A 58,075-nucleotide genomic window follows, 5' to 3' on the forward strand; every position below is an offset into this window, starting at 1 on the left:
ACTCATGACAGGCCCATTTCCCGGCATGGGGTAGAATGGCGGGGGATGAGCCCTTCACACACGTTCTCCACTTCCCTCAAAAAGCAAAACAGTGAAAAATATTTGGGAGTAGAATCAACAGGACTAAATTGTGATTAAAAAGATGAACAACATGTGGTGATTGCTGGGGGGAGGGGCATAGGAGACTAAATGGTGACGGACAAAATACAATAAAGATTTTAAAAAATATGTCTTTTTCCTAAAACTTAAAATGGCATTACAGGAATAAAAAAAGGATACATACAAAGGGCAGAAAGAATGGGGAAGGAAATAATAAATAATGCACAGGTTTAGAAGCTTATGGAAGAGTGGTAACTTCCGTAGGGAGGAAACTACTGTATACATGCAGGGGTGGGGGATCCCTAGAATCAAGTCAATCCACTCCACAGGCCTCCAGAATGGCTCAGAGTGCAGAAGCACCAGGCATCTCGGATGGTGTGTGGTGGCATAAGAACTGGTAGAAACTCTTAACTTAGAACAGTTGGATCTCCCAGAGCTCTCCCCAGCATGTACCGCAGCCAGCCAGCTACTCACGTGTTCCCCTGCTCCTCCCCTTCCTAATATACCTGATGATACAGAGACATAATGACGCCAATGGACATTCCTGTTCAAAAAGAGAAAGAATGGAAAGCACTGATCCATAGTAATTCACCACCTGGGCACCTGTTGTCAGATTCTTAAACTGTATGGACAGGGATGTTCTTTGTTTTCTTCTCTGGGAATGATTTCATAATCTCCCCACTCCATTTTTTTAGAAGCTTTCGCTTCTCGCCTCTGGGCTCATGACTTTGCCTCCCCTGAGAAACTTTTCTTTTCCATAAGAAATGGTTCATATTTGCCATGGAGTAGCTCTACCAGCTTCTCTCTGGCCATAGAAAGTTGAGGACCCAGAGATCATTTTAATTTCAAGCTGTTATTACTCCTTATGGTTTGAAATTTTGATTTTGCCAAAGTATTTCCCCAAAAAGCTTTGTAGGTACTTTATGAATCTTACTGGGATTTACTCCATTCTCCCCAGATCACACATACTTCTTTCTGAGACACAGCTCTGTCCACTTTAGGTGTCGGAGTGCTATGGGACAATTCCCTTACATTTCTTAGAAGCCCCTTTGAATAGATTAGAAGGTCTATGAGGCACTGTTTAACTCCTAATGTGGTCTTACAGCTGCACTCAAGTTGATCTTAATTTCAAGGCCAATGCCCTAGATTTAATCTTTCTTCTGAGGCCGTTTCTTTCTTATTTATTTCTTTTAGAAAGAGGAGAAGGGAGGGAGAAAGAGAGAGAAAGAAACATCGATGTGAGAGAGAAACATTGTTCAGTTGTCCCTCCCAGGCACTCTGCCTGACCTGTGATGCCCAACCAACTGAGCCACATGGATCAGGGCCCATTTCTTATTTTTGGTGATATTTTACTAGCAGGAGAAATTGTCCTGGACCCTCTATATTTTGTCTAACTTCTGCTTGAAAACGAAAGAGTTCCTTCTTTAGCTTATTCCTCTTTTGCAATACCTTATCATAGGTGTTTAAAATAAATCAATAGGCACTTTGAACATTCTTCCTGGAAACCTCCCAAGCCAGATCCCCAAGTTCATCAAGTACATTTTCTCTCTTCCAAGTTAGTACAGGTGGCAGTGCTGCCACACATTTTGCCACTGTACCACACCGACTGCCCAGCCTCCAGCAACAATTCCTCACTGTTCTTCCAGTCTCTACCAACAGTCTCCTTGCTGGCTTTCCAGACTCTGCCTGCTGCCTAGCCTCAAAGGTAACGTCACATTTTTTAAGTTTTAGTTATGGCAGTACTCCACTTCTAGGTATCAAGTCTATAAGTTATCCATTGCGAAGTAACAAAGCACCCCCAAATCACTGGCTTAAAACAAGAACCATGTGCTCATTTATTCATTTTTCTACAATTTGGGCTTAGTTGGGCAGTTGTGCTGATCTTGTGTGGGCTTGCTCGTGGGGCTGCAGTCATCTAACGACCTGGCGGATCTAAGAGCATTCTACTTGCAGGTATGGGGCCTTGGCTGGTGCTGGTCATGGGGCTGCTCTGTTTGTGATTTTACATCACTCAGTCGTTTAACCTCTCTAACTACGACATGGAGGTGGGAACGTTTCAGGAAAATAAAAGCAGAACCTGCAAGGACTATTGAGGACTATGCTGGGAAATTCAGTGATATCACGTATGTCACATCATATTAGTCAAAATAATTCAAAGGCCAACCCCAAAACAGTGGGTGGGAAGTAGAATCTTCCTCTTCATTGGTGAAGTTGCAAACCATTTATCATATGTAATCCCCCACAGGTAACTGCAAAAATTCTGAAGCAAATACAGGCATGGGAAAACAGGTTAATAGTTGTGAGTACCCAAAACAGTGTTTAGTCTTATTTTATTTATTATTATTAATCTACTTTTGCCCACCTCTGTATAAAACGATTTTATGTTGAAAGCAATGTAGCATAAAGAAGATACAGATACCCAACGTCACCATTTCAACTTAATCTGTGATTAGAGGTTTAAGGAAATGTAACATTAAAAAAATGAAATAAAAGTTACATGCTGGAGAAGAAAGAAACAAATTTGTCGTTATTCTCAATATAGTTGGAAACTCAGAAAATTTTAAAATACAGGGTCTGGCACAAATAACTCTCCTTTTTATTACAAAATCATAAGCATGTAATTCTGTAATATAACAATATCACATTCAAGCACACAATATGACATTTTAGGTGAGATGTTCAAATTAAAACTATAAATCATTATACCCATATTATTACCCTACCAACCACACTCAAGTGGGCCTTACTTCTGCCGGACCCTGTATATGGATAAAAGTATATGTATATATGGATAAACTATTTGTACTAATAACTGAACTTAGCAAGAGTGCCAGCTTCAAGACCAATATACAAAGGTTAATTGTAATTCTATATTGATACTGAAAATTATTTAAAATATTAAATTTTACCATGTAAATGACCATAAAATATCAAAGATCTAGAATAAACAAAAAAGGTGTGAGATCCCTACACTTAAAAAACTATAAACACATTAAGAGGAATTACAAACACCTAAATAAAGAGATATACCATTTCATGGATTGAAAGATTCAATCGTATATAATGCTATCTTAGTTTCCTAGACCTGCTATAACGAAGTGTTACAAACAGAAATTTATTATCTCACAGTTCTGGAGGCTAGAAGTACAAAATCAAGGTGTCAGTGGAGCCTTGGTCTCTCTGAAACCTGTATGTAAGAATCCTTCCTTGCTTTTTTTAGCTTCTGATGTTTATCACCAATTCTTGGAATTCCTTGGCTTGCAGCTTCAACCTCTGACTCAGTTGTCTCCTGGTTTTCTCCCACCAAGTGTTTCTACTCTACTTCCAAATAAGGTCACATTCTGAGAATTAAGACCAACTTACGTTTTCGGAGGACACAATACAACACAATGAATAACAAATGCCAATTCTCCAAAACGTATCTACAGCTTTAGTGCATTACTAATCAAAATCCTAGCTGTTTCTAAAGTTTATAAGGAAAATTTTGCCGCATTTGGCAAGCTGACTCTAAAACTTGTATGAATATGCAAAGCACCAAGAAAAGTCAAGACAAACTTGAAGAGCATAATGGGATTTATTATGAAGTTGTTATAGAAATTAAGACTGTAGTATTTCTACAAAGAGAGACAAAAGGAATAGACAACACAGTCGTGAAACAAACCCACACCTTCATAGGCAAGTTATATATGCAAAGGTAACAATATAGAGCATTAAGAAAAGGACAGACTTTTCAAAAATAGCATTTAGCCCTAGCTGGAGTGGCTCAGTGGATTGAGTGTGGGCCTGAAAACCAAGGGCTGCTGGTTCGATTCCCAGTCAGGGCATGTACCTGGGTTGTGGGCCAGGTCCCCAGTGGGGAGGTGTGTGAGTGGCAACCACACATTGATGTTTCTTTCCCTCTCTCTCCCTCCCTACTGCAGACCTCGTCCCGCAGAGTCTGCCCGTTGCGGAATGCACAGGCGACAACAATCCTGTGTGGAAAAACGGAACAGACATGACTACTCTCTCCAGGGGAGAGTGCCTATGGTGCCTCAGCCACTCCCTCAAGAGAGGAGCACCCCGACCCTTGCCTAGACAGGCTTTTATTGTTTTCCTGGGGTCTTACATCATAGAAAGATTATCTATCACATAGAACATTATTGTCTACATTCTAGGTACAATCAAGGAAATAAAAATAGCATGCAGAGGGGAATGGCCATGAGCTGATTAGCTCTGTCCTTGGGAAAATTCACACAGGCTTTGGATATTACCTTGAAGATAGGTAATATCCATACACATTTGTTGTTTTAGACCAGGGTGATGGAGTTTTAGCAAGAGCAAGCCATAACAATCTGTATGCATTTTCTAGGCCTGATTCCCATGGGAAAACTCGGTTTGAAGGTCTGGCTCCTGCCCACCACTTTGCTTCTGTAGGTTTTCCATACAGAGCTGAGTCATATTTGCCAGGCCAAGACAAACTGGTCCCCTACACCTCCCTTCCCCTGTCTCTGAAAATAAATAAATAAAACATTTTAAAAATTAGCATTTAATTAGTTTAATTCACATGACAAAAATGAAATTTGACTTAGCTCACACCATACCCAGAACCCAGGTGGAATGTAGATCTAAATAAGACAAATAACAGTTCCAGAAATTGGTAAGGACCTTTGGTAGGAAGACATTTTTTTAACAGAATATAAGAACCACTGAGCATAAAGGTCTTTTACATTAATCAAAAGGCACTAATAATACAGTGGAAAGGTTGCCCACTGAATGGGAGAAGATAATTGTAATACATATGTATATTCAACAAAGGACTCATATCCAGAATACATACCTGTAAGAAAGTGGTGGACAATCCTATACAAAAATGGGCAAGAGACTTGAATAGGCACTTCCTAAAAGAGGATACCCAGAGACTCAAAAATATGAAAATGGACTCAACTATTTGAAACCTGGGAAATCCATATTAGGACCACAATGATGTACCACTATAACCACATCAGAATGGTTAAAATTGAAGATATGTAAGGTAGTCATTATCTTTAATTTTAGGATGTGGGGCAACTGGAACTCTCATACATGTCCGGTGGAGTGCAAACTGAAATGACTACTCTCTAAAACTGTTTGATATTGTTCAGTTAAGTTTTACAAATACATAACAAGAAACTTCACTGCTAGGTATAAACTTAGCATATATGCATGTGTGCTGCAAAAAAACAGGAGTACTCACAGCAGCATTATTCCAAAAACTGGAAACAAGTCAAACATCCATCCATAGCAGATAGTTAAATTGCAGCATATTTATAAAATGGAGTACTACACAGGAGTCAAAAATGAATCAGTGACAGCCTCACAAATCATAGCTGTATTTCCAAACTATGTTGAATGATAAAAATACCAAATCTTGACTTTGAACAATCTGATTAATCTCTTCACTTACGTCTCCCAGATGAAAATTTGTACCTCTTTGGCTTTGGTGAGGACTAAGTGGTATGATGCATGTCAGGTGCTTAGTAAGTTTTTGGCTTAATAAATATTAGCTATCATTTATTATTATGTTCTTTTTGGAAATGAACATTAAAGAATGTTGCAGAGCACTTATTACGCCATCTAACGCCCCTAACATGCTCCCCCAAAACCCTTCCTCCACCTTTACACAATTGGGTCTTGGTTTCTTTAAGAAGTCAACCATAACTAAGGAAAGAGGAATGCTGGGAAGAACTTCTCGGCTCAGGACTGGAGCATGACGGGAAAAGGGGCGGGGTCCAAAGCGGCGCACGCGCAGTTATTTGAGTATTACGCGTGATGGATCACGAGGGAGAATCCAGGTAAGAGATAATAAGTCTTTTCTTAAGAACTGGGCGTGGGTTCTTGGGTCCTGTTACTTCTTCTCCAGCCGGTGCTGCCCGGCAGTACGGAGGCGACCAGAAGGTAAGTGCGTCCAGGAGCGGCGGGAGGCGCTGTGCGGGGCGGAGTCACGCCACGTGATGGGGCGGGAACCGGCTGGGGGCGGTGCTGGACCGACTGCGCGGCTGAGGCGGTGCGGATTTCGCTGCGAGCTGTGACTGGAGTTTGCAGGGTTCCTCTTCTCCAACCGATGCAACGTTGCATTGTTTGTACTCGGTGACGCGCGTGGGAATTATTGGTGGGGCCAAGAGTTTCCGAGCGAATACGACGCTCGAAGGAGAGATGCTCGCTCATAGATTGTTATTACTGTGGCAGGTGGACCGAAGTTCCCATCTCGTTTTCCTCACAGCCTTTTAAACCGGTTGCCCATTCGAAGTCTGGCTTGCCTACCTAAAAGCAACTTAGTGGAGCTACCTTTTTGCGTAGGTTTACTACGTCCCGTTTAGTATATTTACTATTATAGGAAGGAAAGTCTGCGGAGTGGCAAATAGAATTTCTTGTTTACAGGAAGGCGAAGGTGAATCAGAGCCCGAAGGGGCTCATCCCTGGGCATGGCTCCCATGGAGACCGTGAAAAGTGCAGGTGGTCCCGCTAATGGAAGGAGTACCTGCTGTTCACCTGTGACGGCATCTTAGGCCAAGAAATGGGGCTCTTAGAGGGGGGGGCCTCCAGTGCAGGCTGAATTAGAGGTGGGGTGGGGAGCGCAATGTGGAATATTTAGTTCCACTTCGGGAAAAAAATCCGAGGTGGTCTCCAAGTACTAATTTTCATGGAGTCAAAACCGATTTCTGAGTCATTTCCTTAGGGGCTGCTAACTCCTCCCATGCCTGCCTTGGTCTGCAGGTCTCATTCATTCCCTGTGTAACTTTCAAAATGTGAGAGACCAGAGTACTCGTCTGAAAGGTGTTAGGGAGGTGGGAGCTAGTGCCAGAAACCGTTTTCTTATGTGAAGGTACCTAGTAAAGGAGCGGAGGGCAGGAGGAGGGTAGAGTTAGTCATGGCCCCAGAAAAGCTTTTTTTCCAAATGCTCAACCTGAAAGCCTTGTGCTCAACACGAATCTTTTAATGTAGATAAACACGAAAAAAGAAAGGATAAACACGAGTACCAGTCCTTTATGTTGTGTTTTAGGAGCCCGGCTCTCCATTACCAAGAAGACATCTATTAGTTTAGACTGGGGAATTCCTTTCCTAAAGAGTTAGAATGAAAGAGCCTTTGGATGGTGGATGTGGCAAAACAATGGCACCACAGCAGGGCCTTCTGGAGAAAATTAAAGAAGAACCTGACAGTGCTCAAGTAAGAATTTCGTTTTACTTAAAATGTTTTATTCCTTCTTTTGTATCGGGTGAACTGAAATGTTTAGATAGATAATTTCTAGCTTGTAAGGTAAAACAACCCAAACTAGTTATTTTTTTCTTTTTAGATGAGTAAGTTGTTTTTCTGCTCTTTGAGTGAAAAAAGATCTTGGTAACTATTTCATTTTGTAAAAAAGTATGTGTTATCATTGTCTCATGCTTGGTATCTTTTTTAAAAAAATTCTCTTATATCTGCCAGTGGTTTCCCTTTGTTTTCTTAAGTATTGTGGTGTACTCTGTGCCAGGGGATTCAGGAAGTGACCAAAGTCACCTTGGTCCCTTCCCTCATAGAGCGTACAGGTTAGTAGAGGAGATAGACATTACACAAGCAATTGACCAGATAACATGTAATTATAAATTACGACAAGTGCTCTGGAAGCAGAGTATAAAATGGGGAATCTGACCTAGACTGGTTGGGGACCGAGGCTGACTAGGAAAGGCTTCCCTGAGGGGCGGATTTGTGAGCTGAGTTATGAAGAATGGACAGACTAGGCAAAGGCGGGGCAAGTGTTCCAGACGGGGGTCTGCATGTAGGAAAGCCCTGAGTGGAAAGGTGCATGGCTCTTTTGAAGAACTACAAGAACAGCGGGCCTGGAACAGAAAGGTGTGAAATGAGGATGATGCCGATTTCAACAATAGTGCTAATAGATGGCATTAATATACCAATATGTAATGCATGTTATATTTTAATGACATGTTAACTTATTAATACTTATACGTGCTAAGGTTGTATCAGCCACCATTCTCACAACCATGTCATTCCCATTTTACAGATGAAGAAACCAAAGCACAAAGAGGTCAAGCAGTTTAACCACAGATCACAGGTCATAAATGGCAAAGACTGGATTCAAATCCAGCTAGTCAGACTTCAGAGCCTATGCTATCTTGCTTCTAGAATGAGGCTCTGCAGGTAATTTGAGGCCAGATTACATGGGATCTTACGGACCTTGTTTTGAGTTTCATTCTTTTTCTTAACAGTGATGGGAAGCCATTGTAGGGTTTTAAGTGGGAGAGTAAGTTAAACATGTTCGGGAAGAGTACCTGGCTACCCTGTAGGGGACCTAGATTGAAAATTTATGGGAGTTGATGTGGAGAAACTAGTTAGTAGTTTTGACAAGAAAGTTACTTATTTTTTCTTTTAGTACAGTTGTTTTAGTTTATACTCTGTAGTTACTAATTTTATTTCATAAACAAGGCCATATTACAAATTTAAATAATATAAAATAACAACATAATAAATAATAATAACTTTATTTTTCATTCCATCTGAAAGCCAGTATTTTTCCAGGACAGGAATGCAAATTAGATTTTGTCTCACTCTTCAACTTCACACCTTCCTAGAGTGCTGTGCCGAGAAGCGGTCTGAGGAGTGTCTACAGGAATATGGGGTGGGGGTGATGGCATCTATGACACTTCTTTTTTCTCCATATGGTAGATTCTTCCTCCTAGTCTGCCAAAGTAACCATTCGTTAGGTTTTGTGGATTCTACTTTGAAAATATTTTTGACTTTGTCTCTTCCTATTTCATTTCTTTCATTTGGACGTTTATAACAATTTCCTACTTTATTCTTTTCCCTTCAGTCACAGTCCTCATCAAAACATTGTATAGTGATGACATTGTAATCTGTAGCTCTGATGACATTAGTTCCTTTAAAGCCCTGTCTCCTCATGTATGATAAAGCATGAAATTTTTTTCAAAAGATTTTACTTATTTATTTTTTTAGAGAGGGGAAGGGAGGGAGAAAGAGAGGGAGAGAAACATTGTGTGGTTGCTGCTTCTTCGCCCCCTTCTGGGGACCTGGCCCGCAACCCAGGCATGTGTCCTGACTGAGAGTTGAACCAGCAACCCTTTGGTTCACAGGCACTCAGTCCACTGAACCACATTAGCCAGGGCTGATGGAGTGTAAGATTTTTAGCGTGACACCCAAACTATCCATGTTTCGGCCTTTGTTTCCCTCTTCCTTCCCACTCTTCTTCCCACTCATCACTCATCCTTCCCACTTTTCTAATCTCTGCTTCTGCATACTATTAGCATTTCACTCTAAAATATATTTTGTTGAGTTTTGTTTCCTTGCCTTTGCACTTGCCGTTTCTTCGGCCTGTGGTATCCTAAACTAGACAGACTAGCAAAAATTTTCTCCTCTTTTAAGATACAGTTTCAGTGTCACTCAGAGGTGAAATTAATTATTCTTTTTTTTTTTCTGTTGCCTAGTGGGTCATATAATACCTATCTTATAGATAAGGAAATTGAAACTAAGAAAGATTAAATAACTTGTTTGAGCCCAGATCACATCTATTTCTGTCTGTTATCAGAACCCATAGTGTTCTGTTGTGTTATGTTTGCTGTGCTGGTCCTTGAGTATATAGATGGGGAAAAACAGTTATGGTCCCCATCCATGGTAGATGTGGTCCTTCCACTCTAGTGTTTATGTGCAGGGGAAAAGGAGGGGTGTTAGACGTTAAACAGATTATTACCCAAATTGATATGAAATGATGTATTATCACAGGTAAAAGGGAGATGTGAGAGACTTCATCAGAGGAACTTAATTTAAATTGGGGGTCAGGGTTTAAATTTATTATAGTAAATATGCTTTGTTGTATTGGTACATCTATGGGGGAGATAGCATAGGTTTTGGAACAGAGATAGTTGAGTTTGATAGTAAGTGCATCTGTGCACTTACTGTCTTTCTGACTTTGACCAAATTGCTAACCATCTCTAAGCTTCACTTTCCTCATCTATAAAGAAGGTATCATATAGTTCCTACAGTATAGGCGATAGATCATTTGGTGCCAGAATGTGTATCATGGTAGGTGGTAAATTAATGCAGTGGTTCCTAATTTTTGGTATATAATAGGTCAGAGAAATTTCAAAAGTAACTTTGAGACCTGCTATACCAGTCATTTATTTTTGCTTTGTTTAGGCAGATTAAAAAATACAACTACCAGACCTGGTCAGGTAGCTCAGTTGGTTAGAGTGCCCTACTGGTACTCCAGGGTTGTTGATTCCATCCCACATACAAGAGATAACCAGTGAATGCATAGATGCGTGGAGCAATGAATTGATGTTTTCTCCCTCCCTTTATCCCTGTTCCCATTCCTCTCTCTCCGAAGTCAATAAAAAAAAATAAAAAAAAATACAACTACCAGCCCTGGCTGGTGTGACTCAGTGGATTGGGCGTGAGCTGCGAACCAGGGGGGTTACTGGTTCGATTCCCCGTTGGGGCAAGTGCCTGAGTTGTGGGCCAGGTCCCCAGTGGGGGCCATGTTGGGGGGGGCACACATCGATGTTTGTCTCTCTCTTTCCCCCTCCCTTCCCATCTCTCTAAAAATAAATAAAATCTTTAAAAAAATACAACTACCATATATTATCACCATTATTTCAGAAAAGTCATACTGTCTTTAAAAAGCTTTTTATTTTGAAAACTTTTTATTTTGAAATATGTAAGGCTATTTTAGGATGGTTGTGATCTCAGAATAAAGACAGTTTTTTACAAGATAAGTATATGTATTTAAAAAACTTTGTTTCTTGGTTATATTTTATTTTAAAGAGTTTTAAAGAATATGTTAAGGATAAATCTGATTTGGACTGTGATGAGTTTATGTGTAATGAGCAGAATGCATTGACACTCTTATGTTTTTTCTACTGTTAACAGATATGACAGCTGTAAGTCTCTTGACTAAAATCACTAATTTTACAAACTATAAATTATTCAGATGGAATTTAATTTATTGTTCCCTTATAAACACAGCCTTAAAAAGAGTGGTGTTCAGCATTGAAAAGCTGTGTATTACTCATATAGGAAGATTACATTTGCCAAGTAGATATAACCATAATAAAAGATTTTCTGATTCTGAAAGATCCTTTTTGTAAAGATTAAATCTATTCTGATAACTTGTAAAATTTTGACATTAGGTAGTTGTGAAGATGATTGCAATCAGAATGTAGAAGAGATGAATATGATAGTTATTTTTTGCCTGAATTTCTTGTTTACTCAGATACTAACACTGTATTCATTTCTTTCTCTCTCTCTTTTTTTTTTCATTCAAGGAGTATGGACACACCCCAAAGCCAAAAACTCAAGAAAGTGAACTGAAAATTAGTGCTGTGTTCTCAGTCAGTGACAGTCCTCTTGGTAAGAAATAGAACTGCAGAAGTTAATTACAATTAATATTTGATATATTCCGACTAGTCAAATTTAGGGAAGGTACCTCTTTGTCTACCTTTTTTCTTCCTTTAGATAAATCAGTGCTTTTCAAACTGGGTAGCTGGTCTTGACCAGCATTTTATAAGTGAAACAAAATAAGATTATATCAGAGTGTGATGTGTGTAGTAAGAAAACATTTCACAAAACTTCTGTTTTAGGTATTAAATTATATTCACACATGCACACACATATGTATGTAAATGGGTCTCGGGTTATAATGTGAAATGTAGTTTTTACTATGGGTCTCAGTTTAAAAAGTTTGAAATCCCCTGGAGTTCTTATTGCCTCATTCATGTTGGATTTTAAGACTGATGGAATTGTCCTAAAAATAGAGAATATGTATGTGTTTGTGTTGATACTAAAACTTTTTTTTTTTTTTGATAGCCCAGCAGTTGACCCCAGGTTTCCAGTTTCCTCTTGCATCACCTGGACCAAGTAGATTGCTTTCTTCAGTTCCAGCCATAGCTTTGCAGATTGTTTGTTTTGGTTGTAAGACAATGCTTTGTAAGGGGCAAACTGCGTATCATAAGGCAGGATCTTCTCAGCTCTTTTGCTCCATGCAGTGCATCACCAGATACTCTTCACCTGTCTGCCTACCATCTCCTCCCAAGAAAACCTGCATAAACTGCTCGAAGTATAAAATTCTTAATTACGTCCCCTTTTTACTTTTTTAGTGTGTATATTGTTCAGTTCAAACATGCTATTGCTACTTTAAACCTCTTTAACACATTTCTGTGGGAATAGCTTTTTAGCAAATTAAGAAGTTTGCAGATTCTAAAGTTTTGTAATATTAAATAAATGACTTGTTAAAAGTATTGCTTAAACCGGTTTTATTTATCTTTCAGTTTAAATTTTAAAATGGAAAGAAATAAGTGATTTGTGGAAATTGTAGGATTACTCATACATATATTCTTAATCATCGACAACAACCATTCAAAATTATTTATCTTTAATGTTATTGAAGTATAGACTAAAATAATGCCACTCATAATATATAGTATATGAAAATTATTTAATTCTTAGAAGGTGAAAACTAAATGGCTACAAATGTTTGTATTTCTAAAAAATTCTTGTGAGCTTTTGTTGGAAATCATTGTTGCTTTAAGTAATAAATAGATTCAGAAAGAGAAAGAAATAGCAGCTGAGTCACGTAAACTTCTTTTCTATGCTAGTACCTTTGCAGAACTTGGTATATTTTGCCTATTCCTGTGGAAATGTAATTCTAGGAGTATGGTGTGTTGTCAGTAGTCACTAATTCAGAGCAAGAAAAGTTAAGAGCTTGGTTTTAGATCATGGCTCTATTGTTTGCTCTATAACCTTGTGCTAGATACTTTATTTTTCTAAGCCTCAGTTTCTTCGTTGGCAAACAATATCTGCTTCCTCAGATTTTAATGAGACAGTGTTAGTACAGGACCTAGCACATAGGAAATGGTTAGTAAGTGGATCTTAACTTTTTATTAATAAAGTTAATATTATTATATATACTTACCATAATTTATAAACCCCTATTTTGTCTTTGGAGATAAAGGATTGTTTCTCTATCTGCTTGGTGTGATGGCCTTACTTTTATAAGAGTGGGTCCTGTAAAAATGGAAATCTCCAACTGAAAGTAAAGAGGAATTTTTTAAAATAGTTTACTTATTTATTTTTTAGAGAGAGGGGAAGAGAAAGAGTAGGAAAGAGACATCAACGTGTGGTTGCCTCTCATGTGTCCCCTACTGGGGACCTGGCCCACAACCCAGGCATGTGCCCTGACTGGGAATTGAACCGGCGACCTTTTGCTTCACAGGCCCGTGCTCAATCCACTGAGCTACACCAGCCAAGGCTAAAGAGGAATTGTAAAATATTTTACTTAGATGCTAAAATTTTGTTTTGTTCTAAAATGCCATCTTAAAACCTTAGTTTGATTCTCTTGTGTCATTTTCATGAAGCTGACTTGGAAGAGTAAATTTAGTTTTCTGTTTTTAGATATTCTCTTTCAACGTGTCAAATATTAAATGAAAACAAATTAAAATTTAGAGGACATAACACAGTTTATACATCCAAATGCATATATCTCTCTTTAACTGTCATTTGCGTCAAGGACATTTTACCTGCTCTTACTCAAAAACCTTTTAAATCTCTTGATTGGGCATTACCTTCAAAGCCTATGAAACACTCCTTTAGACTAAGTTATATGACACTCTGTCTTTTTAGCATGCGTTTGATTTTTTCAAAATTTCCAAAGTTATTTGATGCCTTATCAGCTAACTATCATAGTTAGGCTTAATCATGCTGTTAAACATGCTGTTTAGCTATAAAATTAAGAAGTTCTTCTTAGCATTCTTATAAATTAAAAGAGAAACTAGAAAAAAAGTTTGAGCTATGTCGTTGGAAGATGCATGGCTTTTCTTAGATAAATGTTTAGGGGTAACATTCATTTAGGTGCATAAGGTTTAGAATGCATTTATATTTATGTGCATAGATTTTCATCAAAGATATTCTCATTGGTTTACTTTTATATACATTATGACACATTCTCATCAGTAAATAGAATTCTTTTTTTTTTATTAGTTTATTTATCTTTAGAGAGTAAGGGAAGGAGAGGAGAGAAATATCAATGTATGGTTGCCTCTTGTGAGTCCCCTGCTGGGAACTGGCCTGCAACCCAGGCATGTGCCCTGACTGGGAATCGAACTGCGATCGTGTGGTTCGCAGGCCCGTGCTCAATCCACTGAGCTACGCCAGCCAGGGCCAGTAAATAAAATTCTTTATTGGTCTGTTTTTAGAGAAAAAATCACTTTTCAAAGTTAGTAAATGTATTATAAGCATATCTACTTGGTTTCTAAGATTTACTGTTGCATTTTTAAGGGTAGGTGAGTTTTAGGAAATTAAAGTACTTTATTGTTGTTGCTGTTCTTTCATAGTTCACCATAGTATAGTTCTGTATATTAAAAGTACAGGATGTGAGGCAGAATAGTGAAGTGATTAATTCCATAGACTATAGAATCTGACTGCTGGGATTTGTATTCTGACTTCAGTGTTTACCAGCTGTGTGACTTTGACCTTTCTGATTTGGTCTCCTCATCTATAAAATGGCAATTATAATAATACTTCATAGAATTCTTCTGACAATTAAATTGGATAATTTGAGTAAAGGGAACAATGTCTAGCATATAGTAATTAGTACAGATTATTGTAATGTATAATATTATTGCCATTACCTTTTTTTAAAACTTTGTGGCCTGCACTCGTGTTTCTAATTATTGACTGTTTGCTTCAGTTTTTGTACTTTTTAGAAGAATGGCAATACTTAGCCTCTGTTTTTACTGTTGGTGCTGATTGCAATGATGAACTCAACTCTAGGTTTCTCACAGAACGACTCAGTTATCTGTGTTCTTTTGTCTTATTTTTGGTTCTGTCTTCTGATACCATACCATGCCTTAGTAGACCCTTTGTCATCTGTTTCTTTGCTGTCTTCAGTTATAGCTAAATTTTATATATCACATTAATATTTTTTATATTATTCTTTGGTAGTTCACCGTTTCCCAAATCTTGCATTTTGATTTATTTTTTTTAAATTTATTTCTTGCATCACCCATATTTTTACTCCTGGCAGCCATTGGAGAGTAGGAGGACAAGTATTTCATGGTCTGGAGTTGGGGGATAGCCACTCATTCTGTTGGCTCCGTGACTGAAACCTGGTTGGAGCTGTAAGCTTCACTGTTTCTGTCATGGGATTTTATTTGGATATATTTTTAAAATAGTTCTTTTTTCTACATTTATAAATTAGGTATTATAAACTCCATTTTATACATGAGGAAACTGAGATGGCAATTACCTCTCTCATTGCCACTTAGCTGATAAGTAACAGAACTTAATCATTAAACCCAGGTCTCCAGATGCCCTGTGTGGGGTCATCCATTTCCTACTTCACAATAACTGTCCTTAGTAAATGTAGTTATTTTAGCTCACAGAGAGGAAGAGGTTGTAGTTATGAGGAACACATTTCATTTTGCCTTTATTATTTATTTTTAGAGACATTTTAAATCCAAAGAATGTGATTGCAACTGGATTTGAAAATTCCTCTCCTAGCAAAGATTTCTGCAGCCAGTCATGTCTTTCTTCTTACGAGCTAAAGAAAAAACCTGTCGTCACTATATATACCAATAGCATTTCGATGAAGTGCAGTATGTGTCAGAAGAATGCTGACGTAAGTCACGTTTTACCTTTACTGGGATTCTGCTCAAAGACCAGAGATTTTTCATCGGCTCTGCTTATTTTGTATGTGTATATGTTTTCATTTCCTAGATTCGGTTTGAAGTGAAATATCAAAATGCAGTACATGGCCTTTGTAGTGATGCCTGTTTTTCAAACTTTCATTCTGCCAACAACCTCACCATGAACTGTTGTGAGAACTGTGGGAGCTACTGCTATAGCAGCTCTGGTCCTTGCCGGTCCCAGAAGGTTTTTACCTCAACAAGTGTCACAGCGTACAAGCAGGTATGAGGATCAACCTGTTGCATATGGGCAGGCCCACACCTTTGGAGGTGGCTGTGCAGGGTGGAACGCACAGTGAGAAAGAGTGAGCTCTTCTCATCAGTTGGTGCTGTATGAGTTGATTGTGGCAGTGAGATGATCTGTGTGAATGAGGTCATTTTTAGGGTTTCTTTCATGGCCAGGAATTCACGCATGTAATTTCATGATTTGCTGTGTATGAGTCTGAAATCTGTTGTGATAGATAGATAATAAAGAAAACTCTCATATTATTGTAAATAAACTATGACTGAAAGTCACAAAATGCTAAAATCAGTGAATCTAAAGCATATCTTTTCCTTTTAGAAAATATATTTTTAATGTGTTTTGGCATTAATTGTAATTATTTTGGGAACATTGCCTTATTAGAATACTTAACTAATTTATTATTTATTAAAATGAATAATGGGTTCACTTGATTACTAAATATATCAATTTGTGTTAATTTAATTATTGTTAAATAGTGGGCTCTTTAAAAAGTATGTATTTAAAAAAAGATGTAAGTTATAATTAAAAATTTTTTTAATTAGCAAGTGGTTTGATTTATATTTAATTCCTCCGAGCAGTTGGTAATAGCCGTTCATCTTTGAAAGGTATGACTTTTCTAAGAGTCACAACTTTTGGCAGTCTGGTTCCTACTGTCACAGAATCCATTTTTTTATATATGATCCCAAAATCAGTTCTATTCCTAATTTTCTTATTGATATTGTACTCTATCAGCTGTACTCTATAAGTGATGTTCTTGTTTTACCAGGAAGATTATGTAATGAAACTTCACAATTGATATATTCTCACCATTTACTTCCCCATGTAATTTCTTACTGAAAGGCCTTATATTGTGTCAGTGACAGTATTACTGTAGTGATTGGGATCCTGGACTTTGGAATCAGATGAAATAAGTTTAATCTCTTACTTTTCTGTTTATTTGTTAATCTAATCTAATTAAAGGTAATTTAAACTTTTTGTTAATTTTTTAAAGTATCTTTACTGTGTTTAAAGAATTTTTCGATACAGTGCATATAAATTGCTTAACACGGGTCCTGGCTCACGGTAAGCACTCAATAAATAACTAATAATATTGGTGATCGATATAAATAGTAGCCATTTTTATTATTGTTTCTTAAACCATGAGTAAACTTATGAGCAGTTTTTATTTTGAAACTCAGCTTATAAACAAGCAGTTCTGCAAGATGACCTGATATACATTAAACATGATTTCTGTGTCCTTTTCCCAGAGGGTCTTAATAGTTAAGTAACCTTAAAGGTGCTAGACTCTCTCCTAGATTGATGTCCAAGTCTGCGCTGAGATGGCCCTTTGGTTCATGGATTACCTGGTCTTCTGTGATTATTTGCAATGAGAAAAGTATGACTCTCTAGTTAATTACTTTTAATATGTTTTTTTGTTGTTAGTATATCTGAGTAGTTACTGATTTTCTTCCATTTACATTTTATTATTGTACGAAGGAACCTACTTTCCCCACATTCCAACTTTTCCCACATTCCAACTTTCAGGAAAGTCTATGCTTGGTGTGGCCTCCCTGTCATGCTCAAATATTTCAACCAAAGGCAGTGGTTGTAGGTAGCTTTTCTTTTTTCTTTTCTTAAACAGTGGTATATATGTACTGTATGCTTGGGCATGTGAATGATACTTCGTTTTCGTAACAGAATTCAGCCCAGATGCCTCCATATGCCTTGGGGAGATCGTTGAGGCCCTCAGCTGAAATGATTGAGACTGCAAATGACTCAGGCAGAACTGAGCTTTTCTGCTCTATTAATTGCTTATCTGCTTACAGAGTTAAGGCAGTTATTTCTTCAGGTAATGTTTAAATTTGATACATTTATAGATTTAATAACTGTTGAAGAAGAATGTGATGACTTTTCTTTCATTTTGTTGTAAAATAATCTATATGGTTAAATAAAGACACAAGATTGTTTTACTTTCAGAGGACTGATTTTTTTTAAAGATTTTTTATTCATTTATCTTTAGAGGGGAAGGGAAGGAGAGAGGGAGAGAAATATCAATGTGTGGTTGCCTCTTGTGTGTCCCCTGCTGGGAACAGGCATGTGCCCTGACTGGGAATCGAACCTCGATCCTCTTGTTCACAGGCCCGTGCTCAATCCACTGAGCTACACCAGCCAGGGCAGAGAACTGATTTTTAAGTGAAAATAGTTTTTCACAGATTGCCTTGGTTGAGATTTTTTTTTAAAGTTTCATATATGAAAAGAAAAAAAAACACATAAGTTTCAAGTTAGTTTTTGTGTAAATGGGACTTAATTGAGGAAGTTGTAGTTAACTTTACAGGATATTATAAAGTTCTTTGATTTTTGTTTTATATGTTACTATTTGAGTTTTTATTCTAATACGTTTTTGGATTATTTGCCCATCTGTGTAACTTACTCATTGGTTTCTATTTTTGGTTACCAAGGTGTCCAGGTTTCGTGTCATAGTTGTAAAACCTCAGCAATCTCTCAATATCACTTAGCTATGTCCAATGGAACTATATACAGCTTCTGCAGCTCCAGCTGTGTTGTGGCTTTCCAGGTATGGCCTAAGGTATTTTACTCCTGCAATTCTCTTAGGCATTAGTCTGTGGCAAAATGTTCACCGCCGAAGGTCCATACTTAGAAAAGGTTAAATTTAAGTTAGAAAAAAATTCTGTTCAACTGTAGAAGCTAGAATATGGTTTGGATTTGTGGTATGGTGATATGTTCATGTGTGCCTTCCTCTCATCCTGGGCCAGACACATAATGACTCCTGGCATGGAGTTGTAAGCTCACACTTGTCACATTTTGTCCTCACTCTCAGAGGAAGGTGAGGACAAAATGATGTGAGGTGAGGGTGGGATGATGTCCAATGCAGTGCTCTGGTGGCCACTGTGCTCTTCATAGCCATTAGAGGCTGGTGTAGATGGAGGGGGATGTTGGGGGAAAGGAGAGACCTGCTCTAATTTATTAGGGTCATGTACTAGAGGTCTTTGTCTGGAAAGCCTACATTGCTCAGTCCTTGTATTCTGGAAGTATGCCATTTAAAGTCTTTCTGTGTATCACTTCATATGTTCTAAAGAAATGTTGCATGGGAATTAACTTGCTTAAATGAGAAAATGAAAATCACCAAGTTCCACTGTTTGTCAATTGTTAAAAATCTTTGCCTTATTTGTGTCCATTTAGAATGTATTTAACAAGCCAAAAGGAACAAACTCTTCAGCAGTGCCACAGTCTCAGGGCCAAGTAAGCCCACTATCCCAGTCAACAGCGTCAGCAGGAGGGGGTAACACCTCCGGAGTTTCCCCCAGCCCCATCACTGGCTCTGCTGCAGCGCGTCTTCAGCCTCTTGCTGCACACTCCCAGCAAGTGGCTTCAGCCCATGCAGTTGTTAAACTCAAGTGTCAGCATTGTAACCATCTGTTTGCCACAAAACCAGAGCTGCTTTTCTACAAGGTAAAGAGAGATCGTGAAAGGGTTGAATAAAATCTACCCAGTGAAAGCATTTTTGTCTCTTCATCTTTGACAGTTACTTAATTTGCTTTGAAATGAGAAGGAAAAGGATATCTGAAAGATAAAGCAACTGTTTAATTAGGTCTTAATGATTATTCTTTCTCTGCAGGGTAAAATGTTTCTGTTTTGTGGCAAGACTTGCTCTGATGACTACAAAAAGAAAAATAAAGTTATAGCAATGTGTGACTACTGTAAACTGCAGAAAATTATAAAGGAGACTGTACGATTCTCAGGGGTTGATAAGCCATTCTGTAGTGAAGGTAAAGAAAAAAGTTCAGTTTTATCCACAGGGCATGTGGTTGTTATGAAATAGTCAGGTGGGCTATTAATCCACAATTAAATTTTTTTAAAGATTTTATTTACTTTTAGAGAGATGGGAAGGGAGGGAGAAAGAGATACATCAATGCGTGGTTGCCTCTCATATGGCCCCCACTGAGGACCTGGCCTGCAACCCAGGCATGTGCCCTGACTGGGAATCGAACTGTGACCCTTTGGTTTGCAACCCATGCTCAGTCCACTGAGCTACACCAGCCAGGGCAATCCACAATTAATTTAAAGAAAGTTTTGTTTTACGAAGTGTAATTTGAAGCTTTTGAATTATATTTAACTCACTTTAAAGTTTATCTTTTAAATGTTACGATAATCGCAGTAAAGAAAACCTTTTGAAATATTAGATCGATGATATTAGTATGGAGCAGGGATCCCCAACCCCTGGGAGCCATGGCTCTTAGGAACTGGGCCACACAACATGAGGTAAGATTTTATGTAATGTGATTGAATCATTCCAAAACCATCCTCCTTACCCTGGTCCATGGAAAAATTGTCTTCTATGAAACCTGTCCCTGGTGCCAAAAAGTTTCGAGACCCGTGGTATAAAATACAAATCTCTTCAAAAGTAGGGCTGTGACTTCAGAGATCTTTTTCTTCTTCCACCTGTTTGTGCAGAAAGTACTTAAGCAGTTATGGCCTCTTGGCTTAAGAAACTTGCATACCATGTGTGTTTTGAATATAGATGACCAATGTTTAGAGTCAATATAAAAGGTGGTATAAGTTTGTTTTCTGAATATAGAGACTGTCCTTTAACCTAGAGGCAAATAAGTGTGTCCATTACTTAGGAATTAAAAGTTGGCATCTAAGACCGTAGAGTCTCACTTTACCTCCTTCATGTTAATGTAAATTTGATGTTTATTCCTTTCTGGTTCTCAGTTTGCAAATACCTCTCTGCTCGTGACTTTGGAGAACTGTGGGGAAACTACTGTAGGAGGTGCAGTTATTGTTCACAGACAGCCCCTAATTTGGTAGAAAATCGATTGGAGGGCAAGTTAGAAGAGTTTTGTTGTGAAGATTGCATGTCCAAATACACAGTTCTGTTTTATCAGGTAAATACACCTTTTGGTTTTCTGAAGTTTGTAAAGTTATTTTCTGTTTGAAGTGTGTTCAGATGATGTGAATAAAATTTTGTGTTTAGAACTGGGTAAAATAAACTATGGGTTCCTTAAGCAAGATTTGATTGATTATAAACTTGAACTCTTTAGACTAAAGAATATAGAATTTCTGGAGTCTTTGTTGTTATTCAAGGGTATGTTCCTTTTAAATTTTGCTTTCTTATAAGGAGTTTTTTCAAGTTAGAACTTTATATAGTTAAGTTGCCTTAAGGCTGTCATATAGAAGGTTACTCTGAGGAATTTGAAGTCAGACCTTGTTCTTATTTCATAAGTCAAATGACTATGATGACTTCCTTTTTAAAAAAAATTAATTTTTTGAAAGGCTGAAATGAAAGCTATGGTTAATTGAACCACTAAAACCTATCTAGTGCTTCGTAAGTGTTTAATCCCCGCCAGTATCCCAAGGGGTAGGAATATTTTTTGCCAGCTTCTAAATAAAGAAAGAGTATCATGTCCTTAAAGAAGCTGGCAGATGAAGCTGGACAGCACCTCTAATGCTCCAGTGAAGTCATCTGTTTACTTGTCTCCCTAATTCTCAAGATAAAATCTTCTCGAGAGGTATGTCATTTTCATAGTTATATTACTATGACTATGACCTATCTTAGTACTCAAGATACCTCATTAGATATTTGTTGAATGAATCAAAGTCTTTATGACCCCAAAGCCCATACTATTCCTACTGCAGTATGCTGCCTCTTAATTTTTTAAAGACAGAACCTGTTTTTAGATTTCTTCATTGATAATTTTAGAAAACAGGAGATCAACTTTTATATTTGTTCAGTTGAGGGTATCTATATGAAACAAGAATATATATATATATATATATATATATTCTTTTTTAAAGTGTAATTGAGTATGTTATTATAATTGCCCCAATTTTACCCCCTTTGCTCCCCCTCTGCCTGGTTCCCCCCTTCCCTCCAGCAGTCCCTCCTTAGTTCGTGTCCATGGGTTGTGCATGTAAGTTCTTTGGCGCCTCTGTTGCCTTATACTGTTTTTAACCTGCACCTGTATATTTTGTACCTACCCAGTTATGCTTCTTATTCCCTGTACCTTTTCCCCCTTCCTCCACCCAGCTGATAACCCTCCAGATGATCTCCATATCTATGATTCTGTTCCTGTTCTAATTGTTTCTGTTTTTTAGATTCAGTTGTTGATGGTTGTGAGTTTGTTGTGTTTGTTGTCATTTTAATGTTGGTAGGGTTTTTTTTAAATATTTTATTTATTTATTTTTAGAGAGGAGGAAAGGGAGGGAGAAAGAGAGGGAGAGAAACATTAATGTGTGGTTGCTTCTTGCACACCCTCAACTGGGGACGTGGCCTGCAACCCAGGCATGTGCCCTGACTAGGAATCAAACCAGTGACCTTTGGTCTGCAGGCCGGCACTCAATCCACTGAGCCATACCAGCCAGGGCTAATGTTCATAGTTTTGATCTTCTTTTTCCTAAGTAAGTGCCTTTAACATTTCATATAATAAGGTCTTGGTGATGAACTCCTTTAAGCTTTACCTTGTGTGAGAAGCACTTGATCTGTCCATCAATTCTAAATAATAGCTTTGCTGGATAGAGGAATCTTGGTTGTAGGTCCTTAGTTTTCATTACTTTGTATAGTTCTTGCCTGCAAAATTTCTTTTGAGAAATCAGCTGAAAGTCTTATGGGAACTCCTTTGTAGGTAATGTCTGCCTTTCTCTTGCTGCTTTTAAGATCCTCTCTTTATCTTTAACCTTTGACATTTTAATTATAATGTGTCTTGTTGAAGATCTCTTTGGGTCCAACTTGTTTGGGATTCTCTGTGCTTCCTGGACTTGTATGTCTGTTTCCTTTGACAAATTAGGGAGGTTTTCTTTCACTATTTTTTCAAATAGGTTTTAAATTTCTTGCTCTTCCTCCTCTCCTGACATCTCTATGATTTAGATAGTGACCCTTTTGGAGATGTCCCAGAGTCTTCTTAGACTCATCATTTTTTAAAGTTCTTATTTCTTCATTTTGTTCTGGTTGAATGTTAATTTCTTCCTTATGTTCTGAATCACTGTTTTGAATCCTGGCTTTTTTCCCTTCACTGTTGGTTTCCTGTGGATTTTTCTCGATTTCCCTTAGTAGCGCCTTCCTTTCTTCCCTTATGCTTTTGCTGTATTCAATGGGGTCTTTGAGCGTTCTTTCCACTAGTGTTTTGAACTCAGCATCTGATAGGTTGTCTCTCTCCTCGTAGCTTAGTTCTTTTTCTGGGGTTCTATTCTCTTCCTTCATTTGGGCCATATTTCTTTGTCTCCTGATTTTGGCAGCCTCCCTGTGTCTGTGTGCTAGGTAGAGCTGCTTTGATTCCCTTTCAGTGCACCTGTTAACTCGTATGGGGTGGAGCCTTGGGTATTTGCCAGGGTGGGGCAACTATGGCTCTGTGTGTGTGGGAAAGGTCAAAGAGGGGACAATGTTGCTGCTGGCTAGCTTCTGGGGGCTTGCCTGGTCCTCACCCTCATGTCCAGTCACTTCACCCACTTCCCGGATGCAGTTGGTATTCCTTCAGCTGTTGTCCTGGTTGTGGTTCCCAGGGTGGGTGGGTTTGTGTATGTACCAGCAGCTTCTTCTGCTGGCTTAACCCCCACTAGGTTTATAGCCAGAAGTTATGTAGCTGTATTTTTCCTAGTGCTGGAACCCTGGGATGCCCAGTCTGGTCTGGGGTGGGGCTCGCTGCCCACAGGGTATCCCCCTGATTTTTACCCACCACATGTGAATGTGGGGCTGCCTGTCCTGCCAGACACTGCTTCTCTGCCTCTCTGCCTCTCTGCCTCTCTGCCTCTCTGCCTCTCTACCTCTCTGCCTCTCTACCTCTCTGCCTCTCTACCTCTCTGCCTCTCTGCCTCTCTGCCTCCTTGTCTCTCTGCCTCTCTGCTCTCTGTCCCTGGCTGCCTGCCACCACACCGAGTCCTCACTACCTCAACTCCCCGTTTCTGCCCCTCCTACCCATCTGGATGAATGTAGCTTCTTTAAATCCTTGGTTGTCTGACTTCCATACAGTCCTGGGTGATTTTCTGGCAGTTCTGGGTGTTTTTTGTTTCAAAGTTAGTTGTATTCCTTCTTACAGTTGTGTAGTGAGGCGAGGCATGTCTACTTACGGTGACTGGGACCAAGAATATATATTTTTAACCACAATATATATTTTTTATATTCCAGTCGCAGTTTACATTTAATACTATTTTGTATCCATTTCAAATGTATGGCATAGTCATTAGACAATCATATTTTATAAAACATTCTGATATTTCAAATACCTACCTGGCACTATATAGAGTTATTACAATATTATTAACTATATTCCCTATGCTGTACATTATATCTCCGTGACTATTTTGTACTTCTTAATCCTTTTGCCTTTTTCATGCAGTCCCCCAGCATCCCTCCCCTCTAGCTATCATCAGTCTGTTCTCTCTCTCTATGTGTTTGTTTCAATTTTGTTCATTTATTCTGTTCTTTAGATTCCATATAAAGTGAAATCATGATATTTGTGTTTCTCTGACTTATTTCACTTAGCATAATACTCTCTAGGTCCATCCAGGCTGTCATAAATGGTGCAATTTCATTTTTTATGGCTGAGTAATATTCCATTGTATATATCTTTCACAGCTTTTTTATCCACTCATCTGTTGATGGGTATTTGGATTGCTTCCATAGCTTGGCTAGTGTAAACAATGCCATAATGAACATAGGGGTGCATGGATTCTTTGAAATTAGTATTTTGTGTTCGGATAAATGCCTAGAAGTGGAGTCACTGTATCATAAGGCAGTTCCATTTGTAATTTTCTGAGGAACTTCTGTACTGTTTTCCATTTGCATTCCCACCAGTAGTGCACAAGGGTTCCCTTTTCTTCATATCCTCACCAACACTTGAATGTTGTTTTATTGATGATAGCCATTCCAACAGGTGTGAGGTGATATCTTACTGATGATTAGTGACATTGAGCATTTTTTCATATGTCTATTGTCCATCTGTATGTCCTCCTTGGAGAAGTGTCACACAGCTTCTTTGCCCATTTTTAAATTGGATTGTTTGCTTTTCTGGTGTTGAGTACTTTATAAATTTTGGATATTAACCCCTTATTGGATGTATCATTGGTAGAAGTCTTATGTGATCTCAGCTGACTCATAATAAAATCTTTTTATTATTTTATTGTTTTAAGCCTATCCTCTCTTACATTTCTTTCTCAGATGGCCAAGTGTGATGCTTGCAAACGACAGGGTAAGCTAAATGAGTCCATAAAATGGCGAGGAAACATCAAACATTTTTGTAATGTATTTTGTGTCTTGGAGTTTTGTCATCAGCAGACTACAAATGACCCTGATTCACAAAGTAAAGGTAAAATTAAATTTGGCTAATGGGATCTTTATGTCAGTGCTAGGATATAATATCAGCGTACACAGTTGTAAATTTAAAAAAAATTTCACTGGCTTCAGATGGCCTGAATTTCTTTAAATTTTCCTGTAAGAATCCTTAAAGATTGCCCTTGAGGGAAAATTAATCCTGATGCTTTTTGCTGTCATAATCAAACACTAAGAATAATAAATGTAGAAGCACTAATTTTATAGGAAAATTAGATTTGATTGCTTTTGATTGACTTTATCCATACATAAATAACCACACTAGGGATAGATGCTATTCAGTTAATAAACTAAAAATAAAAATAGGAAATTAGGGCAGGCAAAGGGAGAGGATATAAGTATGTTAATATAGTTTCTGTGACTGGTAAGATTTGATCCAGAGCTTGTTTGTAGCCAAGGAAGAAAGAACAACACATTAATTATATCAGAAAATAAAGTAGACCAGTTCTTCATGGGTAGCAATGTTTTTCTTGGCTAAGAATAAAATAATTTTGCAAGTAGGACAGCTAATGTGGTCAAATATCCATATGAATAGATAGATAGATGGCATGTTTTTAAAGTAGTTCCCTGAAGTAGGACTTCTCTGAGTTAGATTAAAAACATTTGACATTCTGTTCTCTGATCAAAGCCTGGAGCGCTGCTCAATTACAGATTCCATGTGCTTTGGCTCCTTATAGTCTGGCTCTTCTTCACCTTTGCAGTCTTACTAATCATCATCCAGATACGCCTTCTAGCTGATCTTGTTTGTTGTCACCCATTCCCTGAGATGAGTCAGGTGGGTGGTAGGATTGTCATTCTGTGGGTTAACAAAACTGGTGTTCCCATGTGGGTAGGCCAAAACTCATTTACACCTGTGTCACCAACTTATTTCTAAGAATTGTCATGTTAAATTTTTATTTGAAGCAACATACGTGTAGAAGTTTTAATATTCATGATTGGAAAAGCCCAGCCAACAATGAAGGCAGTACATTATATTTTTACCTGTTAAATATCATTTGAAGTTTATCATTTTAGAGCACCAGCCTCTCTCTAAGTCCTAGTGAACACTAATCTGACCAGTATCACCCAACCCAACATTATACTGAGCTAGATATTTGCAGTGCATCTTGAAAATTGTTGTTGTATGATTTTCCTCTGTGTGTGTGTATGTGACCCTTTTGTTTATACTAGGTCTTAACCTTTTTATTTTAAGCAGTGAGTATTTCTAAGGCACCAGCTGCTTCAGTGGAGCTCCCTTCTGCCAAGACAAATACAACACCAGTTATAACCTGTGTGGTGTCATTAGCAAAAGTATCTTCTGCCCAGTCCACAGGGAACACTAACAGTGGTTTAAAAGGTATGACTTGGCATAAAGACATTTGTTTAGATTGTGGAAATGAGGGTTGTCTAGTGTGTGTAGCTGTTATTGTAGCTGTTAGTGTTTACTGTTATTTATACTTAATGAGGAAACATGCTTCTCTGTCCTGGAGGGAAGTGGGTAGCAAGCTGGCTGGAATGGATTGGGAAGGAAGTGGCATGTGTGGTTTATTTTTTTAAGAACCCAAATAATTTTAATACAGCTGCCTTTACCACCAGACATTCTCATGTAGTAGAAGGGGATTGCAGCTTAGGAATCCTTACCTTTACTAAGAACTCCAGGTGATACTGAGGCTGAGTATTTTTGGACCATATTTGAGAAGTTTTGGGCTAGGCTCTATCTAGATTACCTTTGTGAGAGGAAAGTAACTTCTTGCTTTCCGTATTCTGTGGATAATAACGTATGTTTAATTTTTAACAGATGCAGTTACTACAGATGCAGCAAAGATCATCAGAGATGTAAGTTTTATTGTTAATATTTGCCTGATAATGCCACTTTATTTTCATTGTGGATATAGCCTTCTAATATATATCTCGGTACATTTCTGTTTACAGCGTAGTCTTTAAAAAAGTGGAGTAATATATTATGTATTAATTTTTGTTTTCAAATTTTAAAATTACATTATTAATAATGCATTCCTGATTTATTATTTGTGTCTGGTGCCTTCATTTCTTTAAATACTTGTTAATTCCATCTGTTACTTATTTTTCTCTTTTATTACTTTCAAGTAATTTTCTTTTAGACTAGAAAGTCTCTTGAAGTTCAGTATAGTGTCATTGTATACATCTTTGAATTATGCTAGGCTGAAAATAGTGCAAAGTAAAAAGATTTGAATCCCTACTTTATGTCTCAAATTTGAAATATTATTAAAGCTTCCCAAAATTAAAAAAAATTGAGGAAATGCATAATTTCAAGTCTGGTAGGCTAAAAGGATTACAGACATGTCACTGTTGTCTTATGTCAACATCACTTAGCAGGAAAACAAAATTCTCATCATTCTTTATCAATATCACATGAACCTAATGTCTTAGATCTTAGGTTAATGTGTTTTGGTGACTGGGGGCTGCTCTCTTAACATTTGCTCTTGATACAATTCAAAATCATTTTTTATATTAAATAACTGTCATTCAGATTCCGTAAATGGTGGTGCTAGTGCTAAAAGGTGTGCCCAGAATTTAATAAATTTGGAACAGAAATTAAATGTGATAAAACTCTGTGAAGATTGATTGCCACACTGCTGCTGCGATATCTCATCCTGTTAATTTAGGAGAGTGCATCCTGGAGAATATCAGAGATAATGTTCATAAGAACCAAAGCATCAGTAAAGCAGGTACACCCTTTAGTTCACAAAATGATCTTATAACACGGCAAGGATAATGGAATAAATGGATAAAATCCTGGCAACATGGCTGTAAGGTCAGCGTTGACATAATGCATTCCTAAGGTCAGGCTATCATCTATGCTAAGGCATGAAGTAGTTTTTAAAAGATATTATTTATTTTTAGAGAGGGGGGAGGGAGGGTGCGAGGGAGAGAAGTATCATTATGCAAAAGAAATATCAGTCAGTTGCCTTTTGGACCGCCCCCTTTTGGCTACCTGGCTGGCAACCCAGGCATGTGTCCTGACTGGAATCGAACTGGTGACCTTTGCGTTTTCGGGACAATGCCCAGTCTACTGAGCCACCTGGCAGGGCATGAAGTATTTTTGATGATTTGAAAGAAGCTGGCAAGTGAAACAAAAAGGTTTACTACAAGTCATAGCTGGTTTTCTAATTTTATTAAAAAGTATTTTATTGTTTATGCTATTACAGTTGTCCCAATTTTTCCCTCTTTGCCCCTCTCCACTCAGCCTGCCCCGGTTTTCCAATTTTAAAGCCCACCAAGGTATTAAGGATATAAACATGAGCAGGCAAGCCATACCTGCTAACTCCAAAGCTATCAAAACATTTCAACTTTACCATAATTTAAGAGGCTTTAACTTGGAAGACAACATAACCCCTGCTAATAAAGAATGTGAAGGTGGTAAAGAAAGTGGTAAGTTTGTACAAGGTTGTTGGATGTTGAAATTTTGCTTGGTTTGATCCCCATGAATTAATAAAGGAAGCCATGCTAGAATCAGAATAATAAAGGCCCCGTGAAGTCAGATCTCAGATGGTAGCTGCAGGATTGGGGTGGTCGGGGAGTGGGCAGTCAGGGCTGTGGGAGCAGGAAGGGGCACACGCTGCATTACATTGTGGGCCATTGCATCCCTGGCCCCTGGGCTGCGTGCCTGCCCCAGGGCTGAGGCTCTGGCCACCAGTTGTAGACCTTAAAGCACTTACAGCCTTTTGAAGTGCTTTGGTATCTCCGAAGTAGTGCCATGTAAACTGACGTGTGTGGTAATCGCAGAAGCACATTGTGGGCTTGGAAACCTAAGCAAAGCCTTTAGTAAATCTTGCAGCATTTTGACATTTCCAAAGTGTTTTGGCATCTCTGAAATCTAGAGAACTGTGATGGGTGTGGAAAGAAGGGGGAAAGGTGCCAGTGGTGTGGAAACTGCCCAAGGTCAAGTACCTTTGGAGCAGGACCTCAGAAGGGTGTTCCTGCAAGTGCAATGATGGGGCCCCCTCCAGATGGCCAGCCTATAGCCCGTGTTGAGTTCTGGAGGGGCAAGCAGTCTCAAGCACCTGAAAACCTAGAAGGAGGGTGATAAGAGCTGCACAGTGAGGTTTGTCCTGGGACTTACCCTGCTGCAAAAATTCTCCTCCGCCTCTTCTTCCCATTCCTCTGGCACAGGTGTGGATGGTGCTGCTCCCAATGGCTGCCTGATTCAGAGCACATGGTGGTTTCTTCTGTCATGGTGATCCCCTCTGTGCCCTACCAACTCCTCTCTAGACGAAATGGTGTTTGTAGAGGAGAAAACCTGCAACCTTAAGATTAATTCCAGAGATAGTCCTTGTAATTATGTAAACTCTTGAGCTCAAAATTATGAAATTGAAGAATAAACAAGGTTCATAAAAGGAAGAGGGAAAGTCTTTGAGACTAGGGTTCTATGATGATCTATCTGAAGGCTATCCAGGGCATTCTGGGAAAGTTCACACCAAAAAGGAACGGAGATACTGCCCCTAGGGCAAAAGCAAACACAGGAGAGCGTTCCAACTGCAGGGAAGGATCAGCCAAAAGTATCACTGTCTGCCCCTTGGAAAGAGAAAGAGCCCCAGAGATCAGAGTGAAAGTAAAAAAAGCTGTGCTGGAGAGGAGCAGCCTCTGTGACAGGAGAATGGTGATGCACCCTTTGGAGAAACTCAGCGAGAAGCCACTTGGTGATGGGAGGAGAGCTACTGATACACACTCTCCACCCCTAGAGTTTTTGGATGACTCTGACTCTCATGTAGAAAGTGGAAAACCTGGAGAAATGGAGGTAGTGACAGAGCACACCTCTAGAAAGTGACCTGCACAACATGGGTGAGGTCTCCACAGTCACTTTCTCCCAGGAGGAGCCCATCTCACTGAAACTTTCTTTTGTTATTTTAAATTATATTTTATTAAAAAATAAATTATATTTTATTGATAATGTTATTGCAGTTGTCCTAATTTTCTCCCCTTAGTCCCCTTCCACCCAGCACTCCTCTTTCCCTCATATAGTCTCCACGCCATTGGTCATGTCCACGGGCCATGCATGTAAGCTCTTAGACTACTCCATTTCTTATGCTGTACTTTACATCCCCACAGCTATTCTGTAACTACCTATTTGTACTTCTTAATCCCCTCACTTCTTAACCCATTTCCCCACACCCCGCTGCCATCTGGCACCATCAAAACTCTCCATATCCATGATTTATTTGGTCTCTGTTCTTTTTGTTTGCTTAGTTTGCTTTTAGATTCATCTGTTGATAGATAATGTATTTATTGCCATTTTATTGTTCATACTTTTGATCTTCTTTTTCCTAAATAAACCCCTTTAACATTTCATATAATAATGGCTTGATGGTAATGAACTTCAGTTTTTTACCTTGTCTGGAAAGCTCTTCATCTGCCCCTTGATTGTAAATGATAGCTTTGCTGGATAGAGCAATCTTGGCTATAGGCCCCTGCTTTTCATGACTTTGTATGTTTCTTGCCAGTCCCTCCTGGCCTGCAAAGTTTCTTTTGAGAAATCAGCTGACAGTCTCATGGGAACTCCCCTGTAGGTAACTAACTTCTCTTGCTGCTATTAAGATTCTCTTTAACCTTTGGCTAAAATTTTAATTATGATGTGTCTTGAGTAGGCATCCATTTTGCATCCATTTTATTGGGACTTTCTGTGCTTCCTGGACTTATATGTCTATTTCCTTCACCAAATTAGGGAAGTTTTCTTTCTTTCTTTTTTCAAACATTTCCAATTTCTTGCTCTTTCTCTTCTCCTAGCACCCCTATGATGCAAATGTAGGAATGCTCAAAGTTGCCTCAGAGGCTATTTATACTGTCCTCATTTTTTTGGATTCTTTTTTCTTATTGTTCTGATTGGTTGTTTTTTTGTTTTATTATATTTTGAATCATTGATTTGATTCTTGGCTTCATCCATTCTACTCTTGTTTCCCTTTAAATTGTTCTTTATTTCAGTTAGTGTATCCTTCATTTCTGACTGGATCTTTTTTATGGTGTTGAGGTCCTCATTAAGTTCTTTGAGCATCCTTATAATCACTGTTTGAAACTCTGCATCTGATAGATTGCTTATCTCCATTTCATTTGGTTCTTTTTCTGGAGTTTTGATTGCTTGTTTCCCTTGGGCTGTAGGATTCCTTGTCTCCTCTTCTTGGCAGCCTCCCTATGTTTGTTTTTATGTTATTATTCCCTGTCTTGGTAGCATGGCCTAATGTAGTAGTTGTCCTGTAGTGTCTAGTGGCATAGATGCACCCTTTGTGTGGGCTGAGTACCCCCTTGTAGTTGAGCCCTGATTGCTATTGGCAGGTCAATGGGAGGGATTTACCCAGGCCAGTCAGCTACAGGGACTGGCTGTGATCACTTACCACCAACCTCGGCCTTCTGTGGAGAATCAGCTGTGCAGGGACAGAGTGGTGGTGTTCTGACTTGTGTAGCTCTCCACTGTGTGTATAGGCTCTGGCATTTCTCAGAAGGCACAGGCCAAGGTCAGCCCCCACCTGTGTTCTGCCCTGGTCACCCTCCATTAGCTGTAAAGAGATGGGATGTCTGAGATGTCTGCTACTTGTGCTGGGCTTGGAGATTCCCAGGCAAAGCCAAACTGAATCTAAGTTGGCTGCTGGTAGTGCCAGGCCTGGGGCCACTTAGCAGGAGATACAGGGGCTGGGGGCTCACTGAGGCCAACTGTTGCTTATTTGAGAGGATTTAGGAAGTCATGATGCATGAGCCAAGATCCACCATTCATATGGAAAAGTCACTGTTAACAGTTTGGTGGGCCTATAAGTTGGGTGGGATGCAGTCTCAGGTCTATCTTCAGCATGGGGCAAAATGGTGTTAGCCAGGTTAAAGGAGTCTCAGATATGGCACCTGCCTGCCACTTCTGTGGCTTGTGGGGGGAGGGTTGTGGCCTCTGCCCACCTATCTAGTTGGGAGAAAGCTGTCCCCCAGCTCTCACTTTGATGCCAGATACTTCAGAACCTCCCTGTATGCCACTGGTGCCTTTCAAGCTGCTACCTCATATTCTTAGATGTAATTGCTATTAGAAGTTTGGTGTGTGTCTTTTCCGACCATTTTTAATCTTTTGCATTCTTATATACAAGTCCATGGAAAATATTTAATACTGTTTTTAAAAATATCCATGTGTACCTAATAGATTTGGTACATTCCTATTGACTGCTCTATAGTATTATATTGTATGTAGGTACCACATTTTATTTGTTCATTGCCTGATTAACAAACGTTACATTGCTTCCAGTTTTTCACTATTAAAAGTCTGTACTACAATGAATATCCTTGTAGCTGTCTCCTTGGGCGGGTGTATTGGTGTTTGTCTAGTATAGGTATGGATGGGAGGAATTTTGGGGTCAAATTCTATTTGCATTTTTATTGTTTAAATTGCCCTGCAGAGAGGCCATTCCAATTTTTATTCCCATCAGCAGTTTATGACTGTACTTCTTTCCCACAGCCTATCATTTAATGTGTCAAATTTAAACATTTTCTCCCAATCTGTTTAGTTATATCTTATTATTTTATTTTGCATGTCACTGTTTACCAGTGAGTTTGCTTTTATTTCAGTTTTGAACATTTGAATTTTAAAATTTTCTATTTTTAATTTTTCCCATTTTTTTGTGTTGAATTGTCTTTCTGAATGATTTATAGGATTTCTTTATATATGCTGAACCTACCCCCCCTTCCTACTCATCATTTTAACACAAAAACATGCAGTAATGCTTCTTGAAAAAAATCATTTTTTTTAACAACATAGCCCTGTAGCCAATGTCCCATTTCTCTGCTCTCATTTTGGAAAAACAACTCTGAAGGTGGCCTCCACTTCAGCCTCCACTTTCTTACATTATCTTTCCTTAGCTCCGTTTAGTCAGGCTTTTGTGTGCATCACTTCACTGAAACTGCTCATCAAGGTCACTGTCAGTTTCTATTCTTACCACCCTCAGCGGTCAATTTTCAGTTTTCATTCTCCTCGTCTTTTCAGTAACACTTGATACTGTTGATCTTTCCTTCCTTCTTGAAATACATTCTTCAACTTGCAGGTCATCATACTTGTCCCTTTTCTCAGTCTGCATGCTTCCTACAAGACTCATATACATTCTTGTAGTTTTAAACACTACGTATGTGGTGGCTGATTCCCAGTTTTACTTCTTTTGCCCTGACCCCAGAGTTCAGATTCACGTGTCCAACTGCCTATGATTAATGGCTCTCTCAAGCGATACATCTACACCAGGACCCTTTGTCCCTCCCAGACCGCCTCCCCAGTGTGACTTCCTTACCACCTTTAGTTTGAGCCACCGGCATCTTTCTTCTGGATGGTTGCGATGACCTACCTGTCTTCTTGTTCACATTCTTGCCCTTCGCAGTTTTTTTCTTCATTCTGTTGTCAGAGTGATCTTCGAACCAATTGGGTTGTGTGACTCCACTGCTTAGACACCTTCAGTGAAACTCTGGAAAAGAAGAATAAAGAAGAGGAATAGGTAGTTTCCAAAATGATAGGAAAACAATAAGTTTTATGAAGTTGCATAGTTAAAAAAACTGATACTGAAGCGTGAATAGGTGGACAAACAGAAAGGAAATTCAGAAATCTAAATATATGTGGGGATTTAGAAATAATAAAAGTGGCTTTTTTAGAACAGTATAGGAAATCTGGATTACTCAATAAATAGGGTTGTGACAACTGAGTAGACTTACAGAAAAAAACACGGTTAGATTTATTTCTACTTCACAAATTAAACCTAAATGAACACCAGATGGAGAAAAGACTTAAGTGTAGAAAACTAATAAAAGTACTAGGAAAATACAGGAAAGAATTTGAATACAGAAGTGGGGAAAATCTGGTCTACAAAACCCAGAAGCCATAAAACACAGGTTTAGGGAAGTTTAACTACATTTCAAAGTCAAAAAACAAATGAAAACATGAAAAGGTTGCAATTCATGTCATTAAAGGCTAGTTTTTATTTTTATATGTAAAGAGGCTTTTATGAATCATTAAAGACCCATTTTCCGCCCGGTATGGTAGAAAACTACTAGCCTGTAGTCCCAGCTACTCAGGAGGCTGAGGCAGGAGGATCACTTGAGCCCAGGAGTCCTGGGCTGTAGTGCGCTATGCTGATCGGGTGTCTGCACTAAGTTCGGCATCAATATGGTGACCTCCCGGGAGCCAGGGGGTGGGGCACCAGGTTGCCTAAGGAGGGGTGAACCAGCCCAGGTGGGAAGACCCATTTTCCATGGGGAAAATGAAGTATGATTATAGACTAAGAAATAATAGTTTTTAGGCATTCACAGAGATAATCATCTTCAAAATTACAGAAATGCCAGAACTACAGTTGTTTCAGATTGGCAAAGAAAAATATCGATAATACCGTTAAGGCATTTTTACATATTGTTAATAGCAGTTGGTAAAAACTGCTACAGAGGACAATTTAGTTAAAACCTGTTAAAATTTAAAATGTAATTACTATTTTACACAGGAACTCAATTTTTAGGAATTTATTTTTCATATATATTTCACACATTTATGAAATGGATTATGTGCACAGATAATAATGGCAGCATGTTTGTAGCAGAAACCTGAAAACAACCTAATTATTTTATCAGTGATCAGGGCCACTGTGAGTTCATCCTGAGTTATTGTACAATACTAATTAGAAAAAAATAGCCCCACATGGGTAGAGCCTAAAATGTCCCCCTCTCCAACACATCCTTAGTCACATGGCCTGGCAGGTGGAGTCCCCTGCGAAAGCTTACACGGTGGATCTGTTGGGGTTATAGTTACATTAACGTTATACCCGTACAGTGGGGTACTGTGTGCTTAAAAAGGATGAGGCAGCTGTGTGTGTACAGACGTAGAGCAGTCTCATGTGTAAGTGAAAAAAAGACAGAACTGTATAGCATACTCCCGTTTCTATTTTAAAAACAAAACACATGTCTGTACATACATATAAAATACCTCTGGAAGGCAGGCGATAAATCATAGTGGTGCCTCTGTGGAGAAAATAAATTCAACTGATGGAGAGTTTTAAGAGGGAGATTTATTACAATTTGAATCTTTTAATTTTATGTCACAAGTTACAATACCCATTCAAAAAATATGTATAGAGGAAAACAGGGCAAAAGATATGAATAGACAATTCACAAAAGAGGAAATACAAATAATGCTTAACCATGAAAAATACCTAACGACACTATTAACATTTTTTTAAAAAATCCTCACCTGATGATATGTTTATTGATTTTGGAGAGGAAGGGAGAGAGAAACATTGATCAGTTGCCTCTTGCACATGCTCTGACCGTGGACCACACCCACAACCCAGGCACATGCCCTGACCTGGAATCCAGCCTTCTGGTGTATGGGACGACATTCCAACCAACTGAGCCACTTGGCCAGAACATAATGACACCACTATTAGATGATTTTTCACTTATTGAGAAATAGCAAAAAGTCTGATAACACTGTGCTGACTAGAGTGTTGGGAAACAGGCTCACATACATTGCTGAAGGTCATTTAATTTGGGGACTTTTATGGAGAGCAATTTGGCAGTACCATCATAATTAATGTGCAACATACAGATTTTAATATACGTCTGATCCATTAAACAGTACTTATAAGACCTTATTATATAGATATAATAGCACACGTAGATTTAATTTGTGTGTAAGGATATTTATTGCAGCATTGTTTATAAGAGCAAAAGATTTGTACCATTTAAATGTTCAGCTGCAAAGACACTTCAGATTACTTGAGGTACATTTAGTGTATAAAGCCTTTAAGGGGCAGCTTCATACAAAATTTTGTGGTATACCTCCAAGATAGCTTATTAAGTGACAATGCAAGGTGCAGCACCTTGCTAATAATATATCATTTGCCGTCAGAAGCAACTTATTTCATAGATCAGCGATTTTCAACTTTTTTCCCTCATGGCACACATAAACTGATCACTGAAATTTTGCAGCACACCAAAAAATACATACTTTTTGCACCTCTGACCAAAAAAATTGGTGTAATTTTAATTCATTCTCACTCGTTGGCTGGTGTCATTTTTAAATTTTTATTTGACAATCTAAGGGAAAAGAAGTCAGTGCGCCTGGTTGAATAGTCAGGTATTGCATGTTTTAAAAATTCTTGCAGCACACTTACTGAAAATCACCGACAGAGATCATCTCTGGAAGAATGTATAAGAAACTGGGTTGTGTTCAAGATAGAGTCTGGATTGATGGCAGACAGGCATAGAAAACTTACTTCATATATACTTTCATGCCTTTGAATAATTACATAATTCAAAACTATTGCATCTATTATCTGTTTTAAACATAACTTCCAATGGCTTTTCATTACACTTAAAATACAGTCCAGCCCTGGCTGGTGTAGCTCAGTGGATTGAGCGCGGGCCTGCGAACCAGAGGATCGCGGTTCGATTCCCTGTCAGGGCACATGCCTGGGTTGCAGGCCGGTTCCCTGCAGGCCAACTCCCAGCAGGGGACACACAAAAGGCAACCATACATTGATATTTCTCTCCCTCTCTCCTTCCCCTCTAAAGATAAATAAATAAATAAATAATCTTAAAAAAAATACAGTCCTAATATTTTTTAAAGATTTTTAAAATTTATTTATATTTAGAGGGGAAGGCAAGGAGAGAAAGAGAGAAATATCAATGTATGGCTGCTTCTCATGAGTCCCCTGCTGGAAACTGGCCTGCAACCCAGGCATGTGCCCTGACTGGGAATAGAACCACGATACTCTGGTTCGCAGGCCCGCGCTCAATCCACTGAGCTACACCAGCCAGGGCAGTCCTAATATTTTTTTAAACTCCGACCCTCCAAATCCTATACAATGTGGCTTCTACCTGCCTCTCCAAATGTATCATTCTAGCCCCTGCTTAACTTATTTCAGCCTTGTTCTTGCCAATGTTCCTAAAGCCAGTCAAGGGTGGCTTTCTTTCCCATTTCAGGGCTTTTGCACCTGCAGTCCCTATGCCTGGAATCCTCTGATCTCAGGTTTTTGCATGGCTTGCTCTTTTGAATATTCAGAAGGTCTCTGCTCAGATATTTACTCCAAAATTACCCTTCCTCCACACCATCACTCTCCGTTCCCTTACTCTACTTAATTTCTTCCATGGCACTTACCACTACCTAAAATTATACACTACATATGTGTTTTACTTGTTTATATTCTGTGCCTCCCTCTAGAATGTAAGGCTCACGAGAGCAGGACTTTGTCTTGTGTTCTGCTGTATCCCCAGGGCTTAGAACAGTGCCTGGTTTATAGTAAACATTCAGTAAATAATAACTAAATGGAAAAAACCATGTTTTAAATACATCCTCCCACTCTGTTGCTTATCCTTCAACTTTGTGTTATAAAGACCTCTGTTCACAAAAATAATTTAACGTGGTCAGATGTGTCTCATCTTTTTCTGCTTTGTTTTTAACTTTTGTGTTTTATTCAATAATAGTTCCTTCTTGTTCTGGTCATTTGAAAGTTCTCCATTGATTTAAAGTTAATATTTTTCATGTTGAAGGCATTACTTGATGTGGAATATATTTTTGCATATGGTCTGAGGTTGGATCTAATTTTTCTGAATAGTCAGTTTTCTTAATCAGCAAAGATTATTTTCATTTGTTTTGATTGTACTTAATATAGGCAGAGTAATTTTAAAAATCAGTAAATGGAACTAATACTGATTAGAAGAATTAGGAATTAGTGTATATTTTTCATAGTCAGTTTTTGTTACTGGATTCACACTTTCAGAGGAATTATTTCTCTTGATATATGCCACCTTTCAATTATTGTCAATGATAAGATACTAAAAAAATCTCTCTTTGTTTTCTGAATTTGTTTTTTTGCTAGGGAAGTACACAGACAAATGCCACGAAACTTCTTTCTTCCCAGCCCTCCAGGCTTTTAAAGAACAAAGCATTACTGTGCAAGCCTGTCACACAGACCAAGGCCATCTATTGCAAACCGCATACCCAACACAAGGAATGTCAGACAGGTATGTGCTCTTGTGATTTCCTTATGAAGAGTTTCTTTTCTGTGTTTTTTTTTAAAGAAAGGAAAAGAAAATTGTTAACAATTCCTTTAGTGTGAAAACATTAATTCTTAGATCACATACTTTGAACATATAATTTATTCCCATTATAGTAATGTTCATTTATACATAACTAAATTGAATCCATGTTCACACAAAGCATTACATGTAGAGTGGACAGACATGACCTACATGTGTGTCCTGTTGTTTTTCAAATGTATAGATAAACTATTATAATGACCAAGATACAAATTTTTTAAAAAGCATTAGTGATTTACCCTTAGTTCTTTCTTTCTGTTTTTTTTTTTGACACTGTGTTGTCAGTTACTAAAGGTGTACTGTATGTCTGAGGAATTGGTGATTGGGCAAGTTATTTGAATTCATATTTGAAAAGGCTATAAACTGTTGGCCAATCCATGTTACAGCTTTTAATCCCACTACCTTTATATTTCCAGTTACTTTCATAGCTCTGCCCAAAGCACTTTTTGATTTTTGTTTTTAATGATAGTTTTACTTCACTTAATATACTGTATTTGAAAATTTAGTCTTTCAAAAAGAAATCATGAGGTTTTATGAAGGGTGCCTTTCTTTTATTATTTCAAAGTATTTTTTTAATTAAAAAATTTTATTTATTTTTAGAGAAAAGGGAAGGAAGGGAGAAAGAGGGAGAGAAACATTGATTGATTGGTTGCCTCCTACATGTCCCCAAATGGGGACCCTGGCCCACATCTCAGGCATGTGCCCTCACCGGGAATCAAACCGGTAATTGGCTGGCATTCAATCCACTGAGCCATACCAGACCAGGCCAAATTTTTGGTATATGTTGCAAAATTGCTCTCCTGAAAAGTTACATCAATTTATCCTCTGTCAGTGTTTTGAGAGCATCCATTTCTCTGCACACTCACTAACACTGGCCATTAAAACTAATATGTAATCATTTTTCCTCCAGCTTTAATTTGAAAAAGTTTCAAAATTCAGAAATACTGAAAATGTAGCAGCCCTGGCTGGTGTAGCTCAGTGGATTGAGCGCGGGCCTGCGAACCAGAGGATCGCGGTTCGATTCCCAGTCAGGGCACATGCCTGGGTTGCAGGCCAGTTTCCGGCAGGGGTCAGTTCCCTGCAGGGGATGCACCAGAAGCAACCATACATTGATGTTTCCTTCCTCTCTCCTTCCCTTCCCCTCTAAAGATAAATAAATAAAATATTTTAAAAAAAAGAAGAGAAAATGTAGCATAGTGAACACCAATACACCCTTCATTTAGATTCACCAAATGTTAACTTTTTGCAACATTTGTTTTCTTTTTTTCTAAACTTTTAAGAAGTGAATCAATTTATTCTTTTTTTTAATCCTCACTTGAGGATATGTTTATTGATTTTAGAGAGAGAGGAAGGGAAAGTAAAAGAGAGAAACATTGATTGGGACCTGTATGCACCCCTAACCCCTGGGGATCAAACCCACAACCTAGGTATGTGTCCTGGTGGGGAATCGAACATGTAACCTTTTGGTGTTTGGGATGACACTCCAAGCAACTGAGCCCCCCTACCAGGGCAATCAGCCCTAATTCCAGCAATCTACTGAGTATATTGCATTGCTAGATCATGTACCACATCCTACAGTTTTACTTCAGTCAATGACCAGGCTTAGGCCAAAGGAGAAATTGTTTTCATTGGTGTCATGAAAGTATTATGTTTTTATTTAAACTTTTGTGTATTACTTTGATAAATAGTGAAAAAACATAAATTTTAAATGTGTGGGGAAAAACATAAATAACATAGTTTATTTTTGAAAATAATGGAGATTAAAATTATTTCATTCAGATTTACCTGTGCCTAATGGGAAAAGTGATGTGGAACTTGATTCTCCACCTGCAAAGAAAAGAAAAATAGTTTTTTTACAGACTTACGATGCAGAATACTTAAAGGTTGGTTTCCTTATCTATCCGGGATCAAAAGCAAGTCCACCAAGGTCACAATGTGTTATTTGTGGAGAAATCTTATTTGCTGAAAACATGAAGCTCGCAAATCTTTCTCATCATTTAAAGACAAAACATTCAGAATTAGAAAACAAACCAGTAGATTTTTTTGAACAAAAATCTCTTGAAATGGATTGTCAAAATAGTTATTTTAAAAAGTGTTTACTAGTTGAAAAGTCACTTGTGAAAGCTTCTTATTTAATTGCTTTCCAAATTGCTGCCAGCAAGAAGCCATTCTCCACCGCCGAAGAGTTAATTAAACCATATTTAGTAGAAATGTGTTCAGAAGTTGTGAGTTCAAGTGCTGGAGACAAAATGAAAACCATTCCTCTTCCCAATAACACAATTGGACACAGGATTGATGAGCTGTCTGCAGACATTGAAGATCAGCTGATTCAGAAAGTCAAAGAGTCCAAGTGGTTTGCCCTTCAGATAGATGAGTTTTCCGAAACCTCAAATATTACCCTCCTTCTGTGCTATGTTCGTTTCATTGATAATGATTGTAGTGATATAAAAGAAGAATTATTATGTTGCATTGAAATGCCTTCTCAAATAACTGGTGTTGAAATATTTGAACTAATAAATAAATATATTGATAGTAAATCTCTGAATTGGAAACACTGTGTTGGCCTCTGTACAGACGGGGCTGCAAGTATGACTGGCAGATATTCCGGTTTAAGGGCAAAAATTCAAGAAGTTGCTATGCATACAGTGGCATTTACACATTGTTTTATTCACCGTGAACATTTAGCGGAAAAGTTGTCTCCATGTTTACATGAAATTCTTCTGCAGTCAGCACAGATTTTAAGTTTTATAAAGACCAATGCATTGAATTCACGTATGTTAACAATTTTGTGTGAAGAAATGGAGTCTGAGCGTGTAAATTTACCACTCCCTGCTGAAGTACGATGGATATCGAGAGGGAGAATTTTAACAAGATTATTTGAATTACGACATGAAATTGAAATTTTTTTAAATCAAAAGCATTCAGATTTGGCCAATTACTTTCTTGATGACGAATGGGTTGCCAGGCTGGCCTATTTATCAGATATTTTTTCACTTATAAATGAACTAAATTTAAGTCTCCAAGGAACTATGACCACACTCTTCAATTTGTATAATAAAATGGATGTATTTAAGGAAAAGTTAAAAATGTGGTTGAAGCGCACACAAGAGAATGATTATGATATGTTCCCTTCATTTTCCGAATTCTCAAACTCATCAGGCTTAAATATGAGAAGCATTGCAAGCATTGTTTTTGAGCACCTGGAAGGACTTTCTCAAATGTTCAATGACTGTTATCCACCAGAAGAAGACTTGCGTTCAGGAAATTTGTGGATAATTAATCCTTTTATGAATCACCAGAATAGTAATCTCAAGGATTTCGAAGAAGAAAAACTAGCAAAGTTATCTTCAGATTTAGGATTACAGTCAGTATTTAAATCAATGTCTGTAACTCAGTTTTGGATAAAAGCAAAGACAAGTTACCCAGAACTCCACGAAAGAGCAATGACATTTTTATTGCCTTTTTCAACTGTTTACTTATGTGATGCTACATTTTCAGCTTTGACTGAGTCAAAACAAAGAAATCTGTTGGTTTCTGGCCCTGCTCTAAGACTTGCAGTCACGTCTTTAATTCCAAGGATAGAAAAATTAGTAAAGGAGAAAGAATAGTAAATGTATATTGCTTATCAGATTCTATAATTGCGTTAAATTTTGTATAAGTATCCATTAAATATAATTTGATGTGGATATGTGTTTTCAGTGATTAAATACTTTAACACTTTTTCTCTTTTTGTTGAGGAATTTAATCATTGCGCATTTATACATAATTGTGTATAATTTTAAGAGTCCACCATAGAGAATTTAGCTGTTTCATTGAATGATTGAATAATTTGGATTAGTGACCAAGATATAGTTAATGAAAGGCCTAATTTATAATGTAATAAATAGCATACCTGGATGTTGAAACTGCTTGGCCTTTAGAAGCACCTGGGACTTGTTAGTCTGCAGCCAGCCTGCCTCCTCCTATGACAGGTTGAGGGTAGGTAGAAAAAAAAAGATTTAAGCAGCTTGGCTGACAGGAAATGCAAACAGCCTGAGAGTTTGAGATTCCTGTAGGGGCCTCTGGCTCACTAGACCAGCATTTTGCAACCTTTTCTAGAAAGGGCCAGGTAGCGAGTATTTTAGGCTTTGCAGGCCATAGGTGGTAACTACAGTACCCAGTTCTGCAGTTGCAGCACAGAAACAACTGTAGACAACACACAGACAAATGAGTGTGGCCGTGTTTCAATAAAACTGTTTATTTGTGAACATTGAAATATGAATTAGTATAATTTTCCTGTGTCCTGAAAACTGCCTTTAAAATTTTTATCATTAAAAAATGTAAACAAACAAACATTGTTAGCTGTGGGAGGGAGAAGGAGTAAAATAAAAACCAGATAGTTGACCCAATCTGGCCCAGTTTGTCCATCCAGGTCTAGACAGATTCCAGGTAAGATCAGATGGGCCCCGTCTTTCTTTGTCCTAAGCTCCAAGGGCCAGTAGGGTTTTCTCTGTGAAAGCCTCTCTTCCCACAGCTGCAAGTGTTAATGGGGAACAGCACCAGATGTTAGACCCTGATCCTTCAATCAGAGCCAAGGAACTCAAAGACATGCCAAGGTTTATTTAAAGTCACAGGGGTAGAAGTCAGCCAGCTAGGCAGTGTGGACTCAGGAAGCAAGATACAGAGGCAAAAGAAGGGCCCTTGGAGCTTAGGACAAAGAAAGGCAAAGAAAATGTGCCTGGGGAAAGGTGAGGTCATTCTAGAGAGAGAGAGAGAGAGAGAGAGAGAGAGAGAGAGAAAGGAGGGAGGGAAGGGAGAAGAGAGAGAGCACACTTGCTGGGTCCTTTGTCTTAAAGGGCTTTTATCTGCAGTTGTCAGGGGAGGATCTTAACAGCTTATTCATCAGCTTTCCAAGTGCATCTCCACTGATGGGTCCACCAAGGCAGGGGATCATTAGTCGCTGTCAACCATGGTGTTACCCTACCTGGCCTTGCTGCTTTCTGGGCCTGGTGCTGAATCTCAGCTGAGGCCTAGGTGTTATCTGTAGTTTGATCAAAACTGCCCCTGAGGTCAACAGACCTGAGACTGTTGCTAAGCTTATCTGATGTGGGTCAGAACCTCATTGTCTTGAGGGCTTGCTTAAGGGCGTGGAAGTGCAGGGGAGTCTAATGAGGCTGTTGTCCTGACCCCCGTTCCTCCTCTAAGGGAGTCTACCGCATGATTGGCTATATGCCAGGGGAGGAAATATTGGGGGGGATCCAAACTTCAGGACAAGCCATATGAAAGGTCACTGCAGGGTTGGGGTGGGGGTTGCTAAATCACAGGACCAGCGATATGCAAGGGGAGGAACTGTTACCCTGGGGACAAAGTCCCACCCTACAATTCTTGTGTTCCCAGTTTTGCCTGTTGCTAGGCACCTGAAGCCCCAGCCCTGGACTGTTTGCCATGGTGACAGGTACCCGGCCTTATCTACTCTGCCTAACCTCCTACTACATCACAAGTATCTAAATTTTCAAACACCTTTCATATTTTAATTTCAGATGTGAGAAATTAGAGGGAAAATAGGTTTCAGGCAAAGTAAAAGGCAAGTTATGACTACTGATTTATTACTAATAATTTCATAAGTTAATCTAATTTGCAAATAACTTTCTGAGCTCATACATGTGCCAGACATTGTGCTAGGCCTATTACAGACAGGAGGACTGATGCAGCATTGACCTCATTTACAGAAGCAGATAACCGAGTCCCACTGAGGTTAGGTGACAGCTCAGATCTCATAGTTAGGGCGGCACAGGCAGGGAAGAAGACCTGGTCCTTTAACCCTAAGGGAGAGCTTCTGTATCCACTGGGAGATTTTCCCTGAATTTACTGGGATCCATTTAATGATTTAAGAGCCAAGTGGGTCCCAGTGTTCCCATCTGCGGCAGATGCCCCTCCTGTCCTCCCTGCCCCCTCCTCTCCGAAATGGGTGTTGGGACAAAAGAGAAGGTGGTAACCTCCGTGAGGGATGAGGAGAGGGAGGTCCTAGTTAGCGTCCTCTGGGCGCCTAGAGACGGGAGGAAGTGAATCGGAGGCAGGGGCGGGTTTTCGCCACGCCTGCCGGCCTGGGTGAGTGAGCCCGCCTTCCTGGAGAGTCTGCGTGGCCATGGCGCTCCTGCTCGCTGCTCTGCGCGTCCTGCTGGGCGGCTTCTTCGCGCTCACGGGGGCGGCCAAGCTCTCGGAGCAGATAGCAGCTCCCGTGTCGCAGCAGATGGTGAGCGGCGTGGCGTGGGTAGCGGGCTGATGGTCCCTAGCGGTTACCCCGCCGTTACCCGGGCACCCGGTGCCCCGCCCCCCGTCTGCCTGCACTTGTGCCCGGCTGACCCTCTTGCCTTGGGGTGAGATGGAGCTAGAGCTGTGGGAAGAGCACCGGACCTTGACGTCGACATTGACGTCTGCCCAGCTTGTTTCTCTGAGTTCTGTGGATCTTCCATAGACAGAAGAGGCTGGGTACGTCTCCTTCTAGCTGAGTACTGGTGGCCTGGGCAAAGAAAGCCAGAGCCGCAGGAGGAGTGCTCTGAGACCCTGGGGGATAAATACGGAATGGAAAAAGGGACACGGTTCCTTCCCTGCCCCCTGCCCCTCCTTCCTTTGCTTGAGTTCTTGGGGGCCTCGTGAGGCAGTGCTTTATCAATCCCCGCTTGCCAGGGCAGGTTACACAGCTGGGCAGGAAGTAGCACCCAAATTAGACACTCCTAATTTATAATCCTGAGAGCCCTTTTCTGGAGGATGGAGCGTGAGGGGGAGGCCCAGAAGTTGCCCTTAGGACATCTGTCTAGTTCTAGACTCTCGGGAAATGTATAATGGGCATGTTCTTATGCCAACTAAACAAGCTTCTCAAACAAGGCAGACTTGGAGACCCCTGCCAGCTCCCTCTCCCGGGCCTGGATTCTCCCTTCTGTCCTGGCATAACCGGGTTTGGGCAAGTTCATCCCCAGAGGCAGGCAGTTTAGAGCTTCCTGACATCACTCAGTAGGGGAGATAGCACTGAGGTGGGGGAGCAGGCAAAGGTAGCCAACCAGAGGGAAGGGTCGAAGTTGTGTCCCAGGATGGAGCCTGACTCAGCATGACGAGTCACTCTGAGTGAGCCCCCTTAACTCCCCTTGTGTCTGCTACAGTAGAATCCGTGCATCAGTGTATGCTGTAGAAAGTGGAATCTGTTTAATGAGCAGCAACATGCCCTTTCATCCCTCTCCCAACCCCAAATATTCCCTGCATAGTACCTGAAGAGAAACCAGGCCAGGCAGAAAGGAAAGCTGTGGATTCCCAAGGCCTAGGCTCTAGATGCGAAGGCCCAAGCCTTGCTTCCTCTTCCTGGAATGTGGGACTCATTGGAGTCCAATGAGAAAAACAGCCCACCTCTTCATCACCATCCAGCCCTTCACCTCGGAGTGTGAAGCCTGTTAACTGATTCCAAAGCTCAGCCCCACAGGGGGCGCTCTCCTTTCCAGGCTGGCCTCAGCCAAGAATACTAGCTCTGAGTTGGGAAAGTTGATGTCAGCACCAAACGCCCCTGTGGAGCACCTGGGCAGTGAGTGGATCCTTGGTGAGTGGCTGACAGGTGTTCCCTGCCACCCCTAGAAAGGCCTGTTCGTGCGGTTTGCTGAGGTGTTCCCGTTGAAGGTGTTCGGCTATCAGCCAGATCCCATGAGCTACCAAGTGGCTGTGGGCTGGCTGGAACTGCTGGCCGGGTTGCTGCTGGCCCTGGGCCCACGGAAGCTGCAGGAGATCAGTAACTTTCTTTTGATCGTGCTCATGATGGGTAAGGGGGGTCCATCTGGGCAGGGGGAAGGGGAACTTCTCGGGGAGGACGATGGGAAGACCTGGCTGTTCTTCTGTTCCCCTTTGCTGTTACCTTCCTCCCTGTTCCTCTGGAATCAGGAGCACGTCCTGCTGTGCTGCCGTTTCCATGGTCTTCAGACCAGGGCAGGTGCTTTTCAAACCTCATATACTGTAACACGCTTTCATGGCAAATACACTTTCTGCCTCGTCATTTCTGTTGGCTGCATGGTATTCCATTATAAGGATGTATTGTAACCTAAAAGCTCCTACCGCTCTCCCCGCATCCCACCCCTGAGATGGGAGCAGCTGCTGCTTGACTTACATGTCTGGCAGTTGGGAGCGAGGAAGCTGAGCCCCTTGAAGAGAAAAGCAGAGAATTTCCCTGAGGCGAGAAGTCCTGGAGGGCCCCCCTTGTAGCGGCTCTGCCCCCAGGTATTGCTGATGTACAAAGACAGCTGCTGCTTCAAAGGCCAGGCATGTTTGGGCTCTTCTGTACCCCTGGCCTCATGTCACCATTGCTGCCTCTACCACCACCCCTCCCCTGCCTCGCTTTCCATCTCTGGAGCTTCCCCCCTTTTCAGATCTTTCACTTCCACCATCAACCCCTGGCCCTCCTTCCCTCCAGTAGGATTAAGAAAGGTGTTGGAGCAGGGAGAATTTGTTCCAGAATGCTTGTCTCGCCGCCTCCCTGCCCTATTTGGTTGTATTGTACCTGGTTTCTTCTTGCCCTCTGAGAGGGGCTACATTAGTTCAAAAAGCTTCTGATCTCTGGGAGGCCGGGGAGATAAGGACAGCTAGTTTGGGGGGCGTGTAGGGGGTGCTTAATGGGAGGACTTGAGCTGGAGTGGGTCAGCCTCAGCTGGAGAGCCCGGAGCTCCTGCCATCCCCTGGGTGCCCCCAGGGAACCTCTGAGACCCGACTTTCCATTACAGGGGCTCTCTTCACTCTGGTGTCTCTGAAAGAATCGCTGGCCACCTGCATCCCGACTATCGTCTGCCTGGTGCTCCTGCTGGTGCTGGATATCTGCCAGGTTGTAGTCAATACTCAGGAAGTGGTGATCACACCCACTGGGAAGAAGGCTCCGTGTACAGTCACGAGAGCAGAGTGACTGTAGAGTGAGAGTGCAGGGCCTCTTGTTTCTCTGTGCCATGTCACTTCCACAGCAAGAACACAGACGGATGCAGAATCTACCACCTTGTAAGCAATGTCATACATCCAGGGTCAAGTTATGGCCAGGGTTGGACCAGACATCTTGTCTACCCGGCCCTGCTTTCTCTCTTGAACATCTCCTGGTCTTCTTTGGTGTTTACTGGCATTCCTCTTTTCAATTCCTTTGTATAACTGTACCTTTTATTTTTTCTATGCCTTTACATGGATTTTTGAAAATGAAGTTATTTTATTTACATATTTAAAATAAATTTTTATTACCTGTGTTTTAAAGCTAAAATAGACGTAGCAGCATTCCATGTGTGTTTTACCTTGTTGATGTTAATGGCTGTGTAGTACTCCATTGCAAGGAGGCACTGTAATGTACTGACTGAAGCCCCCACGGAGGAACATTTGGATTGTTCCCATTTTTATTTTACTGTTGCAAACCTCTCAGTAAATCGCCTTTGCCTGCTTATTTTTCTTTCCTAGAAGTGACAGCACTGATTCGCGTGGCAGAGTGTAAGTGCCTGCTTCTGCCTATGCTCTTCTGAACTGAGCCACAGGAAGCATTACTTCCTATTTCTTTTTATCTGGGGTCTTTTAGATTTGCAAAGCTAACAAAGATGGGCATTGAGTCGTCATTTTACAGGACCTGGAACTGCCAGCCTCTGGTGGTAAGGTGGGGCACGCTGGGCAGTGCTCCTTGGACCCCTACATGGAGGCAGGAGGCAGACAACTCCAAGGGGTGCTGCCTGTGAAAGCAGTGCCGGAAGCCGGGGATGAGCCCTGGAGGTCCTGGAGAGTCAGGAGGATGTGTGTGTGTGGCAATTCTCAATGGAACATGACCATCACATTTCCAGCTGTCGCCTCACACACACACACACACAGATATCCACATCTATTAGTACATACGTATGTAGTGCACACATACTACATATAAAAAGTGTCAAAACAATAAGGAAGACTCACATAAGAGGTCCAGAGATAACATAGCTTTAGGCTCAGTGATGGGTAATTTGGCCCCCTTGTGATGACATCACGGACTGATTTTTTTCAACTTTGCTGCTTTCAATCTACTGGCTACTGCCCTCAGGGTCGCCTAACACCCAAGGTGCAAAGAGAGAGGAAAGTTCTCCTAGAAGACCCCTAGTTGCCCTGGCTGGTGTAGCTCAGTGGATTGAGCGCGGGCCTGCGAACCACACGATCGCGGTTCGATTCCCAGTCAGGGCACATGCCTGGGTTGCAGGCCAGCCCCTGGCAGGGGACTCACTAGAGGCAACCATATATTGATGTTTCTCTCCTTCCCTACCCCTCTGAAGATAAATAAATAAAATCTTTAAAAAAAAAAAAGACCCCTAGATTTCCCCTCACATCCCACTGGTCAGGCTTATGGCACATTTCCATTCCTGGGCCAATCACTAGCAAAGAAATGGAATTCCCATGATGGACTTGAACTAGCTAAGATTTACCCACTCTGGTCAGGGAAGGAGGGGAGTAGAAAATGGTTTCTGCTATCTGCTATTTACTAGCTTATGTGCAGACTATGTTTAATAATGGAAAATACTTCTTAGAGTTGCTGTGAGGATTTGGTGGGTTAAAGTGCTTACAGTGGTGCCTGGCACATAGTCAGTGTTCAGTAAATGCTATTATTAAATACTGGTCTGTTCTACAGATGAGAAAATGGATTCAGGAAGCTTAAATGCCTTTGTGTCAGACCTGAGACTAGAATTAAGGCCTGATTGACTCCAGAATGCACACTTTCCACTCTATCAGCTGCCAAAGTCAGAAGTGGGCAGGCGCCCCTGTTCTCTTCACGTTGACAGTACACGGGATGATCTGCCCAATGTGATTCGGTCTGCCTTGTTTTCCATAATTGCTCCTCTGCATGAAAATTTTAAAGCCCATGAAAGCAGAGCCTGGAACCCCTAGCATCCCAGCCTCTTACTACCCCTTTTAGGATCCCACTGCCAGGCTATCTCCAGCCAGGACTTTGAGTAAAACCTCTCGCCGCTGGCATTAGATTGAGGGGTTTTGTTTACTAAGGCTTGGCCTGTAAGCTGGTTATTTGCTACAGGACTCCTCACCCCCTAAGCTTGGCTGGAGGGCCCACCCAGCAGCTGTGGGAAAGACGGTGCTAGGGGAGTGGGCTGGCCAGCTGGTGTGGAGGAGCAGTTGGGATAGACAGCAGCAGGAGTATCTTGAGCTCCAGCCATGGCCCCTCAGCCCAAGGAGAAGCCAGGCCCCAGGAAATGTGCTCCCCAAACTGCAGCCAAAACTTGCATCAGGTGAGCGCAATGACATTCAGCTGCCAGGGCTTCCTTATACTTTTCTATCTCCCTCCCCTGCCCTCTTGCCCTGCATTGACGCTCCCGCCCCTTGGGGCCCTGGCTGCACCCCACAAACCCAGCTCACAGCTGCCATGGGTGGGCCCCAGCCCCTTCAGCTGTTGGGCCCAACCTTCATGTCACGTCCTGGGATTAATCTGTTGATGAGAGGGTGTGCAATGTGTGGGTGGGAGTGGATTCTGTTTTGTCTCAGCTCCTTAAAGCCAGGTCCCAGGGCTCCAGAGAGAGAGCTGCAGCAGCCAGAACAGCAAGAGGTAAGAGAGGACTGATCGCGTGGGATGGCAAGCAGAGGTTCAGAGTGGACAGCTGGGGACTAGAGCCGTAGCGGACAGGCAAGAAAGGAATACACTCCCTCAGGGTTCCACGAAGGATTGGAACCTGAGAGGTTCAAAGCCAGAAGTATTGCAATACAAATTTTGGTGTTGGAGGAACCGAGTTTGGGGGCACCCTAGGAGCTTATCTATGTGTCCAAACTAGGAACAGGACACTGGCTTGTGTACTTACTTACCTGCCTTGGGGAGAGAAGAGGAATACGCCCAGATGCCTCTGTGTTGTTTTGTTTGCCTGGGGTGTCTGTGTCTCTGACGCTGTGTGTGCCTGTGTGGGTGTACACAGTTATCTGTGCGCTGCCTAGAGGGGAAGGGAGCTAATGGTTATGAAGTACCTCCCCACTGTCAGCCACAGTGTGCCGAGTTTTACTTATGTTTCCTCATAATCCTCCCAACAACACTGAGGTAGGTGTTTTAATCGCCATTTTATAGCAGAGAAGACGGGTTCAGTGAAGCCGAGTAATTTGCCCACGGTCACATGGCAAGGAAATGTGTGCATCTAGAATCAGCTTGATTCCGGGGCCTGTGTTCTTTTTCGTTTGTTCCTTTTTGATTTCCAGCTTTATTCATTTATTTTTCCCGTTTTATTGAATTTATCCGGGGCGACACTGGTTAACAAAATTTTACCGGTTTCTCGTGCACAATTCTACAACACGTCATCTGTGTACAGGGCCTGTGCTCTTTTTGCTTCATTGTCCGGTGTTTTGAGTCAGATCCAGGACTTATTTGTGGTCAAAAGGCAAGGAGGCGGGTAAGAAACAGGCTGGAACACCTGAGAGCTGTGAAGCTTTTTCAGCTCCGTCCAAGGTACTCCAGGAAAGCCCCAGGGAAGACCTTTTCCAAGACAAGTCCAAGATCACTGTGCACAGGCCTGTCCTCTGGATCAGTGCATGCTAAGACTGGTCCTCCATCCATACCCTGCTGGCTCTCCCACTGATCTGGATGGTTTGGGCTCTTTCTGGGGAGGGTTCTTCTTCTTTTTTTAAAAAAAATACTTATTTATTTTTAGAAACAGGGGAAGGGAAGGAGAAAGAGTGGGAGAGAAACATCAGTGTGTGGTTGCCTCTCATGTGTCCCCAACTGGGGACCCGGCCTGCAACTCAGGCATGTGCCCCAACCGGGAATCGAACTGGTGACCTTTTGCTTTACAGGCCCGTGCTCAATCCACTGAGCTACACCAGTCAGGGCTGGGGAGGGTTCTTTATGGAACTTCTGGGTGGCTCAGCCTTGCTTGGGCTGACTGCACATGCCTGTGCCCCCACATATCTGAACCATACTCCCTCTTTGTGGGGCATCTCCACCCTCCCAGGCACCAGGTTGGAAATTTCCAAGCTATCTGGGACTTCTGCCTTTTCCTCACTTCCCACAGCTTGTCAACAATCCCACTCAACTTCAAATAACTCTGGAGTCCTTCCCTTCCTCTCCATCTTTCTTGGGTGCTGGGTGAGCTCAGTTCTCACCCCCTTCAGGTGCCCAGCAAGGACTGAGGAGGAGGGGTCAGGGGTTAGGGGAAGGTAGTAAGCCTCTGCAGTGACCTCCTTCTTTCCTTAGTCCAAGGTCCGAGATAAATAGCAGTACTAGGGACCTGGGCGCTGCAGCCCCCGGAATGACATTGCTCACTTCATCGTGGTGGTTACAGTTATGCGTTGGGCCTGGGCGCTGGGGCTGCCCGCCAGCATGGCCGCCCCGGCAGTGGTCATCTGTGGCGACAGGCGCCTGGGCCAGACCCTGCAGCTCTACTTGATCAACCTGGCCCTGGCCAACGTGCTCTTCACGCTCACATGGCCACTCTGGCTCACCTAATACCTGGAAGTCGCCAACTGGCCCTTCCCCAAGGCTGCCTGCCGCACACCTGTGGTTTCCTACTACCGGTCCACCTACGACGCGGCAATGGCTTTCTCCGTGTTTATCAGTGTGTGAGGCTGCAGCTGGGTCAGTACTCTGACTTCGGGCGCAGGGCGGCCGCCAGCCTCATGCGGTGATGCTGGGGCCCCACCCATGCCCCTTGTGCCTCTGCCTGGCTGGCCTGGCTCGCCTGCCTGCCCTGCCTGCCCTGTGCCTCACTCTCTCTGCATGCAAGCAGGGGCCACACAGTGTGGTCTGCTGTTTCCTGCATGGCTGGGCATGCCAGCTTGTCCTATGCCACAGTGGCCTTTGCAGTTCTCTTCCTACTGGTGCTCACGGCCTACGTGATCCTGGTACAGATGCTTATGGAGTTACCATTCCCTGCCGGACTGGGCTGCAATGGTGTGTAGCTGGGAACATGGTGCTGGGCTTTTGCTGATCTTTGCCCTCTAACATCTGCTGCTGGTGCCTTGGGTAGCCAGGCAGGAAGGCGTCATGGGCGGCAGTTCCGTGCTGCCTCCACACTCCACCTTCTGCATACACTCAGCCTGGTGCTGCTGAGCCTCAGGACTCACTGAGCTATTGCTTCTCCATGCGCTACTTCCTCCAGGACTGCTGGGTACTGAGCTGCTGCCCCAGGGGTGGGGAGACCTGGGGGAGAGTGCAATCAGCCTCCTTGGCCTCCTGCTAGAGAGGCCCAGCCTCCCTGGCTGCTTCATCCCGCACCACCCTCCCAGTGGCATCTATGGATGGAGAAAACTCTGGAAGAGCCAATATTTCGATTTTTTTAAAAAAATAATTGATTATGCTATCTATTACAGTTGTATCAGTTTTTCCCCCTTTGCCCTTCTCTGCCTGGTACCCCCATTCCCTCTGACAATCCTCTACCCGACTTAGTTCATGTCCATGGGTCATGCACGTAAGTTCTTTGGCTATTCCATTACCTATACTGTTCTTAACATCCCCTGTCTATTTTGTACCTACCAATTTGTACTTCTAAATCCCTTCACCTTTTCACCTATTCTTCCCCTTTCCCCTCACAGCTGATAACACTCCAAATCATCTCTGTATCTGTGATTCTGTTCCTGTTCTGCTTGTTTTGCTTAGTTTGTTTGTTCTTTTTTTAGATTCAGTTGCTGGTAGTTGTGAATTTGTTGCCATTTTCATGTTTATAGTTCTGATTTTCTTTTTCTTAAATCGTTCCCTTGAACATTTCATATAATAATGGCTTGATGATGATGAACTCCTTTAGTCTTACCTTGTCTGGGAAGCACTTTATCTGCCCTTCCATTCCAAATAATAGCTTTGCTGGATAGAGGAATCTTGGATGTAGGTCCTTGCTTTTCGTCACTTTGAATATTTCTTGCCAGTCCCTTCTTGCCTGCAAAGTTTCTTTTGAGAAATCAGCTGACAGTCTTATGGGAACTCCTTTGTAGGTAACTACCTGCTTTTCGCTTGCTGCTTTTAAGATTCTCTCTTTATCTTTAATCTTTGACATTTTCATTATCATGTGTCTTAGAGCCTCGTCTGATCCAAGTTGTTTGGGACTCTCTGTGCTTTCTGGACTTTTATGTGTATTTTTCATCATATTAGGGAAGTTTTCTTTCATTATTTTTTCAAATAAATTTTCAATTTCTTGTTCTTCCTCTTCCCCTTCTGGCACCCCTATGATTCAGCTGTTGGTATACTTGGAGATGTCCCTGAGGCTCCTTATTCTGTCCTCATTTTTTTGAATTCATTTTTCTTTTTGCTCTTCCAATGGAATGTTTTTTACTTTCTTATGTTACAAATCATTGATTTGATTCTCAGCTTCATCTCCTCCACTGTTGGTTCCCTGTAGATTTTCCTTTATTTCACTTAATGCAAACTTCATTTCTGCTTGGGATTTTTTTTATGCTGTTGCAGTACCCAATGAATTCTTTGAACATCCTGATAACCAGTGTTTTGAACCCTGCATCCAATAGATTGCTTATCTCCTTTCCATTTAGCTCTTTCTCTGGAGTTTTGTCCTGTTCTTTCATTTGGGCCATATTTCTTTGTCTCCTCAGGTTTGCAGCCTCCCTGTGTTTGTTTCTATGGATTAGAGAGCTGCTTTGACTCTCTGCCTTAGTAGTGTGGCCTATTATAGAAAAGGCACCTGCCAGGGCAAGACAACCAATTTCACCATTTTGTGGCTCTGTTAGGGTGGGGGGGAGGGCTCAGAGTGGGGACAGTGACATTGCTTGGCCTCTGGAGATTTGCCTGGGAGGAAGCTGTCTCCTGGCACTCACCCTATTACCAGTCACTTCACTTTCTCCTTGTATGCCACTTGTGCCCTCCTAGCTGTGGCCTTGGTGCTGAAACCCAGAGGGAATGAGTCTGCATTAGTCCTGAGACCTTTGCAGGCCCTTTAAGAGGAGTCTCTTGAGAGTCCTGCAGTTTATCCTACCACCTCAACTCCCACTGGTTTTACAGACAGAAGTTATGGGGACATATCATCCTGGAACTGGAACCCTGGGCTGGGTGGTCTGGTTTGGGGCTGTGATTGCTCTCTCCCAAGGTATCCCTCCCGGCTTTTATCCACCACGTGTGAATGTGGGACTGCCCGTTCAACCACCTTTTCATGCCACGCCACATCTCTGCCTCTCCTATCTGTCTAGATGAATATGGCTTCATTAAATCTTTGGTTGTTGGACTTCCATAGAGTTTGATTTTATGATGTACCTGGGTGCTATTGGTTTTGTAGTCTAGTTGTAATTTTTGCTGTAGTTGTGTGATAAAGTGTTTTTTACCTATGCCACCATCTTGACTGGAAGTTCAATATGTTCCCCCCACCCCCAAAATCCTAAAAGTAGCTGTTTGTATATTCAGTCCACTTAGAAAAATCAGTAGACAATACTTCAGCAGTGCTAGTTTAGAACTTCATGAAAATTCCACAAATGAAAGTTGCATTCTCTGTGGTCTAATAACATATCTTTATAATTAATTTTTACCTTTAACTCAGGGCATTATATAGACATGTGTCCTATTTTCTTGATATCGCTAAAGATAAAAATAAGCTGATAATTGTCTTATTCATAGTTCCTTGGTTCTAGCAATGTTGTTTACTGTTTTTCATAGGGAAGTAGAATAGAGTAGCACAAAGCCAGATGTCTGGCTCTCATCTCATAGTCACCTGGTACTGTTTGCATTTGATCTGCAATTCTGCAGCTCCAGAAACGAGCTCTCCCTGGTCTCTGTTAAATGACAATAAAGCCAAGTCTTCTCATTTTCATTTTTCTTCTTCTCTGTCTCCTACTCTCCCTCTTCCCCCTTCCCTTCTACATCCCCTCCCCTCTCCCTTCTTGTCCTTTTCTCCTCCTCTTCCTCCTTCTTCTCTATAATGGAGAAGACTACAGCAGGCTGGATGGGGAGACAGCAAAATCTTACTGAGATGACGAGGTCATGATTGGGGGGGCAGAGGAAAGAGGGATGGAGCTCTTACGGAGACCCTAGATTCCAATTCTTATTTTTATTTTTTTAATCGCTTGGACAAGCCTATTGAGTTTAGAGAGAGGGGTAGGGAGGGAGAGAGGGGGAGAGAAACATACACCGATTGCCCCTCAGATGTGCCCCGCCGGGGGACCAAAGCAAAACCTAGACATGTGCTCTGACTGGGAATCTAACAGAGCTTTTGGGGTACGGGAGGATGCTCCAACCAACTGAGCCACAATGGCCAGGGCTAGATTCCAATTCTGATGCAACCAGCCCCCTGGCTGTAGCGTATCAGTCTTGCCTATAAAAGGGGATAGAAATTTGTTGTAACAAGAAAGTTCCCTAGACTTCGCCAGCTTTTGGATACGAAAAAAATATGCCATTGTTTTTTCATTTTTATTCTTTTTTAAAAGATTGTTTTTTTAAATCTCTTGGGATAAAACCCAAGTTCTCAAAATGGCCTACAAAGTTCTGGCTCCTTCTTCCCACCCAACCTCAGTCCTCCCACTTCTCCCTTTTCCATGGATTCAGGCATCTTCTCAGGTCCTAGAACAGACCAGTGTCCTGACGTCCAAGGCTTTCGTACCTGGCTGCCAGGAATGATGTCCCTCGCTTTTCTTCACTATGTTTATTCCTCTTCAACCTCACTGCCTGAAAAGTAACTCTTTATAGTTTTTCTTGACCAGAAAACACACACACACACACATGACCGGATTAGATCTGATTGCTCCATCATCGTTATTTTCACAATCGTAATCTACCAATTAGTTGGGTAATTCATTCATTTTTTTCTTTTTCTCTTGCCAGGATGTATTTATACATCCAATTCAACTGATCCAATTCAACTTAATAAATTCCATGTTTACCTTATTCATGGCTGTATCCCCTGTGCTCACTACTCTACACAGGAAGACCTCAGGGTATCAGATGGATGAATGAAACCTGAATGTCATTAGATTAAAATGCTGAAGGACTCACTCAGACATTCCAGTTTCTGGTAGATTTCCCCCAAGTGTTCTTAGATTCTCTAAGCTTGTGTCATCTGGGTGCCTTTCTGACCCAGTCCCGCTGATTGCTTCCTTCTGCTGCTGTGGGACACCACAGCTCTGTCATCACCTCCACATGCCAGGACTGTGGTACCAAGACTTGGTAGTAGCCAGTTTGGAGATCTACCCTGCTATTAGCTGGGACGGGGATCCCCCAGACTTGCTGTCCTTTCCTTTGGCTCAGCAGGCACTCTGTCACTGGGTGCAAATTCCCTCCAGTGGTTCTGGCCACCAGTGCTTTCCCTTTTAATGTGTTGATGACTCAGGAATTGGTTTCAAGAGGGAAAGGGAACCCCATTTCTCCTTAGTCGTGTTATTGGGGGCTCCACAGCAAGACTACATGGGTCTCAAGGAGTGAGAGCTTAATGGATGAGAGCAGCATGTTCATGATGCCAAGGTGGCTGAAGGGTCCGCCCGTCAGCCACCATGTCTTATTGACCTTCAGGTCCTATTGTTGAATTTGCTTTCTAATGATAAGCTTGACAAATTCCCTCTTTTCTTCTTTTTGAAAAATTACCTTTCATTTGTCTCTTACTCTTTCTTTAACTTTTTTCCTTTACATTTAAAAAGTAATACATGTTCATGAAAATAAATTCAATGCAGTAGAGAAAATGTAAAATAGAAAATAAAGTTTTCCCCAGCAGTAGCCCCTGTTCAGTTTCTTGTTACATGTACCTTTCCAGATGTTTTCTACTCCAGTGCACATATATGTACAGTCAATTTTCTTCAAAAGTTCACAAATGGTGTAGTATTAGAAGGCTCTTTTGCATGGTTTTCATTGACTATATCTCATATACCTTTTTATATAGGCACATATAGATGCCTCTGTCATTCTTTTAATAGGTGCAGAATATTTATTTTACTGAATTGGTTCCCTATTGATGGCATTTGTTTCTTTTCTTTCACTGTGGTAAATGATGATGCAATAAATGTTCTTGTCCACAAATCTTTGCCTACTTGAAAACCTGTTGAATAAGTCCTGGCAATGAAATTGCTGTGTCAAGGAGTGTGTGTGCACACTTAAATTGTTTAATTGCATCACCAAATTTCCTCCCAAAATGCTGCACCAATTACACACCCATCAGCAACATGTGACAGTTTCTGTTTTATGCCTCCTCACCAGGACTGGGTATTGTTACCTGACTCCTTTTGGAATCTAGATTCCTGTTAGCATTCCAACTGTGAGCATGGTTAATTTTTTTTTTTGAGGCCTTCTCAATCTTCTTCATATCTATTTGAAATCTGGTTGGGGCAGGAGTGGGAAAAGAAAGAGTGTCACCTAAGACCTCACACCAGCCAACTCTTAGCCTATCTTGCTTGTTGGAGGAATTAAACAAAAGCCCACATACACACCAGTAGGTCCATAGTAATTGTTAGTTCTCTCTCTGTTTTTGAGAATTAGGCTGGTTCATTCCATGTAACGCTGACCAACATCTCAGTCCCAGCAAGGCCAGGAGGCAGCCAGGGACCATAACATGAATTCACTTGCTCTGTTGTTGGGAGAATTGCTCAGCCCCAGGGACCATGCAAGGCTGGGTCTCTGAGAAATGATCTGGTGTCCACACTAGAGCCAGCTGAATCTCCCGAGGCTGAATTTTATTCTGTCCAGATAAAACATGACTCCCTGTGGCCTCATCCATCCCTGTGGTCTTGTACTATCTTGCTTTAGATGTGACTTTTCCCTTAGT

At 40.9% G+C, this 58,075-nt stretch overlaps 2 protein-coding genes across 9 annotated transcripts; both read left to right on the forward strand.

Annotated features, from left to right (window-relative positions):
* The first annotated feature begins 5,862 nt into the window (after positions 1-5,862).
* On the forward strand, positions 5,863-42,135 carry ZMYM6 (zinc finger MYM-type containing 6). 8 transcript variants are annotated; one of them, XM_037061474.1, is made up of 16 exons: positions 5,863-6,012; positions 7,118-7,282; positions 11,389-11,473; positions 11,930-12,179; positions 15,563-15,737; positions 15,836-16,027; positions 17,726-17,876; positions 18,487-18,602; positions 19,229-19,498; positions 19,665-19,815; positions 20,762-20,934; positions 25,200-25,347; positions 26,563-26,706; positions 27,148-27,185; positions 38,201-38,345; positions 40,200-42,135. In XM_037061474.1, exons 2-16 carry the CDS (start codon positions 7,190-7,192, stop codon positions 42,026-42,028), a joined length of 3,960 nt encoding a protein of 1,319 aa, XP_036917369.1. In that variant the 5' UTR covers positions 5,863-6,012; positions 7,118-7,189; the 3' UTR covers positions 42,029-42,135. The 8 variants fall into 8 exon arrangements, 6 of the variants coding, with proteins under 6 accessions (XP_036917369.1, XP_036917367.1, XP_036917368.1 ...); XM_037061472.1 differs by lacking the exon at positions 5,863-6,012 and adding an exon at positions 6,089-6,410; XM_037061473.1 differs by lacking the exon at positions 5,863-6,012 and adding an exon at positions 6,089-6,303.
* A 2,358-nt stretch (positions 42,136-44,493) lies between these two features.
* Positions 44,494-47,763, forward strand: TMEM35B (transmembrane protein 35B). Its single transcript, XM_037061479.1, has 3 exons — positions 44,494-44,652; positions 46,020-46,200; positions 47,153-47,763. The coding sequence occupies exons 1-3, from the start codon at positions 44,545-44,547 to the stop codon at positions 47,326-47,328; spliced, it is 465 nt and encodes a 154-aa protein (XP_036917374.1). The 5' UTR covers positions 44,494-44,544; the 3' UTR covers positions 47,329-47,763.
* Positions 47,764-58,075: the final 10,312 nt, after the last annotated feature.

Source organism: Sturnira hondurensis, unplaced genomic scaffold (assembly GCF_014824575.4).
Source record: "Sturnira hondurensis isolate 20B ecotype Veracruz unplaced genomic scaffold, ASM1482457v3 Scaffold0013381, whole genome shotgun sequence".
Classification (NCBI taxonomy): Eukaryota; Metazoa; Chordata; class Mammalia; order Chiroptera; family Phyllostomidae; genus Sturnira; species Sturnira hondurensis.

What these genes read in the sequence shown, in the direction of transcription:
- ZMYM6 (XM_037061474.1), top strand. Translation starts at nt 7,190, where the DNA reads ATGAAAGAGCCTTTGGATGGTGGATGTGGCAAAACAATGGCACCACAG. An exon ending in AAGAACCTGACAGTGCTCAA is followed by an intron (nt 7,283 to 11,388) that starts GTAAGAATTTCG and finishes TTTTCATTCAAG; the next exon opens with GAGTATGGACACACCCCAAA. An exon ending in TGTGTCAGAAGAATGCTGAC is followed by an intron (nt 15,738 to 15,835) that starts GTAAGTCACGTT and finishes TTCATTTCCTAG; the next exon opens with ATTCGGTTTGAAGTGAAATA.
- TMEM35B (XM_037061479.1), top strand. Translation starts at nt 44,545, where the DNA reads ATGGCGCTCCTGCTCGCTGCTCTGCGCGTCCTGCTGGGCGGCTTCTTC. An exon ending in CTCCCGTGTCGCAGCAGATG is followed by an intron (nt 44,653 to 46,019) that starts GTGAGCGGCGTG and finishes TGCCACCCCTAG; the next exon opens with AAAGGCCTGTTCGTGCGGTT. An exon ending in TTTGATCGTGCTCATGATGG is followed by an intron (nt 46,201 to 47,152) that starts GTAAGGGGGGTC and finishes TTTCCATTACAG; the next exon opens with GGGCTCTCTTCACTCTGGTG.